Source organism: Drosophila sechellia, chromosome 2R, assembly GCF_004382195.2.
Source record: "Drosophila sechellia strain sech25 chromosome 2R, ASM438219v1, whole genome shotgun sequence".
Classification (NCBI taxonomy): Eukaryota; Metazoa; Arthropoda; class Insecta; order Diptera; family Drosophilidae; genus Drosophila; species Drosophila sechellia.
In genome coordinates this window covers 474,287-542,780 of record NC_045950.1, presented here as the reverse complement: position 1 = coordinate 542,780, position 68,494 = coordinate 474,287, and the positions used below count along the sequence as shown (strand labels likewise).

General features: G+C 40.6%; 1 protein-coding gene and 2 long non-coding RNA genes across 6 annotated transcripts; 1 reads left to right on the top strand and 2 right to left on the bottom strand.

The window, feature by feature from the left end:
• Positions 1–13,834: 13,834 nt before the first annotated feature.
• LOC116800356 (putative serine/threonine-protein kinase STE20-like) lies at positions 13,835–37,998 on the bottom strand. Of its 4 annotated transcripts, none has more exons than XR_004361286.1 (5): positions 37,655–37,998; positions 27,832–28,260; positions 20,130–20,360; positions 19,934–20,070; positions 13,835–14,692 (listed from the first exon to the last, which is right to left on the bottom strand). XR_004361286.1 is itself a non-coding variant. In XM_032714733.1 (4 exons), exons 1-4 carry the CDS (start codon positions 37,959–37,961, stop codon positions 14,631–14,633), a joined length of 1,029 nt encoding a protein of 342 aa, XP_032570624.1. In that variant the 5' UTR covers positions 37,962–37,995; the 3' UTR covers positions 13,835–14,630. The 4 variants fall into 4 exon arrangements, 2 of the variants coding, with proteins under 2 accessions (XP_032570624.1, XP_032570625.1); XR_004361285.1 differs by having other exon boundaries at positions 19,934–20,063; XM_032714733.1 differs by lacking the exon at positions 19,934–20,070 and having other exon boundaries at positions 37,655–37,995.
• On the bottom strand, positions 16,973–19,927 carry LOC116800357. Its single transcript, XR_004361287.1, has 3 exons — positions 18,419–19,927; positions 18,209–18,360; positions 16,973–18,128 (listed from the first exon to the last, which is right to left on the bottom strand). It is a non-coding gene; the product is annotated as an uncharacterized LOC116800357 (long non-coding RNA).
• LOC116800358 lies at positions 37,428–41,092 on the top strand. Its single transcript, XR_004361288.1, has 3 exons — positions 37,428–37,512; positions 38,778–39,691; positions 39,821–41,092. It is a non-coding gene; the product is annotated as an uncharacterized LOC116800358 (long non-coding RNA).
• The last annotated feature ends 27,402 nt before the right edge of the window (positions 41,093–68,494 follow it).

Genomic DNA, 68,494 nt, shown 5'->3' with positions numbered 1-68,494 from the left:
ATACCCCCTCTCTCCGGCCACCCAGTACTGCAAAGAGAGACAACACCGACCCAACAACAGGGGACATGTCGTGATAAATGACACCACCTTTATAAATCACGGCAAGGCGCAAATACGAGCTACAGAGGAGCTAGTTCCCCATCATTGAATATCACCGCCAACAGAAATATTCTGAATCTCCCCAATCTTCACCAGATGAGTGAATGTAACTTGGAGTTCATCAAAGAGTTCGGAAGAGAAATTGATACTAATCATTCACATCGCATAATATTTATCGCAATAGCGACTTGTTGTGCATTGTTTTGTACCGGGATCACTTGTCTACGGTTCATCGGAGCGCGGAGATCTGCGATGCAAATAAACGGGATGATCGCCAAATTACGACCAGCCGAGGACGGCCGTAATCTTGAAGGGGGAGTAGTTAACACAAGCCAACGAACTAGAACAGTTGGCTCAGTGTATGACACATAATATCAAAGTGCTGACCCAGCATTGGGCCGGAAACCCGTGTGCAGCCGGCAAACACAGCATATTTGCGTGGCCGCTGCGAGTCTTTGCTAGCTTTAAGAATCATTTTAAGTTTCAGTTTGAATTTGCATTTACAAGAATAAAGAGCGGCAGGTCGTCAACTCCGACTAAGCGTCGTAAAACATATTTTTATTAATTACTCTGCCAGACCACAAGGCTGGCAGTTAAAAGAGGAAAGTTCCTCTCAACGTAAATAATAATCTTCTGCTCCCCGGAGCAGACAGCGAAGGAAGCCCTTCACCTCAGGAGAAATCCTGACGACGATAGTATAGTAAGACTGTGCGATCAATCTATAAATAATTTATACATTGTACACGGTTCTATCTGTTGCTTAGGTAAAATAATTATTGAATAGTAAGAAAAATGGAAGTGTTCCATTATTTGGTTGATGAGCTGGCTTATAATATACTTAAAAATAGTATATTATATTAAATTCGAAAGGTTATGTGTGGTACAAATTGTACAAATAAGAATAATTAAAATAAATAAAAGTGAATTTTCATATTTAAATATATGTATTTATTGAATATGCATATAATTTTACGAAATACATTTGTCGGAGATTGAGTTGATCTAACGTATTATTTGAATTATTATTTGAATGTAACAGAAATTATGTGGTTGATCCGTTGCGTTAAGAATGAACAGCGAATAATAAAGTTCAAAGAAAGCGTTCCGTTATTGAGTGGGCATAATTTGTGTGTATCAAATGAGCATGGCGCCTGTTGTTGTTTTGGTAGAGTTTCGTGGAAACGAAGTAAGGATGATAAAATAATTGGGTGAAGTTGAGGAATAGAAGAAACGCATCGAGAGGGCGACGCTTGAGTGAATTAGTCTTGTTTGAACGATCGAAGGGACTACACGCAGGCGACTTGCTGTGCTTGACAATATGGACGCTGAATTTTTATTTTTTTTTTGCATTGCTTTGTTTATTGAAGCTTCTCATTATGAGACCAACAATAAGTTTACAAATCTTTAAAAAGTACTTAACTAACAGTCACTATTGCAAGTGATATGAGTTTGTGTGGCCCTAATAATTATCGTTGGGTTGGCATATCTTTGTTTGGCTATTTCATCTCTGACTGGAAGTATGAATAAATCCTTATGTACGTTATCACTTCGAACCTACCACGGTGATCCGGTGATGGTTCTCAGGATTTTCGATTGGGCACAAAATGGAAGTTCGATTATCATCTTAGGGTTTATAAGATCGCTGCGGGGGCTTTTATTAGGTTTTAATTCCTTAATGATTTTAGCAATTTCAGTTGGTCTAAATTCTATTGGATCCTGTGTTGTTTGGCTTACAACTGTTTGCTCTTGTAATACGAAATTATTCTTTGCTGGGTGTGGTTGAAACACGTTTTGAAGGTGCTCCGCGAAAGTAGAAGCTCTGTGTTTATCGCTGCGGACCCATTCACCTGCAGAATTTCTTATTGGCACAACAGATTCTAACGGAGGTCTTAGAGATGGGTGTGCTCTCTATAATGGGTATTTTGTGCTAAAAGGTGATAATTGCTCTATGTAGCGGCGTTGTGCGCATTCCTGCTCGTTGATTAGCTCCTTTCTTAATCTACGAGTTGCGTTTTTGAGTCTTTGTTTTGCAAATGGCAATCTATAAGATTGTCATTCTCGTAGTAGGCGGTGCTTTTCCAAGACAAGCTGCTCAATTTGAACATTTGTCCTACGTTGCATATATGTACTGTACAGTTTGTTTTTTTGGGGTTGAGGCATGGGCTGCTGCAACAAGGACCGACTCTGGAAATTTAGTGGTGCAAAGTGCAAGTTAGATCGTGTGCCTTTTGCTCTAACGATGGCCACGATATGACAAAGTGTCTCAAATTCAGAGCACAATCAATCGAAAAAAGAAAAAAATTCGTTCAAAAGAACAGCATGTGCTTTAGATGCTTTCGAAAGCATAATGCTATCGACTGCAGAAAGAAAATTACATGCAATCGATGCTCCAAAGGACACAACAGCCTTCTTCATGAAGACACAAAACGCAGTATCAACAGCAATAGGCTCAAGCAAGGCCAAGACACACTATTGGCTACAGCTGTTGTTTTAGTGAAAAACAAAGCTGGAGGTTACAACGAGTTGAGGGCGCTTATTGACGGTGGATCCCAGAAGAAGCTGATTTCAGAGGAAGCAGCACAAATATTAAGGATTCCCAGAGTAAGGAGTATTATAGAGGTCAAAGGTAATAAAGGTTGCAGAGAAAGACAAAGAATATTGGTCATTTATATCCGGAGGCAACGCATAAATGAGAGACGACTACTGGCCGTACACTTTAAAAATTTTCCTTGGCATCGTTGAGGTATTTGGTAAGAGCTCTGCAGTTTACTTCCGTTTTGACTTGCACTTTTGTTTCATGACTTTTGCTTTTGCTTCATGATAATGGAAGAGAATATCTCTCTAATGAAATGCATGAATTTTGTGTCGAAAAAGGTATTATTTAACGGTTCCTCATACCTCACAACTAAATGGTGTTGCAGAGCGTATGATTAGAACAATCACTGAAAAAGCTCGCTATATGATTAACTGTACTAAACTTAATAAAAGTTTTTGGGATTAAGCTGTTTCGACAGCAACATATTTAATTAACGAGTCCCCAAGTAGAGCTTTAAGAAAATATAAGAAATGCACCATTTGAGATGGATACGGATAGGAAGTCTGATGAAAATCTAAATGAAAATTCCATTTGTCTCGAGAATACCGATCCAGGTGGCTGCAGCTGGTGATAAAATAAAAGAAAATAAAAATCAAGAACAAATTAGACGCAGTGAGAGAATTAAAGGTAAACCAAAGTAATCATATAGATTTTTAGAAAAGTGTCTGATGAATACCCAATTGTGTTTAAATGCATATTAAGAGATTAAAACTCGTGATGACAAAACTTTGTGTGCGGATGCTATTAAAGACGATATGAATTACCTAAGTTTACCTAAGAATACCTACGTTTTTAGTATAAAACGAGATGAAAAGGGTAATTACTTAAATATAAGGCAAGATTGGTATAGATATATATACGAATTCATACCAAGAGTTTAATAAGAAAAAAACACAGTTGGGTTTTTTATGTATTATTAAACGTTTTTATTAATTCCAATAAAGGAAGAACTAGAGCCTTTGGATTATCACTAGGTTGGATATTGGACAACGAAGTTTAAGTGGGCTTATCGCAATTGATAGCGTACTCAGTACTAAACTAACTCATGGAGACATGTTTGCGTGTATAAAGGCAGATTGGGATAGCTTAAGTGCGAAGTTCAAAAGAATAAAGTTTTAAACGTCTTTTCTCCCGTAAAGAGAGGAGCTCCGAAAAATTGAGCTCAGTTGTCAGTTGCAAACCAAGCTCTATGTCTTCAATGTATTCAGTGAATTGTTGTAAGTTGAAAATTATTAAATTTATGATTTGTTCTCCTTCAGAGTTATTATTTAAATGATTGCTCAATTCGATTTCTTGGTTATTGACTTCTATTCCATGTTTAAGTTAGCTTATTTGTAGATTACTTTTAGAGATGTCGGCTATTTGTTGTTGTAATATTTCTTTATCTTCTTGATCTAAAGTACTGAATAAGCATTTGTAAATTGTTCCCATAAAGTTAACAAGAACGCGTTTACTACGTTTTACAATTCGTATACCGTTCACTTCTCTGTTCAGTTTTTCTACTAGATACTGTATTTGTGGTGAGTTATTAAAAGGTTGAGTTTGTTTAATAAGTTCTTCATAAGTATTTTCTGTTTTAGTTAAGTTAATAGATAAGTAATGATATTCATGGTTTATCAGTAAATCTATTGATCCGGTTTGAAAGATTAGGTAGCCGTTTTTGGACTTGATAGGGGTTACTTCTAGGTATTGTGTGTTTATTGTCGATAGGAGGCATAGCATGAGTATCATGCTCGGGAGTAGGCCTGGAATTATCGTTATTATATTTACTTTTATTAATTTTCTTTTTCTTTTTAAACTTCGACTTATAGCGTATTACCTTCCTACCTCTATTTGTTTCTTCGAAATGTTTATCTTCTATTTGTCTTAAATTTCCTGTCTTTTTGAATGGGTTAGTCGTTTTTGATCTAACTAGAGGGGATTCTTTAAAGGTTGTGTTGTGTCTGTTTTCATTGAGTTTGTAAATTTTGTTTACTTTATTTTGTTGAGGGTCATAGGCTGGGCTTCCTGCAAAAATGAAGATGTATGCTGGGGCTCGACCAGTTGTGTTGTGTTTTGTTTTGTGATTGTTAATGTAAAGTATTTTTTCAAATTTTGTGAATTGGCTTTCAGGTTCATTTTCGCTTGTTATTATTATTAATTTTTCATTAACGGTTTTATGAAATCGCTCAATGTCAGAGATTCCATTTTTAATTGTTGTTATATTTAGAGTTACTCCTTCTGATTCTTACCAAACTTTAAGTGCAATGCACATGAAGACGGAGTCTTTGTCGGCTTTTATTTCTATGGGTTTACCGATATCGTTGAATATGCATAAGGTAGCTCTTTTAGTTTCAAGCCAATCTCTACTGTTTACTTATATCAGGGAGGCATATTTAGAATAAATGTCAATACATGATAGGAATAGTTTATTGTTTACTAAGTAAAAATCCATGACATACTTGTCTCTGGGACTAAAGGTTTCTGGGGTTGTTTCAAGGGTTAATTTTGTGTTTCTATGTTCAGTTTTAGCGATGTTACAGATTTCACATTCGTTTATGATGTTTTGGATAAGTTTTTGATTATCAAGGTAATAGAAAAGTTTTTTGAACTGAAGTGTGAGCTTTTCTATACCAGCGTGTAATAATTCTTTATGTGTTTCGAGAATGATTTCTTTGAATTGGCCGTATGTTTGAATGTCTATTAATTTACTACTAGTTTTCATAGTTTTAGTGAAACTATCGGGACTTATGATTTGAATATACGCATTTTGAAATATTTGAAAGTCGATTTCATCAAGGAAGTAAATAACACTTTTCTTAGTGCAGAAGTATTCTTTAATTGGATCCTTAGCAATGGTATCAGTCACTTCTTTATAACTGATTTTTGTTCTGGTTTTATAGAAATATTTTATTATTTGTGCGCCGTCAAAATTGTCTTTTATGAATTCGAATTGTCTGTTATAATAATTAAGAGGTCTTTCTGTTATTGAAATGTGTATTTGGTTGTCTTTTTGTGCACTATGCACAGTAGCTGCTGTGGGAAGGGAAGCTGGGTCATCTTCTCCTAGTAAGTTTTCCTGAATTGGAACTCTAGATAGAGCGTCAGCTGCATGATTTTCTTTACCGGGTAGATATTGAATATTATAATCGTATTCGTTAAGTTTTATCTTGCATCTCTGTAATTTCATATTGGAGTATTTTATGTTACTTAGCCATACAAGTGGCCTATTAATATGTCGAACTTTCTACCGAATAGGTAGGACCTGAAATATTTTGTTGCCCATACTATAGCTAATAGTTATTTTTCTATTTCCGAATAGTTAAGTTCGGGTTCCTTTAAAGTTCTGCTTGCATAGCAGATGGGTTTATGCTCTTGGGATAATACAGCACCAATGGCTATATTACTTACGTCTGTTGTCAGTGAAAATTTCTTTTCGAAGTTGGGGTATATTAGGATTGGATCGGACGTGATGAGTACTTTTAATCATTATCTTTTGTGTCAATTACTGCTATTTTTGCGAAATTGGGAATGAACTTACGGTAGAATCCGCAGAGTCCAAGGAATGATTTTATTACTTTTGTGGTTTTAGGAATAGGAAAATTAATAATTGCATTTATTTTTTTAGGGTTATGTTTTATACCGTCTGTTGTGATAATGTGACCGAGAAATTCTGTTTCTTTCTTCAGAAATTCACATTTATCAAGTTGCAATTTTAGATTAGCTGATCAAAGCCTATCAAATACCCTTTTTAGTGACATTATGTGTTCTTCCAATGAAGTGGAATAAATGAAAATATCATCAAAATAAACTAAACATAAATCAAGTCTTCTAGAAGGTTGTTCATGCAGCGTTGAAATGTTGCTGGTGCATTTTTCAGACCAAAAGGCATACGAGTATATTCGTAATGTCCATGTTTTGTTGAAAATGCTGTTTTGGATATTGATTGCTGGTCCATTTGAATTTGATGAAAGCCTTTAGCTAGATCAATGGTTGTGAAGTATTAAGAGCGTCCAAGCTTGTCTAATATTTCGTCCATTACTGGAATATCGAATTTGTAGTCAATGGTTATTTCATTGAGACTACGATAGTCTATGACTAATCGATATTTTGGTTTACCAGAAGCATCACTTTTCTTTGGCACAATCCAAATTGGAGAACAATAGGGGGGTTTAGATTTCCTAATTATTTTTTGTTCTATCATTTCGTTAATTTGCCTGTTGACTTCTTGATCAAACGCTTGGGAATATTTATATGGTTTTTGTATAGATAGGGTCTTCGTGTTTTGTATGAATAGAATGTGTTGGGTCATGCAGCCGCCAAAACTGTGCAGTAGACTAATTTCATACTTGTTAATACTTAAGCCAAATTAGCAGTAGCATGCCCATAGTGCAACCGCTGCTCTCGCGCGCATTTATCTGTACGGCGCTCATTCCTTTGTTGTTGTTAGCTACCTATGTTAAGCTTGGGCGCTGCATTTCGGCTGCCTGCCCGCCAATTGCCTTTTCGTCGCGCTTCGGAAAAGACCAAACTTACTTACTTATTGTCGCTATCGTAAATTATCGCTATTTCGCAAAATAAAAACTGTCGTAACAAAAAACAAACTTTCTTCGGTTTTTTATTATTCGCAACAGCTATTGAAAAAGCTCAATAGCTAAACAGAATGTTTAATCGTACTTGTGAAGGTCAAAGTTGCACCTTCTTTGCACTGAGTATCACGGTATTCAAGAAAAACGTGGAAAGTTGCTCCCCCTTTCTTCTGTATTTAGATTTTTTAATCTGAATACGTTAGATTCTCTTAACTCGTAATCTACGGCGTAGATAGAGGATGTTACTACTGAATACGTTAGATTCTCTTAACTCGTAATCTACGGCGTAGATAGAGGATGTTACTAGAAGGGCTTCTTCTATGTATGGGGTAACAAGAGAATTTTCCTCAGATTTAGAAGTCTTGGGACACTCATAGGTAGACTTGGACTCTCTGGGTTAGGCGATCTGGGGCGCTCATTGGAAACCTTTGACTCATCTGGTTTTAAGTGGGTTTTCCGCTTTCTTTTCCGGAGGGTTTTCTCATTTTTTGGGGTATGTAGAGTGGTTTTCTATGGGTTAGATGACCTGGGGCACTCATTGGAGGCGTTGGACTCATTTGTTTAGATGTTCGTACCCCACTGTGAATGTGTAGCCATTTATAGTGACTGTTTGTGTTGAATAATTAATTTGAGTGTTGGTTGTCTTTAAATAGTTTCTGCCTAATAGTAAGTCATCTTTTTCTGAAATGTGGTTTTTGGTTCAATGTTATAATGCCATTTATAGTGTTGGTTGGCGGTGAACCGCCGAAGTGTGAAACCGTTTTTATCGAGCTCCGCACAAAATCGGTTGTTTTGAGTGAAGTGAACGCCAAAGAAAGAGACGCGCTATGCGATGCAAGATCGCTTAAATATATAGTGATTTTTTATCTTAAATTATAAAACTATGAGTCAGAACGACACTCGCGCTCAGCGTCAGCGCGAGCAAGACGAACGCCGGCTCTCAATTCAACGCAACAACGCGTACTTCTCCTACGTCTCACCGACAACCCCAAACGCAGACATCGAGCGGTCAATAACCCATAGCCAAAGAAACCTTCTTCTACCAACAAATCAAGAAAGAGCGCGCTCCTGCTCTCCCGCTCTCTTAGCTCCGACAGAAGCCCCGCTGCCTCCAACAACAACAGCTGGAGATAGACCGACAGCCCGCTCTACCTCGTCATCGGCTGCACCCGCTCACGCTCTGACTGAGTCAGCGAAAGCAAAACCGCAAGCAATAAACGGTACTGCTGCACTACAAGCAAACCAGTCGACCTGGCAGACTGGAATGGATCGCTACATTACAATAAAGCGAAAGCTCAGCCCGGAAAATTCAGATTTGGAAAACAAGCCGAAAAATACACGCGACAACTCTACCTTGATCAAAAATGTAGGCCCTGCAAATACCAACAGATTTGCCTTGCTGGTAGATACTGCTGAGGACGTGCCGCTGGGATCCGTTGATATCGAACCGAAGAAAACAAAACCTCCGCCAATATACATCCGCGAGAAGAGCACAAGCGGTTTTGTAAATACTTTGATTGGCCTTATTGGAAAAGATAGCTTTCATATAATTCCCCTCGTAAGAGGTACTATCAATGAAATCAAACTTCAGACGAAAACGGAGGACAACTACAGAAAAGTCACAAACTATTTTACCGCACAAAAAATAGGCTTCTACACTTACCAGCTTAAAAGCAGCAAGGGCCTGCAAGTAGTCCTGAAGCGCATTGAGTCTGATGTTACGCCCGAAGAGATAACTGAGGGGATTTTACGCCAAAAGCGTGTTCAATATCAAAAACAGAAACAGGCAGCCCCAACCACTCTTCAAGATTGAGCTTGAACCAGAAAACAAGCCTCATAGAAAAAACGAGGTTCACCCAATTTACAAACTCCAGCTCCTTCTGCACCGTAGGATCACGGTAGAAGAGCCGCACTAACGTAACGCTCCTGTACAATGTACAAACTGCCAAGAGTATGGCCACACGAGGTCGTATTGTACACTTCGCCCGGTGTGCGTAGTCTGTGGAGATCTCCACGACTCCAAACAGTGTCAAACTAACAAAAAAAATGCAATAACTGTGGGGGCAATCACACAGCAAACTACAGAGGCTGTCCAATCTACAAAGAGCTGAAAATCCGTCTTCACAAAAGAATGAACACGGCGCGGGCACACCAAGGAACAGCTACGCTGATACCATCAGAGACAAATCCTGAAGTAATTTTCTCGAAAGCAGCAAGTTTCGCTCCCTGGCCTACATCCAACACTAACAAGACAACATTTGCAAACGTTTTAAAATCAGGTATGACGCCTCCAACCCAAAATTCCCGAACTCCACATGAAGTGCACACAAAATTAGACACACAACAAAACTATAACCCAGCTGCGCAGCAGGAAACAAAAACGGCGACTACAACGCTAATCATACTCACTGGGGATCCCGACTTGTGAACCCAAAAGGAAAACAGCTTTATAAGACTATAATAAAAGTCACTAATAAACTTGACCATGTTTCCCCCGGGAGTCCTACATACTGGCCATCAGACCTCAATAAGCTGCCTGACCTGATCGACTTCGCAGTTAGGAAAAATATTTCCCGCAGTTTGGTTAAAGCTGAATGTCTGCCGGATCTGTCATCTGATCACTCGCCTGTACTAATTCACCTCCGCCGGTACGCAGTAAACGTGAGACCACCATTCAGATTGACTTCTTGCAAAACAAACTGGCTCAGGTATAAAAAATATATAAGTTCACATATTGAGCTAAGCCCAAAACTCAATACTGAATCTGATATAGAGAGCTGCACGTGTGCATTGCAATCCATCCTTACTGCAGCAGCTCTTACTGCAACACCCAAAATAACAAATAATACAATTAATTCAAAAAAGACCAACGTACAAATCGAGCAACTCGTCCACGTAAAACGACGCTTACGCAGAGAATGGCAATCTTCCAGATCCCCAACTGCAAAACAAAAGCTAAAAGTAGCCACACGGAAACTGGCCAACGCTCTGAAACAAGAAGAGGACGACGATCAGCGCCGATACATAGAGCAACTCACACCAACAGGCACAAAACAAAAGTCACTGTGGCGAGCCCACTCAACTATTCGCCCACCGACTGAAACCGTTTTGCCGATAAGGAATTCCTCAGGTGGTTGGGCCCGTAGTGATGAAGACAGAGCCACCACATTTGCCGCTCACCTACAAAATGTGTTCACGCCAAACCAGGCTACTAGCACATTCGCGCTACCGTCCTATCCCGTAAACCGCCACCAGCAACACACCCCAATTGTGTTTCGTCCTAAAGAAGTAGCTAAAATAATCAAAGACAATCTCAGCCCGAAAAAATCCCCCGGCTGCGACCTTATAACACCGGAAATGATCATCCAGCTGCCACATTCTGCAGTTCGCTACATAACCAAGCTCTTTAATGCCATCACCAAACTTGGTTACTTTCCACAACGATGGAAGAGGTCGATTATCATAATGATTCCAAAGCCTGGTAAGAACCACACAGTCGCTTCATCTTACAGACCAATAGGTCTACTCTCATGTATTTCGAAACTATTCGAAAAATGCCTGATGATCCGACTTAATCAACATCTGATATAAAACAATATAATCCCAGCCCACCAATTTAGATTTCGCAAAAGCCATGGAACCATTGAACAGGTGAATCGTATTACAACGGAAATAAGAACTGCATTTGAATATCGCGAATACTGTACAGCAGTATTTTTAGACGTATCCCAAGCATTCGACAGAGTCTGGCTCGACGGCCTAATGTTTAAAATTAAAACATCCCTACCCGAAAGCACACACAAACTTTTAAAGTCTTACCTCTATGACAGAAAGTTTGCAGTGCGGTGCAACACTGCCACTTCCACTGATCATACAATTGAGGCTGGAGTCCCCAAAGGCAGCGTTCTTGGGCCAACCTTATACCTCATCTATACAGCCGACATTCCAACAAATAGTCGCTATCCTTAGCCGTTCAAGGGCCCCTATCCAAGCTACAGCACAGTTGGCACTGTACCTCACCGAAATTGAGAAGTGGCTCTCTGACTGGCGAATAAAAGTAAACGAGCAAAAATGCAAGCACGTGACGTTTACGCTAAACAGACAAGACTGTCCTCCGCTCTTGTTGAACAACATACCACTCCCGAAAGCAGATGAGGTAGCGTACCTAGGAGTACACCTTGACAGAAGACTCACATGGTGCAGGCACATTGAAGCCAAAAAAACCCAACTTAAACTCAAAGCCAACAACTTACACTGGCTCATCAACTCTGGTTCTCCGCTCAGCCTAGATCACAAGGTCTAGCTCTACAATTCTATATTGAAACCTATCTGGACCTATGGCTCACAGTTATGGGGCAATGCCAGCAACAGCAATATTGACATCATACAGCGAGCACAATCAAAGATTCTGAGAACCATCACTGGGGCACCGTGGTACGTTCGGAGTGAAAACATCCAAAGAGACTTAAATATCCCATCAGTTACCAAAGCAATCACGGAACTTAAGGAAATATACCATAGCAAGCTTTACACGCACCCCAACCACCTAGCGCGAGGTCTAATCCAACTCAGCAGCCGTTCCCGTCTCCGGCGAAAGGACCTACCAACCCAGCGAATAAATTATTAAGGCCGTTTAATCATGGAACAGTTGGAAAAATAATACAACTGTTCAAAAAATACTTGTTATAGTTAAGATTTTTAAACTTATTGTTAGTTCTTATACAAGAAGATTCAATAAATAAAAAGCAAAATAAAAAAAAAAAAATAAAAAAATTTATAGTGTGAATTTTAACTTTAGAAGGTTTGATTGGGAAATTAAAGAAATTTTGTTTCATAATATTGATTGACGAATCAGTGTCTACTAAGCATTTGAAAGTAATATTATTCATTGTAATTATTAAGAATGGGTTTTCTCCTCCTCTGAATCACTTTCTGATTCCGAGGCTGGTTGACGAAAATTTTCGCATCCTGTAACCATTCTGTATTGGGCACTATCACTTTCTCTCTGCCATTTGACGGTATTATTACTTCTTTGTTGAAAATTTAAAGGATTGTAGACTCTACCTGTATTTAGTTTTTGTGTGAATTCGTTTGCTAACCTTGGATTTGGTGTTTTGTTCGGTCATTGAAAGTTATTTCATATAAACTTTCTTGATGTGCTATTGGTTTGAGTTTAGATACTGTCGTAATGTCCTGTCTAGCAAGAGTCATAAATAAGCTAACGGGCAATTTTCTCATGATTACTTCTTTGATTGTATTATTTAATGCATTTGTGTAAGTTAACACCACAAATGTTTTGATAAAAACATTTGGAACTGCTCGAGTATCCGCTTGCGAAACACTCGTCAACAAAGGTACATGGGGTCCGGTTGCGAAACATAGTTGCACCTGCATAACATAAAAGTGAAGACGTAGCGTCTGCCCAAAATCAAAGCAGGGCACCACCGACGCCGGCAGCATAGGTGGGCAGGCGAAGTTAGGTAGGGACAAATTTGTCAAACTAAAATCAATTCTGTTTCTGCAATCAACTAATTAAGACCTTACGGTCCTAACACAAATAAAAAAAAAATATATTATTTTTATTAATTGAAACTCCTTTGGGATTAACTTATATTATGTATAATACGGTATTTTTGATATCATTTTCTAGCATAAGTTTATTCGATATTGTGAATGATTTAATTTCTAACTCTTCGGCGATCTTACGGATACTGCCGCTGAAGGGTGTTCACAAGGTGTTTGGGTTTTATATACGCTGATGAGCGCATTCATTAGGGTTGGACAAGTTGTTGCTCCGGATAACTGGGATATTCGTTGGGCATCTACTGCAATCTATCGGTTGATGGGTAAAGTTGAATTATGAACTCAATCCTTTGGATAAAGGCACTGAGCTCTTGGGTATTACCACTGAATGTTGGTATTTGGAACACAAAGAGGAACACATTTGGTTTTTTTTATGTATTATTAAACGTTTTTATTAATTCCAATATAGGAAAAACTAGAGCCTTTGGATTATCACTAGGTTGGGTAATGGACTTCAAAGTTGAAGTGAGCTTATCGCAATTGATAGCGTACAATATAATTTACTGATCCATCAGATGGATGTCAAAACAGCCGTTTTAAACGGAGCACTAAAAGATGAAATTTGTATGACGATTCCAAATGTTTTAATCCAGTATGATGGAAATAAAGTATGTAAACTTAATAAAGCTATTTTTTGTCGAGCTGCAAGATGCTGGTATGAGATATTTGAAAGTGCACTACAAAATTTTGGATTTCGGAGTCTAGAAGTAGACTTTGCAGAAGTGTGTAATACACACACTGCGTATTTTCAGCACGCCACCTCAAAAATCACACTGATTCAAATTGATTAAAAATGTACTGAAATGAAAAATTACTTTCAGACGAGTCCGTGCGTTTTTTAATGATTGTATTCCTATTCTTTTATTGCAGCAGCATTTGGGAAAGATAATTAGTTCAATCAAATATTAAAATTTAAAAGGTTCACTTAAATAAACATAGTAATAGTTCGTCTAGTAATTGTTTTGCTTTGATTATGTTTATATATATATATAATATTCCAACTTCATATAAAAATTTATTTTGTTCATTCAGATTATTTTCATCAGTTTTCATTCAGTTAGATAAACATAATAACGGTAAGACTAGTATGTGTTTGATTTGATTATGGTAATATACAGGGTGCGGCAGCATATCTTATTTTTTTAGTTGATGTCTTAACGGAACACTGGTGGTCCCGTTCAAGAGGGGCGACTGTAAAGTTTTATCCCGACACGGTTCAATCTCCGTCATGCGTTGAAATAGTGAGGATCGCGCCTTTGTCGTTGAGGCATACTTTTCAAGCGGATGGTCGGTTAATTAAACACAGCGTGCATTTCGGAATCGCATTAATTTAGACCCGTTGGCTCCCGTCTCAGACCGCAAATCAATTGTTACATGGGTCACTACATTCAGGCAAACGGTAAGAGCGTCAAAACGAAGAAATAGAGTCCCTCGACCCGTTAGATCACCTGAGAACATTGATGTAGTGAGAGCGTCAATATTGCGATCTCAACGGCGTTCTGCGTGCAAACACACATCTCCCCTTTGACTATCCGATCGTTCTGTAAGAAGAATTCTTCATGATGATCTTCAATTTCATCCGTATAAGATGGCGATAGTACAAGAACTTTCAGAACGTGACTTCAATTCTCGGATGAACGCGTGTGTCTATTGTTTTTTTTTTTTAGTGATGAAGCCCATTTTCATTTATGTGGGTCGGTTAACAAACAAAATATGCGCTACTGGGCTGACACCAACCCTCGAAAATTGCACCAAAGTGATCCGAAAAACAAGAAAACAGTTTCTTAAAATTTCCATATTGTATCATTTGGTTGAGGGCTGCACCGAGCGTCACAAAATATTTCATCTGCAACGAGAGGAAAAATTTATATTTCTTACAGGAGGATGTTGTCATTTCGAATATGGTGCTCCTGTAATGGTTCTCAATTAAGAAACCACTTGGTCTCATATACCTTAATATACACATTAGGTTAAGTTCAGAGGAATTGACTGAACGATTCCTTTTGGAACGGAAATAAATAGAATTCGATTGAAAAAAAAAGTAATGGTTCTCAGGATATTGTATTGTTCTTACCAAATTTAATCTCCAACGCCTACAAACTGCTACGCCCACACTTTTGAAAAACTTTTAATTTTCTATCGATTTTCCAAAAAAAATGTTTGACACGCCCACTCTAACGCCCTACAACCGCCCAAGCCTGCCACGCCCACATTTTTTAACCATTTTTCGATATTTTTCTCATTATTTTATAAGTCTTGTAAATTTCTATAGATTTGCCAAAAAAAAATTTTGCCACACCCACCACTCTAACGATCTAACGTAAAAAGCCATGTCTGGCCATGTCCATCTGTGCGTCTGTATATCTGTCCGTATGAACGTCGAGATCTCAGGAACTATAAAAGCTGGAGGGTTGAGATTCAGCATAAAGATTCTTGTGACATAGACATAGAATTTCATAATTTTATTAATATTGCAAGTTTTTATCGAAGCCGCAGAACCAAGCACGCCTACACAATTTTTAGTTTTTTTCTCATTTTATTCCCCAATATCTATCGATATCCTAGAAATTTATGAAATTTAGCTTTTGCATTCACACTAGCCGAGTTACGGTTATTTGATAGTCGGGGAACTCGACTATAGCATTCCCTACTGTTCTTATAATCAGTTCTTTTATAACTCTGGAATTATCAACATCAAAATAATCTAAATTCTTCTAACAAAGTGAATCGGTAGTTTTTTAAATTAAGCAAACTCAATCGGTATCCGCCCAAGAAACTGTCTGTCCTTATAATATTAAATAACTTAATTAATCGTCCGCTCCTCAAAGTGAGACCACGACTTAAGTATAAATTAAATAAATAAATAAATACCTGTTGCTCGTAGGGAGAATAAAAGTAAGGACACTAGAATAACAAGATGCGTAACGCCATACAATTTTTTGGCACGCTATTTCTTGACCGTGACTCTGGAGGTGGCTCCAGGCTCTCTCGAGTTTTTATTCGAGTGAGAAAGAGCGCAGAGCGCTACAGCAAACAACTCTTTTCTACGCATACAGTGATAGCAGACAACTGTATGTGTGCTCATGCATTGTAAATTTGACAAAATATGCCCTTCACCTTAGAAGTTCGTTGACTTTAAGTCTATATTATTTTTTTTCAATTGGCACCATGCAAAAAAATTTTGTTTTGCATTGCCTTAACGTTATTATTATTTAAATAAAGCTTAGAAATAGTAATAGCCGAATCTATGTACATCACAAAATAAATTTCGAAAATAGTCATTATATTAGAATACTTGTCATTAGGGTATTCAGATTGCGGCGTGAGAAAAATTAATAAGGCAATGATTGTTGAGTGCTTCGTGCCTGACGATATGACTTTTGCAACAAACTGTTTTAATATTTTTATTTATTTAATTAATTTTTTACTACGTATTATTATTTTTTATGAATTATTATTATTTTTATTTTTTAAAGTTAAAATATATTTATTTTTATTTTTTATTATGAAATATTATTATTTTTATTTTTTATTAATAAAATTATTATTTTTTTATGAAGTTAAAAAATAATTATTTTTATGAAATATTTATTTCTCAATGTAATGTCTTTCTTTTTCAAATTAGAGTAGTTATAATAATTTCCTTTGTATTTGCTTTAATTATTTAGTATACTTACTAAGTCATTTGACTTAATATGATGTATGTAAATGAAACATTTTTATTATTTAAAATGCGCATTATATTCAGCTTTCAGTTAAATTTTTTTTGGTCTTTTCCAATTTGATATTTTTAAAAAGCGCGCACTTTTGGGTGGGAAGAATAGCGCACCATCATCATATTTCTACGAAATTGGCCACAACTCCAAATATGTAAATTCGTTTCTTCGATCAGAATTGATTTCGGCACGAAAATCGTCTTCTAGCACAACAGGCACACATATACAAGTTCTCGTCTATGGTTTTTACTCACACAAGCAAGAAAATTCTATTTTTCTTACGCTCCCAGCGTAAGCGAGCGGAAAGAGAGCAAATTTGGCCTTCACCAAAAAAGTGGCTGCATAGTGCCAAACCGTTACGCATCTTGTTATTCTAGTGTCTTTGGTAAAAGGGTATACTAGATTCGTTGAAAAGATTCAGGCAGAAGGAAGCGTTTCTGACTATATATTATATGTTCTTAATATATATATTCTTGATCGGTATCAATAGTCGAGTCGATCTAACACTGTCCGTCTTCCGACCAACCGTATGAACGTCGAGATTTCAGGAACTATAACAACTAGAGATTAAGCATACATATTCTAGAGACTTAGAGCAGCGCAAATTGTTTGGCTCACGCTCACACAAACCGCCCAAAACTGCCAGCCCCAATCATTTTTATATTTAATTATATTTTAATAAATTTTTGCAACGCCCACTCCACCACCACGCCCTAAAACCGCCCAGTACTGCCACGACCACAATTTTGAAAAATTGTTGGGTGGGTATAATAGATGCGTTGAAAAGATTTGTTCAACCTGTATAAAGTATATATATTTGTGATCAGGATCAATAGCTGCGTCGATTTAACCATTTCCGTCTGTCCATCTGCCCTGCCCATACTGTCCGTATGCACGTCGAGATCTCAGAAACTATAAAAGCTAGAGAGTTAAGATTCAGCCACGCCCACTCCAACGCCATAAAACCGCAGAAACCGTCGACCCCCAAATTTTCGAAAATTTTTTGGATATTTTTTCATAATTTTATTGGTCTTGTAAATATCTACCGATTTGCCATAAAGCTTTTTGATACGCCCACGCCCTAAAACCACCCGAAACTGCCAAACCCACATTTTTGAAAAACTTTTCGATAATTTTTCATAGTCTTCCAAATTTCTATTGATTTTGAAAAATTGTTGGATATATTTTCATAGTTTTATTAGTCGTATTAGTCGTTATTCTATCGATTTGCCAAAAAACTTAAGCCGCCAAACCGGTCACGCCCGCACTTTGGAACATGTATTACATTTTTCCTCATTTGATTCCCCAATATCGATATTCCAGAACAATGATGAAATTGCGCATTCGCTCAGTAACGGGTATCTGATAGTCGGGAAACTCAACAATAGCATTTTCTCTTGTTTTGTTAGTGTACAATTTTAGAAATGACAGTAATTGCACGTTTTAGAAGTTGAGTGAGAATTTAAAAAATTCATGGAAGTTCATGGCTGAAACATTATTTACTTGTCTTAGTCTCGGGACAAAGTGGCAGGGATGTTAATAAGATTGTAATTGTTGCAGGTTTGGCTGGAATACATTTTGAAGAATAATTGCAACTGAACGGCTCTTTTATTGTTACATATAGCCTAGCTTATATACATGCCTACTTTTTCAATGTACTGTCGTCGTCCGTTTATTCTTCGATTTGAAGAAACCTTTTCCCTTTCCTGGTCCTTCCGCGAGTACAGACATTCATATCAATCTATTTTTTTGATGGTAAGCAACGGATTATGTTCCTACTGCATTTAGCACGAAATTACTGGATTGAAATAAAGATTACGTATCGTAGAACAAATCAAATTAAGCGATATGCATACCTGGTGAGACTTAGTCCATCTCGTTGCATGTTTTGGTTCTTGTGTTGGGTGCTCTGTAAATCACAGTACTCAAATAGCACAAAAACCCAATTTATTTGAGACGGTTTCATTACGCTTCAAAAACCGCCAATCGTTCGATAACTAATTTTCGAATCTAATTTCCCAACAAAATATATAAAAGCTTCAGATGTTCATGCGGGCTGAAAGACTTCAATATTTGCAGCAAACAAACAGCGTTTTATAACAAACTGCAGTGCAGCAGCAGCCGAAGATTTCTGATTTTCTGAAGATTTTTCTCCATTCTGTACAGAACCTTTCTGGGTGGTTTCGAAAGTCATTATATAAATTATTGAATTCGCCCTTTTTAGTTCTACTGCAGTTAAGGGGGTGGATGCCAGTTTTTTTTAACAGAAATTTAATAGTTGCGCTTGATGCAAAAAATTCTTCGTCGGAATCTATTACTTTCACATTAATAACTAAAAGAGAGCAATGTAGCTCGTTTCTCGCAAAGCTCTCACTCTGCCATCAAATCGCTTTGCTCATAGCTTCTCGATTCGCGCGCACTCTGCCGTGAGCCAGAGTAAATAGAAAAGCGAAGATGGAATGCGAAAGAAGTCAAGTTCACCCAGGTCAAACGGTAAATAATGGTTTTTGGAACATGGTACCGCTGGTAAAGGTACCGCTGGTAAAGGTACCGCTGGACCTTAGACTCGAGTCGGCCAAGGTCACTCAGTTAACAGTGCAGACCTTAGACGTTGCTGGACCTTAAGAGAGAGTTTACAACTCTGAGGCTCCAACGTTGAGTTTCACATGGAGAGGATACTGCAGGAGGAGACGGTAAGGACCTGGCGTGGTCGGAAAGGTATTGTGCAGTTTTTGATTGGTGCCCTGTAACAGGAGCGGTCATAATAGACGTGTGCTTCCGGGTGTTTGCAAAGGAAGTTCTGAGAAGAGCTCCGATTCGACCTAACGGACGACATACCTTGAGATTCCGCCACCACAATATCCTAGCTCTCGTTCAAGCCGACACTCGGCCCATTGTCGGGGACGACACATGACGACAAGGGAAGGATGGCGAGAGAATGACGCCGAGTAAATATCGAGTGTGCCCTTAATTAAGCTGCCGTAAATCTGAAACCCTGTATTCTTCTTTTTCGGACAAGAACAAGCTATCAGACAAATCAAAAATTGGGTGGGAAAAACATATAAACTATCTGAGCTAGCCGCTGCAACTCATAGAAAGCCCGTTCGTTACAATACTAAGCTGCTACTTTCGCGAACACTTCAGAAGTTTTCATTATCAGGCACGAAATTTGCTTGACTAAAGAATTCAACATCGCGGCAGATGAACGGCAAGATAGCGTCCTCGAAGCAAATCTATATCATTTCTTGCATTTTAAATTGAATATTTAGATCTGTTTGCAATTAAGATATTAATATTCTAATATTTAATTAAAGTCGGGTTAAAAAATGGCAAAAAGAACTAAATCTAATTTGGGAAGTATCTAGGCTTGCCTCTTTTGCATTCTCGCACTTGAACTTTTTGTTTAGCGGTCTGCTGTTCGCTATTCTATTAAGTCTCTATTGTAATTTCCTTTCGTGAAACGTGGACACAAATGTCGATGTCGAAAGCAAGGATAGCTCCCTAAAAGCTTAACAAATTAAACAAGTTTAATTCATAAATATATATTGTCAGGTCACGCATACTTACGTTCATTTATTTTAAAATTTGACATTTTTTTGCCTAAGTCTTTTAATTGGTCTAAAAGACTGGTATTCCGGCATTGCTTAAGAAACGAGTGTGTCATTAATTTTGATGCTGCCCATCGAGACAATGGATTTTTATTTAAGCATAGCTCAACAAATTGATGGAAGTCTTCTGAAAATGATTTGTTTACAATTACATCACGAACGATCCGTTTATTTGTGTGCTCCAGTGAACCTAAAATTAAGAGAAGCTTTAGTTGTGCAGAACTGATGGCCTATGTACAAATGGGCAAGAAAAACAATAAAATTGAAACAAGAGAGTACCCAGACTATGAGATACCCGTTACTCAATGCGAACGCGAAATTTTTTTATAATTTTTCTGGAATATCAACAGATACAGGGGAATAAAATGAGAAAAAAAATTGTTCAAAAGTGTGGGCGCGAGAAAAAATTTTTTGCAAGTCGATGGAATTAACAAGATTATGAAACAATTTCGAAAAACGGTTCAAAAGTGTGGACGTGGCAGTTTTGGACGGTTTGTGGGCGTTAGAGTGGGCGTGGCAAAATTGGTCTTGCTCTGCGTCTTTGTCTCTAGAATCTTTATGCTGAATCTCAATCTTCTTGCTTTTAAAGTTCCTGAGATCTCGACGTTCATACGGACAGACGGACATGGCTTGATCAACTCGGCTATTCATCCTGATCAAGAATAGAATATATATATTTTTATAATTCGAAACGCTTCCTTGTGCCTGTTACAATCTATTATACCCTTTACTCTACGAGTAACGGGTATAACTAAACCTATTCCAGTCTGGTCTAAGAGCTGTTGGATGACGCGAGTATCAACAACATCGATTTTATTTAGTAAGCACAGTACACTATCCTGAAAACCATTACAGGAAAACCATATTCGAAATGACAACATCCTCCTGTAAGAAATATAAATTTTTCCTCTCGTTGCAGATGAAATATTTTGTGAAGCTCGGTGCAGCCCTCAACCAAATGATACAATATGGAAATTTTAAGAAACTGTTTTCTTGTTTTTCGGATAACTTTGGTGCCTTTAGTACAGAATCTAAAAAATTAATTTTTCTTGCTTTATTTTTATTTAGGGTTTTAGATAAGCTTTAAATATGTATACAATATTTTATTTAGATGAGCTTTGAAAATTCATTTTTAAACTATTCAATAAACTAAAGAAAAATAGGTAGTGAAGTGAAGTGACAGCGCGAGCAAGACGAACGCCGGCTCTCAATTCAACGCAACAACGCGTACTTCTCCTACGTCTCACCGACAACCCCAAACGCAGACATCGAGCGGTCAATAACCCATAGCCAAAGAAACCTTCTTCTACCAACAAATCAAGAAAGAGCGCGCTCCTGCTCTCCCGCTCTCTTAGCTCCGACAGAAGCCCCGCTGCCTCCAACAACAACAGCTGGAGATAGACCGACAGCCCGCTCTACCTCGTCATCGGCTGCACCCGCTCACGCTCTGACTGAGTCAGCGAAAGCAAAACCGCAAGCAATAAACGGTACTGCTGCACTACCAGCAAAACAAAACGAAAACGTAAACAAAAAAGCTGGGTCGACCTGTCAGACTGGAATGGATCGCTACATTACAATAAAGCGAAAGCTCAGCCCGGAAAATTCAGATTTGGAAAACAAGCCGAAAAATACACGCGACAACTCTACCTTGATCAAAAATGTAGGCCCTGCAAATACCAACAGATTTGCCTTGCTGGTAGATACTGCTGAGGACGTGCCGCTGGGATCCGTTGATATCGAACCGAAGAAAACAAAACCTCCGCCAATATACATCCGCGAGAAGAGCACAAGCGGTTTTGTAAATACTTTGATTGGCCTTATTGGAAAAGATAGCTTTCATATAATTCCCCTCGTAAGAGGTACTATCAATGAAATCAAACTTCAGACGAAAACGGAGGACAACTACAGAAAAGTCACAAACTATTTTACCGCACAAAAAATAAGCTTCTACACTTACCAGCTTAAAAGCAGCAAGGGCCTGCAAGTAGTCCTGAAGCGCATTGAGTCTGATGTTACGCCCGAAGAGATAACTGAGGGGATTTTACGCCAAAAGCGTGTTCAATATCAAAAACAGAAACAGGCAGCCCCAACCACTCTTCAAGATTGAGCTTGAACCAGAAAACAAGCCTCCTAGAAAAAACGAGGTTCACCCAATTTACAAACTCCAGCTCCTTCTGCACCGTAGGATCACGGTAGAAGAGCCGCACAAACGTAACGCTCCTGTACAATGTACAAACTGCCAAGAGTATGGCCACACGAGGTCGTATTGTACACTTCGCCCGGTGTGGAGATCTCCACGACTCCCACGAATTTTCTCGAAAGCAGCAAGTTTCGCTCCCTGGCCTACATCCAACACTAACAAGACAACATTTGCAACGTTTTAAAATCAGGTATGACGCCTCCAACACAAAATTCCCGAACTCCACATGAAGTGCACACAAAATTAGACACACAACAAAACTATAACCCATCTGCGCAGCAGGAAACAAAAACTGAAGCTATGATGCAAGCCTTACAACAGAGCATGATGGAATTTATGACATTTATGAAGACCAAAACCTTTTGATACAAATGCTTGTAGCCCAACAATCAAATAAATAATGGCTACCTTACGCATAGCTACGTGGAACGCCAATGGCGTTTCACAGCGCAAACTTGAGCTAGCTCAATTCCTACATGAGAAGCATATCGACGTAATGCTTCTTTCGGAAACTCATCTCACAAGCAAATACAATTTTCAAATAAGAGACTACCATTTCTACGGTACAAATCATCCCGACGGAAAAGCACACGGTGGCACCGCCATACTCATAAGGAACCGTATGAAGCACCACTTTTACAAAGAATTTGCGGAAAATAATCTTCAGGCCACATCTATCAACATTCAGCTGGATGACAACACTCTCCTTACACTAGCGGCCGTATACTGCCCCCCCCGTTTCACAGTATTAAAAGCTCAATTCCTGGATTTCTTCCAAGCACTAGGGCCACACTTCATTGCAGCAGGCGACTACAACGCTAAACATACTCACTGGGGATCGCGACTTGTGAACCCAAAAGGAAAACAGCTTTATAAGACTATAATAAAAGCCACTAATAAACTTGACCATGTTTCCCCCGGGAGTCCTACATACTGGCCATCAGACCTCAATAAGCTGCCTGACCTGATCGACTTCGCAGTTAGGAAAAATATTTCCCGCAGTTTGGTTAAAGCTGAATGTCTGCCGGATCTGTCATCTGATCACTCGCCTGTACTAATTCACCTCCGCCGGTACGCAGTAAACGTGAGACCACCATTCAGATTGACTTCTTGCAAAACAAACTGGCTCAGGTATAAAAAATATATAAGTTCACATATTGAGCTAAGCCCAAAACTCAATACTGAATCTGATATAGAGAGCTGCACGTGTGCATTGCAATCCATCCTTACTGCAGCAGCTCTTACTGCAACACCCAAAATAACAAATAATACAATTAATTCAAAAAAGACCAACGTACAAATCGAGCAACTCGTCCACGTAAAACGACGCTTACGCAGAGAATGGCAATCTTCCAGATCCCCAACTGCAAAACAAAAGCTAAAAGTAGCCACACGGAAACTGGCCAACGCTCTGAAACAAGAAGAGGACGACGATCAGCGCCGATACATAGAGCAACTCACACCAACAGGCACAAAACAAAAGTCACTGTGGCGAGCCCACTCAACTATTCGCCCACCGACTGAAACCGTTTTGCCGATAAGGAATTCCTCAGGTGGTTGGGCCCGTAGTGATGAAGACAGAGCCACCACATTTGCCGCTCACCTACAAAATGTGTTCACGCCAAACCAGGCTACTAGCACATTCGCGCTACCGTCCTATCCCGTAAACCGCCACCAGCAACACACCCCAATTGTGTTTCGTCCTAAAGAAGTAGCTAAAATAATCAAAGACAATCTCAGCCCGAAAAAATCCCCCGGCTGCGACCTTATAACACCGGAAATGATCATCCAGCTGCCACATTCTGCAGTTCGCTACATAACCAAGCTCTTTAATGCCATCACCAAACTTGGTTACTTTCCACAACGATGGAAGAGGTCGATTATCATAATGATTCCAAAGCCTGGTAAGAACCACACAGTCGCTTCATCTTACAGACCAATAGGTCTACTCTCATGTATTTCGAAACTATTCGAAAAATGCCTGATGATCCGACTTAATCAACATCTGATATAAAACAATATAATCCCAGCCCACCAATTTAGATTTCGCAAAAGCCATGGAACCATTGAACAGGTGAATCGTATTACAACGGAAATAAGAACTGCATTTGAATATCGCGAATACTGTACAGCAGTATTTTTAGACGTATCCCAAGCATTCGACAGAGTCTGGCTCGACGGCCTAATGTTTAAAATTAAAACATCCCTACCCGAAAGCACACACAAACTTTTAAAGTCTTACCTCTATGACAGAAAGTTTGCAGTGCGGTGCAACACTGCCACTTCCACTGATCATACAATTGAGGCTGGAGTCCCCAAAGGCAGCGTTCTTGGGCCAACCTTATACCTCATCTATACAGCCGACATTCCAACAAATAGTCGCTATCCTTAGCCGTTCAAGGGCCCCTATCCAAGCTACAGCACAGTTGGCACTGTACCTCACCGAAATTGAGAAGTGGCTCTCTGACTGGCGAATAAAAGTAAACGAGCAAAAATGCAAGCACGTGACGTTTACGCTAAACAGACAAGACTGTCCTCCGCTCTTGTTGAACAACATACCACTCCCGAAAGCAGATGAGGTAGCGTACCTAGGAGTACACCTTGACAGAAGACTCACATGGTGCAGGCACATTGAAGCCAAAAAAACCCAACTTAAACTCAAAGCCAACAACTTACACTGGCTCATCAACTCTGGTTCTCCGCTCAGCCTAGATCACAAGGTCTTGCTCTACAATTCTATATTGAAACCTATCTGGACCTATGGCTCACAGTTATGGGGCAATGCCAGCAACAGCAATATTGACATCATACAGCGAGCACAATCAAAGATCCTGAGAACCATCACTGGGGCACCGTGGTACGTTCGGAGTGAAAACATCCAAAGAGACTTAAATATCCCATCAGTTACCAACGCAATCACGGAACTTAAGGAAAAATACCATAGCAAGCTTTACACGCACCCCAACCACCTAGCGCGAGGTCTAATCCAACTCAGCAGCCGTTCCCGTCTCCGGCGAAAGGACCTACCAACCCAGCGAATAAATTATTAAGGCCGTTTAATCATAGAACAGTTGGAAAAATAATACAACTGTTCAAAAAATACTTGTTATAAAAAAAAAAAAAAAAAACAAAAAGTGAAAGTATGTTCCTAATAGAAAAGCTATAATACGTTCAAGCTTAGCTCTGTGCGCCTAATTAAGGGTCATATTAAATGCGGTATTAGATATCTGAAATATACCAAAAAAAAGATGTAAGTCTATAATTTCCGCTTATGGTCTAGGCCCATAGGTGAGCTTCCTTTCCGTTTCTTTTCTAATCGAACCGTTGTGGCATAAACTGAAAATTTATAACATCCTGCGCCGCATAAAAAAATAAAAGTTGTGAAATATATAAATCAAGTGTTTCCCTCGCCGTTAAAACGGTTACGGGTCTAAATTTTTATTGTGTGTATATTTTAACAGGCGGTAATTTATTATTATCTTTGAAAAATGTTTACCTTTCGAGAGTGCTCTAAGCACCCTTTTACCGTAGTTCCGGCACCCCTCCCACTAACGACAAGGGGCCGCCGCTGGAAGGGCAGCCTGTTATACATATACATTTGAGTTATGATTTTGAATAAATTTAATAGCTGGAAAGATATATTATCTAGGAAGATAATGTCTGTAAATTGAGACACTGAGAGAATCTATTTGCAGAAGAAAACATATTAAAAACAAGAGAGAATGCTATAGTCGGCTTCACCCTTACTTAGCTCGTGGAAAACGAATATCGATAGAAATTGGTGAATAAAATTTTAAAATTATTCAAAAAGTTGTAAAAATTTGTTTGCCAAATCGATAGAAATTTACAAGACTAATCAAATTTTTAAAAATTGTAGGCGTCGCAGTTTTGGGCGGTTTTACGTGCTAAGAGTGAGAGTGGCAATAAGATTTTTTTTTTTCAAATCGATAAAAATTTACAAAGCTAATAAAATTATGAAACAATTTCGAAAAACCGTTCAAAAGTGTGGACGTGGCAAAATGGATCAAGATGCTGGGGCTGCGTCTATGTCTCTAGAATCGGTATGCTAAATCTCAACCGTCTATCTATTACAGTTCCTGAGATCTCGACGTTCATCGGACTGACGGACATGGCCAGATCGGCTCGGTTATTGATCCTGATCAAGAATATGTATATTCTATATAGTCGTAAACGCCTTACGGCTGTTACATACTTTTCAATGAATTTAGTATACCCTTTAATTCTACGAGTAACGCGTATAACAATATTTGACATAAACAATGAAACTGTGACCACATAATTTCAATCTAATTCTAAAGCTACATTATATAACTGCCCGATTTGAACCAAATTCAAATTGAAATTATATATTTCCGTATTAAAATATTTACTTGTTCACACATGCAGTTTCTATTCAAGTTTACCGAATAAGTAAGATTTAAACAAATGTATTTCTAATCGGTAAGTATTTTTAACAAGAAATTTATACAATAATAATATAATATATGCTAATATTAATTTTCTTAGCCTTGACGTTAAACAAACCATTAGTTTTTATTTCACAAACGGGGGACAGGGGAAGATCGACTCGTCTAGAGATCGTAAACAAGGATATATATAATTTATATAGTCGGACACGCTTCCTTTTACCTGTTACATTATTTTAAGCGTATCTAGCACTTAATCTACGATTAGCCGGTAATAACACCCCAAAACATGGAACGATAGAAGGGTGCCATCGTACTGTGCCATCGTTCGTCTGTTTACAGAGTCACGACTGAATGGACACAACTTAGATTCCGACGTGGTATTTTCCATTCATAATTACGCATTTTTCGCCTTTGCACCCGCATCTTTCCTCGCTGGCGGCATAGAATAACTACTCCGATTTAAAACTGCTTGCTGACATCTGATTTCCAGTGTGCAGCGCATCTACCCTGACAGTGCACGTGGGAAACAATTTTGGATCAGATCTACATACAAGGCACATTACATATTGGGCACACCTCTGATCGCGTTATGTTTCGGATCTCACGACTTGTTCGTTAGTTGTCGCCAGAACTTTGCCGAAAGTCGCTCCATTAAAACATGGTGCCGCATTCGCCACCCGCACAATGTTCAAAATATAAACACACACATCCGCATAGCGGCATCAAGGCAAATCGAAAATGCCGATTCTTACCTTCTTTACCGCTTCAGCAGAACAACGCCACCGCTGCGTAGCGCCTACGCCAGCAGAGCGGACAGATAGCAGTAAGAGAAGTGGATGAGCGGACATTTTTTGAGAGGCACGAGCCCACATTCATTAAATTTTTGTAAAAAGCAGCTTCTGAAGACGTAAGCGCAGCCCAAGTTTGTTTAAAAGATGTTACGCCCACAAGTCGATATAATTCCTACGCTCACGATTTTAAAAAATGGAACAGTTTTATAATTTTATATTTTTTTATAATTTATAAATTACCTTGATTTTCCAATAGGCTGTTTTTATCCAGTAGCACTTGCAGACTTCCACGCACTTTTTCAATATACATGTATGTTAATTCTGTGTCTTTAAAGGGCTGAAACCCGTTTGACATTTCACAACAAGTAATTCCGATGGAATAAATATCTATTTTTTCAGTATAACCAGAAAGGTTTTGATATAAAACTTCTGGTGCTGTCCAATACAACTCTTTTTCTATTCCAACCGTTGATCCAAATAAAAACGGTTTTTTTTCACCTTGACTAATAAAACTTTGACAGTATCTAAAATTTGATAGAACAGCTTTTCTGGGACTTAAGAGTATGTGCTTAGCCCTTACTGATCCATGAACATAATGCTCGGAGTGAATATAAGTAAGTGCTGACAATACATCCTTCAAAATTAGTGCAATTGTAACCTCCGGAAACCCTGAAAAATATTTAGGTGCATTACAAATAAATTTGAGAATGTATCGTTAAATCAATAATAAACAAGAGAGAATATTATAATTAAATAAATAGAACCAACCACAATCGTAATTCTTAAGCAAAATTGCCAAAATCAGATTAGTAATGTAGAAATATAAGAAAACAAAATGATAAGAGTAACCCCCAATGCAAAGTAGAAATTAATAGCATTATTTGTTTTAAGTGAAAATCTTTTTAACCCAGTTACCCAGTTATTGGGGAATAAAATGAGAAAAATTTAAACAGTGTTTTTGGTATACCGATAAAAATTGGAAAGACAAACAATATAACAAAGAAAAATCTATAGTTCCTGAGATCTCGTTGTTCATACGGACAGACGGAATTGCCCTGATCGACTGGGCATTTGATCCTGATCAAGAATATATATACTTAGGGTCGGAAAGGAATCCTTCTGCCTGTTGCACACTTTTCAAAGAATCCAGTATACTCTTACTCTACGAGTAACGGGTACAAAAACTATAAATAATAGACTTATATTGGTGCCGTATTCTATATTATGACTATTAAGCTTAAATGCAGAGCGAACAGCAGAACGCTAAGCTAAAGGTGTAGGTGTAGGAGAGTTCCAGAGAGAGTGAGAAAGAGGGGAGCTTAGATAACGGAGATCTTGGTGAAATTCCTGGCGGCTGCATGACTCGACGGCTGCGTGACTCGACAATAACTAAGCTGTTTTTTTAATCATTTTATGTTGATAGTTCTTTGTTTAGCCAATGAGCTTTTTCATATTATATTATATTATTCTTTGTTTATTTTAGTTTATTTGACACCGAAAGGCCCAAACCTGTTCGAATACGTTTGTATGCAGGCGGCATATGTAAATTACAATTGTTACTGTTCAATTATTTATAAAAAAATTAATTTTTATTTTAATATAATATAATATTCTTTGATGATAAACTTTTTCACTTTTACTATTACACGACACTTGTTTTTTGCTTATCCTTAATTGGAAATCGTTATCGATCTTGTCCCGAATCAAACTGATGAAGTTCTAATTATAATTCTTAAGCCAAATAATAATGGAATTTTGTTTAAAATAAACATAATATGATGAAATTATTTCACTGCATTTTGAAATTTAGATTTGCTGACTGATGCAGTTTAATTGAATCGCAATAAGTTGATCATGGCTTGTTCTCCAAGTGAAAGCTGAGTTCACATTAAGTTTGGTTATTTATCTTAAAGCGTAGCTAAGTGCTGGCAAAGGCAATGACAAAAACAAAGACAAAGGAAATGCTGCCGAGATTCGAATTTGAAATTTGTTAACAACTTACGGGTTGGATAACTTGTAAGTAGGCGACTGAGGTCAAAACTGAGAGAGTTTTACGAAAGGCATACGGGAATTCCTTCTCCCCTTTTGTGACTTTGGCAGCTATTAATTTAGCCCATTTGGGAGCGCAGGCTAACGGCTAACAAAAGTTTGCTGTATCTAAATTTATAATTAACAAAAAGGGACAATAAAAATTGTATGAATGTCAGTGTCTACTGACCCTCCTTGAGGAGCTTGAAGAATGAGGTCCCTCGGTTGCCTTAAGCCTCATTGGTAGTCGAGTACTGTACAGGGCTTTGCCAGCCGATTCCTGTGGTGCCTTGGACTTTTATGTTAGCAACTTTAGTGCTAGTTTATTTCATCAAATACCGTGTGCTGTTTCAAATCCTTGTGCATGGTGGTGTTTTCACATTCAAGTCGTAACCAGTGACCAATCTCGTAGCCCTATTCTGGCTAACCTGGACCACCAAATTGGAAGTTTCCTTTCAAGAGATAGAAACCTCCGCATGGTCTGCTGATAATTTGGTCGGCAACCGGACAGAATAATCACCTGAGGGCATTCGGGCGAAGTCTCTCTTACCTTTTAGACTTAACTATTGGGACAACTTTCTACTTCTCAGAAGCGTTGCAAGAGAACATCAAGCCTTCCATTAACATTTCCTCAGGGCTCTGGGATGCAACGCGAGAAGCTATTAAGGAAGTGCCACTTGGCCGTACACAACCTCCAGACACAACCCATCTCAAACGAGTTTTCATTAAACGTATTTGTGCAACGCACAGAAGCTCATAAAAAGACTAGTTCCTTCGTTAAAGTGAGGGCCTGCTAGCTGAGTGTTTTGTACAATTTTCCTGTGTCCGATATCAATGTTGAAGTGGAATATTTCGAGCCTGCTAGCTGTGTGTTTTGTAGAATCCGACTGTTTGGAAAAAGAGATTGCGATTTAAAATGCAATAATTCTAACGCAGTAGGATTGTTGCCGTTCACGATTACAAGGATCGGATGCAGTAGTATTTATGGTTAATTACCTCCCGATATTTATGTATTTTTCGATTTGCATAAAGCATTATTATTTCTTATCCGATATCATTTTCCGTTCTAAAGGAAAATATTCGATTGTTCAATTGGATTTACCATTACAAGATTTCAAGAATGTATGATATCTGTACAATTTTTGTCATGGTAAAAATGTCTCGCTGTTACCATTGAATAAAAGAATGTGTTAATTGATACCCATTTTATCGCACCAAAATTTACGTGCTAGTGTTTTTTATGACACCGGGTACCGCTGAACAGTGTAGAACCAAAGACACTACGACCAGAATAACAAGATGCGTTACGAACATAAATTCCGCTCGCGTAATATTGAGAATGTAAAAATCTAAAATTAGAACGCACATGCTTGTGCGTGTTAAAACAATAAGAGAGAAAGTGTGTGTATGTGTACGAACTGCGCTAGAAGATAACTTTCGGGCCGAAATTTACAAGACTAATTAAATAATGAAAAAATATCGAAAAGTTTGTCAACAAACTTGCGCTGAGTCTTTGTCTCTAGAATCTGTATGATTAATCTCAAACTTTTAGCTTTTATAGTTCCTGAGATCACGACGTTCATACGGACAGGCGGACATGGGCAGATCGACACGGCTATTGACCCTGATCAAGAATATATATACTTTATTATTAAATACGCCAAGCCTTAATATTAATCGGTGGTTTATTGGATGGCTAGTTACAAGATGATTAGGTAATATTATTGGCTGCTTGATTGATCTGACTATGCCGTGTGTTTACAGCTGTTTCAAATTTGGGCGAACTAATTTGAATATACATACACAACACTCCTTAACACCCGGATGGATCGTATATTTCCGGACGTCGTCTACTACGCTCAGATCTAGGTAGCACATTGGTTGCATTGATGGTTGATCACTAGGTGGTACTGGTTTTAAGTTCTCGATTCAGCAGTAGTTCAGACATTGAATTGTTGAAGGTCGCGTGCGGCGTATTATGCTGATGGAACATGTATGTGGCTAAGTTCAGGTTGATGTCTGCATTACGGTCAGACTTCTTAAGAAAGTTTTTGGTGCTTTGTACCATTCGCTCGGCTTTCCCGTTTGTAGACAGGCGAAAAAGAGCAGAGCGAATATGTCTAATAAACAATCCGAGTAATTTAACAATCCGAGTAAAGCTTGTAATAGTTTTTTATCTTGTAATGTGGGAGCTTGTTGAATTTCTTTAAAATTGTCTATTGAAGGCCGGATTCCTAATGCGTCTAATTTAAAATCCAGGAACTCAATAGATGGTTTACCCAAGTTTACGAGGGCGCAATCCAGATTTTGCGAAACGCAATAAAACTTCCTTAAGCCTTTTATTATTTTCCGTGTTTATTTTCCTATTCAGATTTTCCTGTGATAAAAATATAGAAATATGGCAATACACCAGGTATCCCCAGCAGGATCTTCTCAATGCAGCTTTGAAAAATTCTTGTTGCCGATGCTATACCAAATTGTAGCCTGTTGACCTTAAATGCCCTCATGTGTGTGATTATTGTTTGTACAAAACCACAAAACCGGACAAAACCATCTTCTTTGTTAACTGGTACACTTGGTGTTGCCCGTTCCGAATATTCAACAGATTCTAGAATACGCTGTTAGGCACAGAGGACTGATTTCTTCTTTTACCAGTCCCTTGATGGCAAACGGCAATGGTCGTGGTGGTAGGCGAACGGGTCTGATGGTTGAGTCTACATTTAACGTACTGGTGGTCCAGTAAGTTTTACCAATTCTGAGCTGAAAAGTTCTTTGAACTTATCAAGAACTGAATGAATATCTGTATTGTTCGCTATGGAGAATTTTACCTGGATTGCCTGAAACCAGTTGCCACCTGTGACAATAACCAGGGTTAAATTTCCGATATGCTTTTGATTGAAGCAAACAGAAACATCGATGACTCCCTTCATTGGAAGTGGATTCTGCTGGATATCGTTTAACTCCAAATCGCATCTATTAAGGTCTGCCCTACCGTTGGGCCAGATATAGTGGAAAGTAGATTCCTTCATAATTGTCACAGGAGACCCAGAATTTACTTCGCGTGCACAGGTGCGGCGTTGCGGCAGTATATTATGAATTGCGGATTCCCTAGGAGACGCTCTGCCCGGCTTAATCCATTGGCCTGCGCCTGTAGAATAAAACGAACTTATGTACGTTGTCCCTCGGCGATTCCGCACGGCGACAGACGCGTTGTAGATGGCCTTTTATCGCGCATAAGTGGCAAACAATCTCGAGATAAAGGCACTTTTTCCTTAAATGTTGACCGCCAAAGCCGGCGCACGCTTGTAGGTTAATGCTGCGAGCGCGTCGGTATTGTTGGGAACGATTTGTTGATATTCCATGTACCCAATCTGTGTGCTCCGATTCGTGTGATTTGCGCAGTGCAGCCATGTAATTGTTTGCAGACTCTCCTGTCTGCTGATCACGCTTATGCGGAAATTTGAGAGGGGCGTGGGGCGAAATGGTGTGTCAGCCATTTTTGAATTTCGCTTAACTCCAGCTCACTCACTCTAGTGAGTTAGTGATGTTAATAAGTCATATAGCGGCGCTCAAGCGTCTTTTTTCGCTCTTCGCTCTTTCCTCATTTGCCAGCAGGAACAAGTTGAAATGCTCTAAGTACGATGTCCATTTGTCTAGATACGCCAAGTCAACAGTTTGTGAACTTCCAAGGCTTGCCATTGCATGTTTTTGATTTCTTACTTTGACAATTGCCCCGAATTGTGAGCGTCTATATTCGCGTCCGATGCAATATACTTGCGCTCTACTTGCACGTGCTTTTCTCTAAAACCACTCGAAAAGTTATCGGTGTCCCTATCTTCCATGGGATAACGCAAGCTTGGATATAAGTAATTTTCATTGATCCCATCCTCGTCCCCATAAGCCAATCCGGTGGATTATTTGATGGCCAGTTACAAAATGATTAAGTAATATTATCGGCTGCTTGATGCGCGGTGGGTACATCGCCTGGCGCACTGAGTACTTGACTGCCGATACTCTATTGGTTATTAAATGTTGAATCAGACAATGATCACAGATAGACTTAGACGACACCACAGTATACTGCTAGACGCTTACTCCCTGCTAGGCCTCTAAGGAGATTAAAAAGGAAGGGTTTCGCCAAAACACTTGGACAACCCTAAAGACCCCCTCGAAATATGAGACAGTTGTAAGTCCTCACATGCTTAGTGCGAGGTTTGGTTTTATCATTTATCTGTTAATTGCGCTGTTATGTTACTGTTACTGCATTGTATAGATTCATCGCTTCTAAATAAATGAATAAATAAAAAAAAAAAAAATATGATCACAGACAATTTGTGTGTAAAGCCGTTTGTGGGCGTTAGAGTGGGCGTGGCAACATGGGTCAACAAACTTGCGCTGCGTCTGTGTGTCTAGAATCTGTATGCTGAATCTCAACCTTCTAGCCTTTATAGTTCCTAAGATTTCGACGTTCATACGGACAGTTGGATATGCCTAGATCGACTCGGCTATTGATCCTGATCAAGAATATAAATACTTTACAAACTTTTCAACGAATCTAGTATACACTTTTACTCTACGAGTACCCGTGTATAACTATATAAAAATGTTTAACAAAAATTACAGAGAAAAAAATATTTAAAAGACATTCAAAACCCATATAAAAAATAATTTGACAATATACAATTTTTTTTTTCAAAATCTATAAGAGAAATACTTTGAGAAAATAAAATTTTTTGCCCTTAACAAAAAATACCAAATAACCTAATTAGAGAATTTTGTTCATGGAGAAAAAGAGCAGAGACAATATTACAAATATATTCATCAACAGTAGGATCAGGAATTACGCAATTCTCAACGTTATCGGGAACAAAATTGTAGTAACGCAGCCTCAGTCCTGGAATCTTACAGCACCCCACTAAATTGGACAGCTTTCTCAAAATGTTTGACAGCACACTATGCGGATGTGACAACACTAGAATACCAAATGACTTCGCTGTTGCAAGGAAAGCCAAAGACACTAGAATAATATAGAATAGAATATGAGTCTTTGTTTATACCCACCTATCCCTTATTTTGAACAAAATTTCTTGTCCCTACAGGGACAAGTCACTTGAGTCCTGAACGGCGACTTGCCCAGACTGTTGGGAACCAAAGAACCCGCAGATCCCCCGTCAGCACAAATTTAGGACCTACGCAAATAATATCCAAACCTATTCAAGAAAAGGCCCTGGTAGAGGACGCACGTCGCCAACCACCAACAAAACGCTGGCAACCTGCCAAAACAGCCACCAAGACCATCGGCCCCAAAGCCACAACCTAGGCCAGAGCCTATGGACATATCTAGAAGTATTCAGAAAAAACATTAAAAAAAAAAATACATGAACAGAACCAAATATACTGGATTACATTTTTTAGAGTAGAACCTCTTCGTTACGCTACTTCCAATCAACAGTTATAGGAGATATGATCAAAATTCTGATAGACACCGGATACAACAAAAATTATATCTAACCAAGATTAGCTTAAAAACCAACAACCAACCACTTTTCGTTAACTCTGTGGGCTCAATTCTTATAACGCACCAAACAATTGCCAATCCCTTCGACCTGAGAGATACTTTTATCAAATTTTATCTACTAACAAAAAAATTAAAATAAAACAGAAAGAACACTCTACAGAAATGAGACATTTAAGAACTATTTGCTTTAAAAATCTTTTTGGAGACCCGGTCGAAGAACTGACATACACAACAAAAGTAGAAGCCATTACAAGTAAAAACAAGAGCCCAATATACTCAAGACATTACCCGTACCCAGAGGCTCTCAGACCAGAGATAGAAAAACCAATACAAGAGCTCGCAAACGACATAATTAGACCCCCACGGCTACCATTCCAGACAGATACCCCATACCGGACATTAACAATGTATTTGCACAACTAGGACAGAAAAATATTTTCTCAGTCATTGACCTCAAAAGCTGCTTTCACTAAATTCCACTATGGAAATCCGTATTCGAAAAAACGGCATTCTCAGTTAACCAGGGAAAATACGAGTTTACCAGACTAGCGTTTGGCCTCAAAAATGCCTTTTCAACGGATGCTGGGCGATATCCTTAGAGAACATTCAGGAACTAGGTGTTTCGTATACATCGATGACATCATCATTAGCAAAAATTAGGATAGACAGTTAATATTTAATATTCTGGAAGAAGCAAATTTTCGAATTCAGCTAGACAAGTGCGAATTCTTAAAAAAAGAAGTTGAATTCTTAGGGTTTTTAGTGGCCGACACTGGATTAAAAAATAATCCCGAAATGGTGATGGCTTCGTAGAATTTCCCTCAAGGATCTTCGTTCCCTTTTAGCACTGTCAGTGCTTTAGCGTAGCTTCATTAAAGATTATGTGAAACTCGCAAAGCCCCATACAGCATTCAATAAGCTAAATCAAACTCTCGCTTCCGAAGAAGTCATGCTGGCATATCCAGATTATAGTACAGAATTCCAATTGACCACCGACCACCTTTGCTTTAGATTACGTCTTAGGAGTCGTATTAGCTGAGGAAGACAAACCAATAATGTTTATTTCAAGAACCTTAAGTAAGACAGAAGAAAGTTACGCACCAAACAAAAAAGAAACGCTGGCCATAATTTGGTCAATACAAACTCCTCGAAATCTTATGTATGGTCCAACCAAAATAAAGATATTCACAGATCACAACTAAATAAAAAGATAGAAAGTAAAATTAGAAGAATGTATACTTACTATACTTTTGCACAAACCTTACAAGGCAAACGTTGTTTCCGATGCATTGAGTAGACCTCCCTTGCAAACGCATGGAGAACTAAATGCAATGACAGAAACCATGCACCGTAGTTTCAGCTCTCCCAAAAAACCTAATACCTATAGTAGAAGAACCAATAAATGAATCTTTGGGAGAAAAATCCTACAAATTTGAAATTGTTTTTACAACATATCACAGACACAGTACAGTACCAATATTCAATTCAAAAACTATGATAAAAATCCTAAAAGAAGGTAAAATCCGTCCGACATAAATGGAATATATACCGACGAGAAAACCTTTGGGAAACTTCAAAAAATGTATCCACTTTTTGATTATTACAAAAACAGATTCTTTTAAGAATAGTTAAACGCAAATATATCGGACCAAGGGAGAGCACACCGCAATAGAAGCTTAAACAGACAGCAACTGTTAGAAAAAGTATTTTTCCACAAATGAGAGTTAAATCATAAAAATAACAAAGGAATGTGAGACCTGCAAAGAACAAAAATTCGAAAGACATCCAAATAAGCGAGAGCTATAAAGCTCACCAAAACCATAATACCCAGGGCAAAATATTCACGTCGATTTTTACCTCAAATGTAAATAAGTAATCCTCACAGCAATAAATAAATTTTCTAAATTCGCGCAGGCTAAAATTGCCAATTCACGAGCAACCCAAGACATTAATCAACCCCTGAAAAAAACATTTTATTAATGTGATGATGCTTTGGAAGAACAAATAGGGAAAGCTTGCACGCGCACCCGGTCATGCAGTTGCAATAACATTCTTTTAAAATAATAAAAATATCTTTTATTTATTTATTGTTTTAATTATTTATAATTATAACTATAGTTTTGCACTATTCAAGTACCAATGTATGGACGTTACGCATCTTGTTGTTCTAATTGTATGCAAATGAAACATCTGACATTGAAACACTCGAAAAATTACTAAACAATTGATAGATATCTTCCTTGCTGTCTAGAAATATTAACAAAATAAAATTTCCGTTTACAATTTATCGAAATCGGATCAATAATAAGAATAAAAAAAACTATTGCGTTAGTTTTATGAACTTTATTCCTCTTTCACATCCACACAAGTCGTTAGTAAGCAAAATATAAATTTTATAAGTTAAACTATTATTATTTACTGAATATACTCTAACAACCATAATAATTTCAACTAAATTTTTGGAAAGAGAGGGAAGTTTCTGCCCTCACAACAGTCGTAACTTAATCTACAATTTACCAGAAGTATACACGTTCTTTAGCAGCATTTCACAATTTCCAAAACACATAAAATTGTAGGTCAAATAAACATACTGCTTGTACAAAAAACAACTGACGATAGTATTTATATTTCTATGTTGAAGCCGACGAACAGTTAAAACTTCGTTAAACAATAGTTTAAGCTTTTCCATTGGCTGATCCACAGAAACCTTTTTAACAGCCAAGCATTTATTGTTTAAATCTTCTGCTTTGTAAACCGTTCCAACCTTTCCATTTTTAAGTATTTCTAACAGCTTGTAGTTAGATATATTGTTACTGCACATCATTATTTGACCGTAACTAACTACCACAATTTAATTTCTTCATTAGATAACATCATTTATATCCGATTCATAAAGAGCATTAACCAGCTTATACCACAATTCCACAAGGTATATTCAACTAGAAAAGCTTATATGATGTTTAAATGGGTTCTATTAATTGCAAAATTTTTAAATTTTTATTATGTTATGTTATAAGGGATGTCGTGAGTGTCGTATGTTTTTAAAGATTTCGTTTGTCTTTCCTGAGTATGCACTTTAACTTAAGACTTTCCAAGCTCGCTGTATTGTTCTAATGGTATACTATGTCACTTGTTTCACATTCTTAATATTTTCGTCTATATTTGTTTATTTATTTCGTTTTTATCTCTGCATTGTTATTCTGCCGCTTAGCTTATGTTAAAGAGTAAAATTTGTTTGGGTTTGAAAAAAATTTAAGAGCAAAAGTTAAAGTAGTAATTTATTTTATTATTTTATGGGTATTGAATAGAGTCGACCTAGTGTCCAAACAAAAATGGGAAGAACAGCTCGATTATGAGAATTTTATATTTAAGTCGCCGATATTTATAAACTGAAGAATCGCCAAAGCCAAAGCAAGAAAAATTATTGTCGAGCTAGCCACATAATCGTGTTCCTCCAACAGCAAGCCAGCCACAAGCAATGCAGCAGATCACATACTACAGAACTGTAGCGCATTTAGGCGTCTCTCAGTAAATCAAAAATTCAGTTTGTTAAGTCTGCCTCCTTGACATACCGTTTCGAAATGCAAAGGCAAAAAGTGTCGAGCCTAAAACCGCTCATATAACATTCTTCTTCTTCTAGATACACAATACCTGAGAATATGTTCGGAAACTCTTCCTTCTACCTGCAACATACAACTGATTTCGTGATAATGATTACATAGTAATTATTTTAAAAATAATAACAATGAAAAAAATAATAAAAACAAGAGCGAATGCTATAGTCTAGTTATCCGACTATCAGATATCCGTTACTCGAATATGCGAACACAATATTTCCTTATTTTTCTGGGGTATCAATAGATATCGGGGAAGAAATTGAGAAAAAAACTGAAAATTGTTATAAAGTTCGGCGTGACCGGTTTAGCGGCTTTAGGGAAAATCGATAGAAATTTACACAACTAATAAAATTATAAAAAAATATCAAAACATTTTGCAAGAGTGTTGGCTTGGCAGTTTTGGGCGGTTTAAGGGCGTTAGAGTGGGCGTGGCAAAACGCTATTGTTTTTTTAAGCTTAGACAAACTACGAAAATATACCCTTCATGGGTCTCTGTAATTCCTCCAACTCTAATCTTAAATGTTATGCTTATAATGATTCCCTTAACCACAATATCTTAACCTAATTGCCTATGCTAACTTATATATGTCAAATGTCTTTAGTCGCTACCTATTATAATATTTACATTATTATATAAATTTGTGAGTAACCAGGGTTCCTCACACTGCATTCCTAACTCCTGGGTGGGCGCGACCATCTCTCACGCGCCCATCCCGGGACACCTGTACCGCTACGCGCCCAGGACGTCGTTATCGGAAATCTGGATGACCGGTAGGTCCCCGGAGGAGACGTCCTCCTCCTCTTCTCACGGTTCTTCCTCGGCGGCGGTGGGTTTCGTAGTTAGGTCGAGGTGGCGTCGCCAATACCATAATCAGTGGCGTCTGCCTGAAGTAGAAATGTCTCCTCGAAGTGGGGACATGCGCGAATCGGTGCTACGGTGAGTAAATTCTTCAAGGCATCACAGGCTGGCTCCTGTTTTGTCACCCATTCCCACATCCAATCGTTTTTGAGGTACTGATCTGCAATTATCCGTTCTATTATTTACTGCACCGAATAATAACCGTAGAAGAGCCACACAAGCGCAGGCAACCTGTGCAGTGCACCAACTGCCAAGAATATGGCCACACCAAAGCGTACTGCACTCTAAAATCCATCTGCGTCGTTTGCAGCAATGCCCACAGTACTGTAAACTGTCCTAAGAATAAAAACGATAGTTCAATTAAGTTACGCAGCAACTGTGGCAAAAAACACACAGCCAACTGGCGAGGATGCATTGTTTACAAGGAACTCAAGAGTCGCCTAAACAAACGAGTGGATTCAGTTCGAGATCGTATCACACCAAAAACTCACAAAGTAATGGAACCGCCTACAACTAACATCCCTTCGTCTGCCAGTCAGCGAACAATGCCAAAATCTTCCTTTGCAAGTGTACTAAAATCAGGGATCCAAGTACCGACAGCAGTCACCTCCAGCATAAAATTCACCAAATAAATAAACAAGTAAACACACAGAACATGCAACAGCAGCCTATTGGCGTTGAAGCGATTATATTCTCGATGCAGCAAAGCATGAAAGACTACATGACCTTCATGCACGGAACTATGCAAGAGCTTATGAGGAACCAAAACATCCTTATTCAAATGCTCGTTTCTTCTAAAACAGGATAATGACTCCCTTAATAATAGCAACCTGGAACGCTAATGGCGTTTCGCGGCACAAGCTAGAACTTGCTCAGTTCTTAGCCGACAGAAACATTGACGTTATGCTACTCTCAGAGACTCACCTTACCGAAAAGTACAACTTCCAAATACCAGCATATTAATATTACTTTACGAATCACCCGGATGGCCCATGGAGGCGCTGGGATACTAATACGATTGCGAATTAAGCACCACTTTCTTGGTAATTGGCAAGAAGAATGCTTACAATGTACCTCTATAAACCTCCTATGCCATAACAGTGCTCTCACTCTGGCTGCTGTCTATTGCCCACCTCGCTTCACAATCTCTGAGGAGAAATTCACTACACGTTTTGACTCGTTTGGTGAAAGGTTTGTTGCAGCTGGCTATTGGAATGCCAAGCACATGTACTGGGGATCTCGGATAGCGAACCCTTAAGGAAAGCAGCTGTACAACGCAAACATCAAACCGCAACACAAACTTTTTGTTTCCCCGGGAGCGCCTACATACTGGGCACCAGATCTCATGAAGCTTCCAGATTTGATTGACTTTGCCATCACAAAAAGGATATCCCAATCAACGACTACTGAAGTGGAGTGGGCGGAAAATCCTGGGGTGGTGGTTGCTGCGGCTGCTGCTGATTTTTTCCCTGAAATGAAACACTCGGGATCGACTTCACGAGAGTTCCGCTCTTTATTCGCGCACTTGTAACTTAAGACTACCTTAACATTAACAGTAGAAATACCGCGGGACCGCGGAGTGGTGAATACATTGCGGGAAGGGAGGAGAGCGAGAGAAGAGAAGGAGAGCGCGAGCAGCGGTGCTTGCGAGCCGTGGAGAAGCTTCGAGTAAAAGCATTGGCCGCTTACACTGCCGCTCAACTGTTTGCGCCCTTCTGGCGTGAACATTCTCCCCCCCCTTGCGTAGGCAAAGGTATCCCTGGCCGGCTAGACATCAGGATCGGCCTCTTCATTCCGTGCACGCTCCAGAAACGGTCCATCCGAACACCGTGTTCTGCGCGACGGGCAAGCCATCATCAATTTTTAGGAACCCCGGTTGGATCAAGTTGGCATATACATCTGATCCCAACACGAGGGAGATGGAGGCCGGCCGGTGGAAGCGCTCGTCCGCGAGACGAACACCGTCAAACTTGGCCCTGGCGGCGTCGCTCAGAGCTTGGATGGGTGTCCGGATCCTTAGGCTGGGTTCGACCTTCAGGACGACGTTGAGTCGGAAGGTGCTTGTTCGGGACCGGAGTGTCACCGAGCAGACCTCGTTGCCTCCCAGCCGGGCGATGGGCAGCCGGAACGCAGCCGCCAACGACCGGTCGATGCTGCTCACCGGCATGCATGGGTCGATCATGGCCCCGGTCTCGAAGGTCTTCGAGCCCGTGTCCAGCACGACGATGGCTGTAGGCAGAATGGGAACAGCCTTCTGCTGCCCCGTTGCCACCGCCGGAGACGCGACGGAGACCTTCGGACGCCGCTGATTGTTGGCGACTGGGGCTGGTGGTGGAATGCGGGAAATCCGGACCGGACGAGGTGCAGCGGGATGGCGCTCTCTGCGCGTCGGAGCTGGTAGCGCTGCTGGGGACGGAGCGGGACGGACCTCGTGCATGTGGAGTAGAGTGTGGTGGTCTCCTCCACACTTCTTGCATCCCTCTTGGCTTCGGCAGTCTCCTCCTGAGTGCTGATGGGCGAGGCAGTTCGAGCAGTACTTATTAATAAGTACTGCCCGAAGGCGCTTTTCAGCGCTCAGTTTGTGGAACCTCTTGCACTTCCGAAGAGGATGGATTCCAGAGCAGACTCGGCAGCGGTAGGATTTGATACCTCGAGTACGTCTGCTTTCCAACGACTGGGTGGCACGAGGTCGAGGAGCCATTATTGGAGGAAGTGAGTAAGTCTGCCAATAAAAGAAATGAAGAAGCTTAGTATGCGCCGACTACTATTTGGGCCCCGGAATGGGGGAAGTGCCCTAATCCCTAGGAACGGAGGACTCTTTGTCCTCCATCGGTAGCAGAATAACCTTGTGGACAGGGCGTTTTATGGTGCCGCGAGACGTACGGATCTCGACGACTCGAATGCGGTCGTCGGCTCCTGGAAAGGCAGAAACGATTCTGCCGAGCCGCCATTCGTGCGGTGGTAGATTGTCCTCCTTGACAACTACCATATCGTCGGCTTGGAGATTCCTGGTCGGAAATTGCCATTTGCTTCGTTTATGGAGTTCTTTAAGATACTCCTCTTTCCACCGTGCACTAAACTGCTGATGTTGTGCCTTGAGGTGTTGCCATCGATTTATTATCGACTTGGCTTCGCCCTTTATCTCGGGTTCCGCCGTGGAAAGCAACGGCCCTCCAATAAGGAAATGGCCTGGTGTGAGGGCCAACAAATCTGAGGGATCTTCGGACATAGGGGAGAGGGGTCTAGAGTTGAGGCAGGCCTCAATCTTAGCGAGAAGTGTCGCCAGCTCCTCAAATGTATATTTGCGGGCTGACGTCGATTTAAGGAACAGGGTTTTGAAGCTTTTCACCCCTGCTTCCCACAAACCCCCCATATGTGGAGCCCCTGGTGGGATGAATCGCCATACGAGTCCCTGATGGCTATATGCATCAGTCACGGACTCTTTGATGGCTTGGAGAAAGTCCCTGGAAATCAAAGTTGCCGCCCCCACAAAGGTCTTACCATTATCCGAATGGACCCGTTGAGGACAACCGCGCCTCGCTACGAAACGAGCAAAGGCCGCTAGAAATGTCTCGGTTGTTAGATCGGAAGTGGGTTCCAAATGGATAGCCTTCGTGGAAAAGCACACAAACACACAAACATATCCCTTCGTTATGAGACACGCTCTCCCTGTATAGTTTTTTATTTCGAACGGGCCGGCATAGTCGATACCCGTGTAGGTGAACGCCCTAGAGAAGGAGACTCTATCTGTCGGGAAATCGCCCATCAGCTGTGTTTGGAGTCTCTTCTTGTAAATCGTGCAAATCTTACAAGGATTGACCACAGCCTTCACCAGATTCTTGATTTTAGGAATCCAATACTTCGATCGGATCAGGCGTACGATCAATTGACTACCGCCATGAAGAGTAATCTGGTGAGTAAATTGGACGACAAGGCGCGACAGTCTACAGTTATAGGGGAGAATAATCGGATGACGTTCATCATATTGCAGGGTTTTGGAGGCAGTGAGACGGCCGCACGCCCTTAACAGGCCGTGTTGGTCAATGAACGGGAACAAATTCACCAACGGACTTGACACTGGAAGAGGCCTTTTCTCGGTCAGATGCTGAAGCTCTTGGCCATATGCTCTGCGCTGCGCAATGGAGGTCAGAGTTCGTTCTGCCCCTCGGATCTCTTCACTTGTAGGGCGTGAGTTGGGCAAGAACGAACCTTTGCGGCAGCGTTTAAGGAAGCGTTGAACATAGACCAGAACTCGCAGGGCCTTGTCCAACTTGGAGAAACGCTCGAGAAAGTCGATGGACGGGGCCTTGACAAAATGCACTTTGACCGCGCGCTGCTCTAGCTCGGTCACTGGAAGAGTGTCACTTTGTGCTGGCCATAGCTCTCGTGGCCCTTGCAGCCACTCTGGTCCGTGCCACCAGAGATGGTTATCTGCCAATTCATGTAAGGATACGCCTCGACTGGCTAGATCGGCGGAGTTTTGTTCTGAGCGAACGTGTGCCCAACAGTCGACTGGCGTCGCCTGCGTGATCTTGGCAACTCTGTTGGCCACAAATGTGGTCCAGTTGCACGCAGGCTTTCGTAGCCAGGCTAAGACGATTGTGGAATCTGTCCAGCAGCGGATATTTGAACTGGCGGAGGGCATGTGCGGGAGGATTGCTGTCACCATTTCGGTTAACAGCACGGCACCACAGAGCTCTAGCCGAGGAAGGGAGACGGTTTTTACCGGGGCCACTCGTGTTTTGGCTGTAAGCAGGCGAGTCAGGATCTTTTGCCCCATCTCGAAGCGGATGTATATCGCCGCTCCATAGGCTCTCTGAGACGCGTCACAGAAACCGTGGTGCTCTATGATTACCTCAGGCTGGTACCAGATCCATCTCGGAACGCGGATCTGGTTGAGGTCGGAATACTCGGCTAAAAACGATTGCCACCGCTGACACATTTCAGTGGGAAGCTTATCGTCCCAGCCTAAGTTTTGCAACCAAATCTCCTGCATGAACATTTTCGAACGGATTATGAACGGCGCGAGCCACCCGGCAGGATCGAACAACCTAGCGATTTGGGACAAAACTTCTCGCTTTGTATAGGAGGGTTCCACAACTATGTCTGGAGGAACGAAATAGAATTCGTCGGACTTTGCCCTCCACCGAATACCGAGCGTCTTGGCCGTGCTTTCGGCATCGATGTCGAGGAACTCGCTATGAAGGAGGTGTTCGGCCGGGACGTCTTTAAGGACGCCTTTGTTGTTCGAGGTCCACTTTCTCAGCGGAAACCCGGAGGCACTTAGGGCTGCTTGCAACTCTCGAATTGAACTTTGGGCTTCGATTACGGAATTCGCCCCTGCCAGAACGTCGTCGACGTACATGTGCTGCTGGATGATGCGGCTGGCATTTGGAAATGGCACTTGGATATCCTCTGCCAGCTGTTGCAAGACTCGAATGGCGAGGAAGGGGGCGCAGTTGACCCCGAAGGTAACTGTTTTTAATTCGAAGTCTCGGATATCGCCTTCCTTGTTTCGGAACAGAATTCTCTGAAACGGGGTATGTTTCGGATCGACCCAGATCTGACGATACATTTTCGTGATGTCTGCACTGAAGACGTATTGAAAATAACGCCATTTCAGGACCTGGATCGTTAGATCGGATTGTAGGACTGGACCAGCATGAAGAATATCATTTAAGCTGGTCCCATTTGCCGACGGACTTGAAGCGTTGAATACAACGCGAAGCTTTGTAGTGGTGCTTTCGGGCTTAACTACCGCGTGATGAGGAAGATGATACGATGGAGAATTGTGAGTCGGCGGAACTTCTTTCATATGACCCAGATCCAGGTACTCCTGGATCACGCTGTCATATTGCTCTTTTAATGGAAAGTCTCTCTTTAAACGATTTTCGTTTCTAAGAAACTGAGCTAGCGCAATGGACCTTGAATATCCTAAATCGGATCCGATATTCTCGGGATCCCGGAACGGGAGCGTCACCACGTATCTCCCGCTTGCGTCTTTTGTCGTTGTTTGGAGGAAGTTCCTTTCACAATAGGAGTCCGACTCTTTTACCATCTTTACTGGTAGATCCTCCACCTCCCAGAACTTGCTGAGAAGCGTGTCGAGCGTATCAGGGTCGCCTATTTCATGCACCTGGGTCGTGAAGGATGCGACCCGTTTCGGCTTGCCCTTGGAAATCGGCCCCGTTAGCACCCACCCGAAAATAGTTTCTTGGCCCAGGAGCGAGCCGCAAATATTTTGTCGGGTGCCATCCATCATTATGGATGGTAGAATGTCAGCCCCGATCAATACATAAATTTGAGAGCTCTCAAAAAAGGTAGGATCTGCCCAGCGGAGTGCGGGCAGGTCCTTCAAGGAATTCCGAGGGATCGGATAGGAGGGCAGTTTGCCTGAGAGCTCCGGAAGGACGTAAGCTTCAGTGTCTAACTGTAGACCTGGCTTAGTAGGAGAGCGAATCCCGAAGTGACACAGCTTCGAGGACTTCGCGGAGACTGAATGATTTAACCCGGAGACTTGGGTCTGGGTGTTGCGGAATGGCAACTTGATGAGGTTGAACAGGCGTTCTGAAATGAACGTCGCCTCGGATCCCGAGTCGATTAAGGCTCGGGCTCGGTAGCTCATCCCCAAATGGCACACGTCAATCATCGCTGTGCTCAGTAGGACGGCTGAAGTGCCGGACGCGAAAAAAGTTTGCACCGCTGAGGTGCCTGCCGATGCATTTCTGCTAGAGGGTCTCGGAAGTTGCTGTGTAGGGGGCGAGGTTGAGGAACTCGCGTTTTCGGAATTTGGGGGGCTGCGATGCAGCAGCGTATGGTGCCTGCCCTTACATGTAAAGCAGCTGTGCGTGCTTGTGCAGTCACGTAGCTGATGACCTCTGGCAAAACAATTCAGACATAGCTGCTTCTTTTTGATATACCCGGAGCGCGAGTCAACAGACATTTGAAGAAAACGCGGGCACAATCTTACCGGATGGTTCTCCTTCGAACATAAGTCACACCCTTTCTGTTTGGTGCTGACCTTTGTCTCGAAGGATTGAAGCCTTTTTGGAACTGCCTGAGTCGGTTTCATATCTTCGATGGCTTCCAATGTCCAAAACCTTTCGCTCAGGAAGGCATTCATTTCTTCCCAAGCTGGGATCTCGGATTTAGCAGTTAGCGACTGTTCCCATAAGGACAGGGTCTGCTTGGGCAGTTTGCTCGCGCAAAGGAAAACCAAGATACAATCCCAGTTCTCTGTGGATACCTGGGAATGCTCTAGTGCTATTAAACACCCCTGAATCGTGGATTGTAGCTCTTTTAGAGCATGACCAGATTCTTGTGAAATTGAGCTCAAGTTAAAAAGAAGCTTGAGCTGGCTGTTGACTAAAAGTCGCTTATTTTGGAACCGATCTCGAAGCGCCTCCCAAGCCGAAGCAAAACCATCATTCGTGAGAGGAGATTTCGCCACGATGGCTTTTGCTTCGCCACTTGTTTTGGTAAGGAGGTGGAATAGCTTCTCGACCGGAGTCAACCTGGGGTTGTTTACGTAAATTGCCGTGAATAGGTCCCGGAGTCGCCATCGAAGACTTCCGTGTCGCATGGAGGTAAGCGGCAGCCGGACGAAATTAGCGGCTGAGAGGGTGCTTGCGCGACTTGAGGCGTTGCTCTGTCGATTGTTTCGCCAATTTGTGCTGCACATGACTCGTATACTGAGTAGCAGTAGTCATATTTGGCCTGGAGAATAGGCACTGTGTCGAGGGATCCTTGTTGGGCCATTAGGTCAGAGCATGTTTCGTACTCTCTTTCCACTTTGTCCCATAAGGCTCGCACCTGTTGCAGACGGACTTGTAACGTGTGTAGGGACGGAGAGGCTTGATCAGGAGTGTTGATCTTCGCTTCGAAAAGGCTTACGCGATCGCTGACGGCGATGAATTTATGCAACGCTGCGTTTGCGGGCGTTGGCTGCTCAGAGGATGCCATTTTTCTTGTGTTAGAGCGTGTGACGCGGAGGAAATCAGTCCCGACAGCGGAGGGACTCTCGGATTTTCTCGATAGAGAAGACTCACTAGACGCTCGCGTCACTGGTCGGGAAATGACCAACCTAGGAGTTGTCTTCGAACTGGTCGATGGCAAACCCTTTGCTTTCGGAGTGGGAGTCGCGGGTTTGACCCTAGGACTAACGGACTTGGGTGCTGGCTTACCGCGAGTGGATAGCGGAGATTGCGGGTTGAACTTTTGTTCTTTTCCAGGTGCGGTGGTCTTTTTCTTGTCTCCCTCTAGGGGCATGCTCAGCTATGCCCTAAGAGAAGGAAGTCACGAAGGCCTGCACGCCGCAAACAAAAAAAGTGTGGAATTGAGAAAAAAAGAACAAGAACCAGACACAGAGGGCACCAAATCTGGATGGACAAAGGATCCCGTCGGAATTCGGGAGAAAGTTGCAATTGGGATCTGGAGATTGGAGCACGAAAGAAACAAAAATCGCAGTCTTTGTGAAATAAGGCCCAATAGATCTTCAATCAACTTGAAAAAAGCTTAAATGAAGCACAATATAGCTAAAATTCAGTGTGAAAAAAAAATAGCTAGGAGGATTCACAAAAGAAAACCAACAGCTAGAGTGAAGTCCACAAGAAGATATAGCTATATTGGTGGTCCAGACAAACAATAGCTCAAATTTATATAAAAAAAAAACTATGAATTGCAATTTCTGAAAAAATTGCTAAAAAATTGCTACCAGCTGGAGTCTGGAAAATAGCCAAGGATTTATAAAAAATCGCTATCGACTGGAAATCCCAAAAAATCGCTAATATATAGAAAATGGCTAGAAAATAGCTAGAAAATAGCTAGAAATTGGCTAGCTAATAGCTAGCTATAGCTAGAAAATTCAAGTTTAAATTTATAAAAATAGCTACCGGCTGGAGTCTGGAAAATTGCCAAGGATTTATAAAAAATCGCTATCGACTGGAAAACCCGAAAAAAATAGCTAATATATGGAAAATAGCTAGAAAATTCAAGTTTAAATTTATAAAAATAGCTACCGGATTTAGGACCACAATTTTATTATTTTAATTTAGTAACCAGAAATGGGAGCCAGAAATAGCTTGTAAAAAAAAAATTATTATTTGGGTTAAATAATTATTAAATAATAATTATTAAATAATAATCAATAATAATAATAATTAAAACAATCGTTTATTTCCCTTTTTTTTTTTTTTTATTAAATTATTTATTTTTAAATTTTATCGTCGGACTTATTTATTTTATTTTATGTCTCGACAATAGGGTATTCTCTCGTCGCTATGCGCTGGTTTTTGTCAGGGCAATAACGAACAAAGAGGAGACGAAAGACCTTGCACTTGGAAAGTCTGCGTAAGTCGCGACTGTGTGTATGTCAATATCGTTGGAAGCTAGGTCTGACAATGGATATGTCGTAATGTATGTATATGGCTATGTATATTTGTGTGTATGTGAACTTTATTTGGAATATTTTGTATGTGAATATATTTGGTGAATATATGTATGTATATATTTAATTTACAATAATTATATATTTAATATATATGTGTATATTTAATTTAATTTAATTGTATTTGTGGATTGTATTTTATTGAGGCACACACAAAAAAAACAGCAGTTTAGCAGCGGACGATAACAGTGAATTTTGGACAGTGTATATATGTGTGTACATGCGCTTGGATATCAGCGGAGCACCGTAATTAGGAGGCCGGTATTGGCAAAGTGCTTGTTTATGCACTTAAAAAAAAGTAATCACGGTGGCTGGGCGCATGTACTTATATATTTTCACTTTTCACTTGATACGGATGGACGGAAAGAATAAACGCCGTTGGAAAAACGAAAATGGCGACCACGGACGGAATAGGATTTAAAGCCGTACTTATCTTGAATTTTCCGCAAGGAGCGCTGGCAGGATCAGAGCTCATCCGGCTCGAAGGACCATGAAGTGGAGTGGGCGGAAAATCCTGGGGTGGTGGTTGCTGCGGCTGCTGCTGATTTTTTCCCTGAAATGAAACACTCGGGATCGACTTCACGAGAGTTCCGCTCTTTATTCGCGCACTTGTAACTTAAGACTACCTTAACATTAACAGTAGAAATACCGCGGGACCGCGGAGTGGTGAATACATTGCGGGAAGGGAGGAGAGCGAGAGAAGAGAAGGAGAGCGCGAGCAGCGGTGCTTGCGAGCCGTGGAGAAGCTTCGAGTAAAAGCATTGGCCGCTTACACTGCCGCTCAACTGTTTGCGCCCTTCTGGCGTGAACAACTACAGATGACGCACTTTCAGAACTCTCATCTGATCACTGCCCGGTGCTCTTTCATCTTTCAGCTACAACACCTCGAGCGACCGTGTTGGCTTACAAGCAATGGGACCAACTGGGCGAGGTACATAAAATATGTTTGTTCCCATATCAGTTTCTCTAGCCCCCTGGAAGCCGAGCAAGACATTGATCAGTTTGCTGGTGATATAGAATCAATACTTCAAGCAGCAGCAAAAGCGTCAACTCCACAAGACAATAATTTATGCAGTATAAAGTTTAACAAGACAAGTAGAGATATTGAACTGCTTGTGCTTGAAAAACGACGACATTGAAGGGAGTGGCAGGAGCACAGATCACCAAACGCAAAGAGTAAATTAAAAGCAGCTTCGCGCAGGCGTACCAAAGCGCTTAAGAAAGAGGAAGCGGACGCACAACTAAGGTATATCGAGAATCTCACACCCACAGGCACAAAGAACTCGTTGTGGAAAGACCACAGGAACCAACAGAAACGGTTGTACCTCTCTGTAACTCTAGCGGAAACTGGTCTCGCAGTGACACGGACAGAGCAAGAGTCTTCGCTGATCATCTTAAAAAAGTATTTCAACCAAATCTAGCCATTAACTCATTTACTCTCCCGCCTTTAACTGTATCTGACTTAGCACCACAAGATCCTGTAGAATTTCGGCCAAGCGAGATAACGAAAGTCATTAAAGAGCAACTGAAAAATGGAAAATCGCTACGACTTAATAACCCCATAAATGATCATCGAGCTCCTAATGTGTGCAGTCATTAAAGTTTCTACGAATCTGCTTGCTCTTCAACGCAATTACTAAAATTGGATACTTCCCTCAAAAAAGGAAGAAATCAATTATAATTTTGATCCCTAACCCTGGGAAAGACAAAACACAGCCATCATCATACAGGCCAATAATCTTACTTACTTGTCTATCCAAGCTACCTCAAAACACACAACACACTCCCATCGCACCAATTTGGTTTTCGGGCAAGACATGGAGCCATTGAACAGGTTAACCGCATCACAACAGAAATTCGCACTGTCTTTGAACATCGTGAATACTGCACAGCTCTCTTCTTAGACGTTGCACAAGCATTCGATAGAGTATGGCTGGACTTATGTTTAATATAATCAAACTGCTGCCTTAAAACATACATAAGCTTATAAAGTCTTACCTATATAAAAGAGTGTTCGCGGTCAGATGGAGTTGAAGCGGTTGTACTATAGAAGCCGGAGTGCCTCAAGGAAGCGTTCTGGATCCAACACTATACACCCTATACTCGGAGGTCATCCCAACAAACTACCAGCTAACGATATCCACATTCACTGATGACACTGCAATACTAAGTCGATCCAGATGCCCAGTAAAAGCTACGATGCAACTAGCACGCCATCTAACTTGTGTAGAACATTGGCTTGCAGATTGGCGCATACGAGTAAATTAAGAAAAGTGCAAACAGGTAACATTTACCCTAAACAAACAAAGCTGTCCGCCCTTGGTAATGACCCACACGCGCATCCCACAAGCCGATAACGTAACATACTTAGGTATTTATCTGGACAAGCGGCTCACCCTCAACCCTTTTCATTAAGACAATAGCAGAGAAAAAAGAAAAATACAATGAAAAACTAGTCCCACATCCAAATCCTCTTGCAACAAAACTTATTTGAGTATGCTGCCAAAGCCGACTGCACCGAAACGACCAACCAGCCCAGCGTTAAATTTGTTAGGCCACACAGTACGAATCATTTCATGATATTTAGTTAGTTTAGAATAAGATTTGAAAACTTATTGTTAGTCTCTTAAGTAAGAGGGAAGATTCAATAAATAAGCAAAACATGGAAAAAAAAGGACGGTAAAACGCTTTAGTCACTCAGTAAGCCGAGGTAAATTTGAATGTCTTATATTTTCTAAAGTATACATTTTTTCAAAATTCTAAAGAGTGGGCAAACGATGTTATTACGATTTAAAAAAAAAAATTTGAAGAAGTTGATTTTCGAACTTTTTCGAAGATTCATATCTCAAAAACGTGGGCCAAAAAAACGAGAGCCCTTCGATTAAGCTCAGCTGTTATTTACACACCCTGCTTGAAAATCGTCTTCAAGCACAACACGCACACATATACGCGTTCTCGTCTCTTGTTTTTACTCACACAAGCAAGCAAATTCTATTTTTAGATTTCTTACGCTCTCAGCGTAAGCGAGCGGACAGAGAGCAATTTTGGCCTTCAGCAAAAAAGCAAACCAATGTATGGCCGTTACGCATCTTGTTATTCTAGTGTCTTTGGTAGCGGTGAGGTGTCGCCTTTTCGACCGTGACTAGGGCGCGGATACAGTTATGATCTAATAGATCGCAGTCGTTAGTTTCTCTCGGCTTTCGTTGGGGTCCTTAGGAGGTTCCCGGATGCTCTGGGCCCGTCTCGTCTCATAACTCATAATTTTTTCCATCGTTTCTCATTGAAAAGATCCAAGTAACAAGACCTTCATTCTTTGAGTTTTTGTAGGAAACAGGTATTACATGTCTTCGGTTAAAAGGTGACACAAGAATAGCATCTTAAAGTAAATGGCCTACCTAGAGGCCTAAGTATCGAGGACTCATGTGGTGTGCACTTAGATTACATATTTTCGGCACTGAACCCTCGTCGCCTATAAATGTATAAAATTTAAATTTATGACTCTCGGTTCATTTACACTAATATGAACGGAAATATGAACACAAAATTGTATGTCGTTAAATATTTGTGTTCGTATGAACAGTGAGAACTTGCTGAAAGTCATAATTTGAATTTAATTAGCCATACGATACTCAACACACCCGTAGTTGTTGAAATAAGTTAGGATACTGAAAGATCTTTACGATCTTTCAATCCTAGCGGTAATGGCATTACCAAAGTTGTTAAAGGAGAAAAGCCCAAATTTCAATACAGACATGAAAAGACATGATAATTAATAAAGAAAGAACAATTATCGGTATAATAAGTGTATTAAAAGCATCATATAAAGACGAATCGCGCGGCAAAACTGCTGCGCCATATACCAGGGAAATCGAAAACCTACGTAGGTCGCTTGAATCAGCCTATATATGGTCCAGATCTTAGCAATACAGAGAAATTTGCTACAAAGGAACCGATCTCGGCAAGGACAAGAAATTGTGATTACGATAAGCTCAAGACCATACTTTTGCTCAAGTGCAAAATATATACACTGCTGTACCAAAAAGACTGGCAACTCGAATAGTGTATTATAACAATATATACGAGGTATACGATAACAATAGAAGACACGAGGAAATAATAATCGAGTAAACTCCAAAACAGAGGTTGTGGCTAAGGTTATTAGAATAACTATAATAATAATATTAATTACAAAAGCCGAGGCTGTTACCGCGGAGGCAACAGAGAAAAAGTCGAAAACTTAACGAGAAGTTTCCCAAGGCAAAAAGACCAGGAGTTTAGGAGAAGAAGACAAGGAGTGAAGGCAATTTTGTGAATAAAAGTGCGACAATTCCGCAGACGGAAATTTACTGAGATATAAGACCGTCATGTGACGCCTTATCCTGGCCGAGGCCAGGAGAAACAAAATGAGGACGACTCGGAGAAGACACCCACAACTCCCCAACTACACACACTATTGTAAACACTCACACACACACACATTATTGTCTAAGTACAATCACACACACACATTAATGTCTAAGTACAAACTATAATCAAAGATCGAGAGTCCTTCGATTAGGCTCAGCTTGTATTTACGCACCCACTGCATGTTCCAAAGTCTAGGCGAGCCAACTGAAATAACAAAAACTTTCGCCCACACAATCGTCTCAGGATTCTCCAATTACTCCTGTTTTTCACGAGCTCCTCTCTTAACGGGAGAATAGACACCTCTCTTTTCGGGAGAATATACGTTGATAACTTTATTTTTTATATCAATCATGATAACCCTGCTAAGCCCACTTCAACTTCGAGGTCCATTACCCAATCTAGTGATAATCCAATGGATCTAGTTTTTCCTTTATTTGAAATAATAAAAAATTTTAATAATACATAAAAAATCCAACTGTGTTTTTTTTTTATTAAACTCTCGGTCTGAACTCGTAAATATATATGTTAAATAAGTTAACCGTACCGATCGTCCACTCACCAGCAACGTTCAAATTGCTGACGGAAGCTCGCACATAGCCGGCAAAAGCTCTGCACATCGACAGAGGTTTTTTCTATGTTAGCTTTTAAGTCAGTTCGCTTTGGGGAATCCAATAATAGAGAGCACAAGTTCATAAGACCAACTCCGGCAATCTATCGTTATCATTATAAACTATCATAGCTATCTGTGTCCCTAGGCCAGATGCCAAAAGGAAGTCAGTCATCTTCCCAACATAATCATCCTAACTCTTCAGTTGAATTAACATCGCACTAGCCGTGCGTGGACAGCAACGTGGAAGACTTACACGAGGAACGAGCCGCCTCTCACAGACTGCTGCGAGGGATTCTACATATTCACTTTTAGGGAGAGAGAAAATGTCATATATGAGAATCTGAAGCTGATATAAATTATTAATATTATTGATAACAATTAGAAATCACACGGTTATTAAAACGTTTATATTTTTCTTTAACAACTTTTGGCTTTACTCCACTAATGCGGGTATCTCTTCTGAATTCCACACTCGGAATGCCGCCTTCTTTGTTCATTCTTGTATCTCAACTTTTATTCTGCTGTCGCATCTCCTGCTATACTACTGTCGGTTCTCATGCTGTTCTGCTGTCGCCTCTCCTGCTTTTACTGACGCTTCTCTTGTCGAGCTCTTGCTCGGAAAAATACTTGTTTACGTATATATAACGAGAAAACTGAGATACATTTAGAAACAGGCGACTTTTTAGACTTTTAGCAAGTATAACCAAGAGCAAGAAAATATATATATATACAAATATATGCAAGAAAAAATTATTTATGCACGGAAAATATTTTTTGTCCGCAAGGCGGGAACATAACCTAAAAACGCGCGGTTATCCGTTTTAAAACCACGCATTCTGCCCACGTGAGACGCATATACGTGAGACACATATACTTAAGAAAATAATTTAAAAAAAATGAAAAAGAGAAAGAGCGGGATCTTCTATAGGTAAGTCAGGGAGAAGCTAACTTATTCTCCCCAAAGCAAAGCCATTTTCGGTTTCACTCTCATCGTCGTCTCTCTCACACCCTCTGTAGAAAACTATCTAGTTCCACCACAGTCAACAAAATGTCGGGGAGTTCGCGTACAACCGTCGTCGAGTCAACAAGTACAGTCGATACCAAGTCTGATATCGTATCATCGTTGTTTCATCGGTTTGCTTGGGCATTTAAAACCCGCTACCGTATTTTTCCCTCGTTTTCGATAAGGTAAAAATTGTATCAAACATGGGTGCACGGTGGATTTCATATCTCCGAAAGCGAGAATTGGAGGCGATTTGGAATGTCCAGACTGGAAGCGTCGATGACCCCGTTTTGGAAATCGCCGAGCGACTCCAGGAATGTGAAGCCGAAATCTTAGCAGTTATCAGTGAGAAAAAAAAACGACCACCTAGAGTTACCGCAGATGTTGGGGGAGACATGGAGACCAATTCGGCAAGGCGGGATATCTTTGCAGGAAATCAGAGATGTCAGCAGCCACCCTGGCGAAAAAGTTGCGGAATTGGTAAATAAACTTTGACGAAGCGACGGACCCGATTACATTTATCCAGAAACTCAAGGAACGATCCACCGCTTATGAAGCCAACGCGGATAGGACGACGCAAGCTATACCTGGACTGTTGACAGACACGGCGGAACATTGGTTTAGGAACAGCCAACTATTAGGGGTGTCATGGGCAAATTTCAAGCAGAAGTTTCTTGATTTCTTTTTGCCGCCGAGTTATTTTCAAAGGCTCGATGGTGACATCCGCACCAGATATCAGCGACAGATTTTCAATGCAACACTAGATACAGGAGCCAGCAGGAGTTTTGGGAGCGAAAGAGTAGTTCAGCGCGTAGGCACACATGATAACGTACGGACGGTACGTACCCAAGCTAGTTTGGCAGAGGGTCCACGGAAGGAAATCACCAAGTCACTGGTAGCAAAATTCCAGGACCAACGTTGGGTCAGATTTCCACTCCTTATCTAGTATACGACTCCCTATACACCGCAGGGTCAATCGCACCATTAAAACTATGGTCGCCCAGTACATCAAGGATAAGCAGACGACATGGGATGAATTTTTACCGGAACTCAACTTAGCAACAAACAGCAGCGTTTCGAATTCCACCGGTCCGGCCTTCGTCATTCAAGGCAGAAAGCCAAGACTACCAGGGGCCTTGTATCACAAAGTCACTCCGGCACCAAGCGAAAAAAATGTAACTTGAAGAGCATTTAAAATGGTTAAAGTTATGTCTATTACTATAGTATTACTAATTCCTACTACTTCAACATATAATTGTTTATAAGAAGGTTTAAGTACAATAATTAAATTCTACATGTATCCAAATTTTTCACATACAAAAAAAAAAAAAACGGATAATTTTGATTACCATTCTGCTGATTGAATTAGAGAGGGAATAATTAGCATAGCGTCTTTATTTAATTCGCGTGCTAGGACACGACCTTCACAAAAGAACGGGATAAGGGTCGGATGACAGCAGGACTAAGGATAAACAAGAACATATCAAATACGACATATCAACGTACATGTTTAGCCGCCGTTTACAGAAGTTAACATTCGAATACTATTTCAATTGTCTCTTTTATTTCGATCTGTACTCTAGCTTGGTTCAACAGCGACTGACTGCCGCGCTCTCTGCAGAGTGGCGAGTCGATCAGTCGATAAGTTTCTCGATAATATTTGTATGTATGTATATAGTAAGGATGGGTGTATGAATGTATAAGCTTATGACTAGATTGGCTATGTATAATTAGGTATGTATGACTAGGAATGTATGACTAAGAGTAAAGGAAGAGGATAGAAGGAGCAGCCTACTACACATGTATGCTACATTTGACATACACATAGAACCTCTAACAACGCATGACTTCGCTGATGAGAATTACTCGGACTTACAAATCATTGTAAACTTTATTGTTAAACATAAACTAATCTTAAAAATTTGATAGTTTCATGAGTTCTCATCACACTTTTTAGTTTAGTGTCAGTTTAGTTCTAAAATAATACATATCAATTAAATTACTAAAAGCTTGACTTAGTCCAAAATGTATAATGTTTTTTACTTATTAAGCCGCTCTCTACAACTGCTCCGGTAAATTTCTTCTCCGTATTACCGTTTTTTGAACACGCAGGCAAGTCAAAAATTGGCCGGACCTCTCATTAAATCGGAAAGAGAAAAGAATGCTTAAGGAAAAAAATGGGAAGGAAAAGAAGATTGCCTTATTTCATTATTTGGCTATTTAATATTATCTTAATCTCAACTCCCGTGGCCGTATCGATAGGTTTTAGTGGCGCCCCTTTGGGAATACTGTTATCTGGATGGCCGTTTGAATTAATCCCGGTTCGACCAGGGATTACTCTGAAATGACCGCGGTTATGTCCAATGGCCCAAGGCGGGAGAGGATTTGGAATATGGCTCTGAGCTCGAAAAAAGGCAATCAAAGCTCAATCGTAGCCATACCAACGACCATATTTACCATACCATATACCATACCACATACCATATTTGCTAAGGCAAATTAAAGTTATTTATGTGAAATAAAGATATAGTGACTTAGACGATTTAGATCGGTAAATTTATTTTCGAGTCGTTTGTATCTCTTTTAAAGTCACCCAATCGATCTTCTAACATTGTGTGGAATTAGTCGGCTATCTGTTTTGGTACTATGATGTCTTTTATATCAGAGAAATTAACCCTATTACATTACAAATTTAATTGGTTCGACTGAGTTTTCGATTTTTAATATTTTATTTTTCAAGTCCAATGTTGCATTCATCTGCGTTAGTGTGTCAAATCCTAATATAACGTCAAAGCTTGAGGTGTCCGGTAGATAAAGAAGGGAACAGTTTTGTTGAAAAGTTCAGCAATGCACTTATATAAACGGTAGCAAGTTCGTGGTCGATATCCTTAACAGCTGCTGTTGCCCCGTGTTCATAATTATTTTTATCTGACTCCTCTAGATATTTTTTTTTGGCTAGATGGTTTACTATTTGATGTTTCGATCCTGTAAACCTGGCAGTGCCACTATTTGGTCTTTTTGTTATATGTTCATAGTCAATTTGTGCCTGAACAGGCCTTGTGTTATGTTGTTTTTGCTGTCGAGTTGGCCAAATATTTTGAAGTTGGGGTAAGTTACACTGGTTCAAAATTGGTGCTTGCCTAAGTTGGTTTGATCGATTGGTTTGCATAGATACGTTAGTATCAAACAGCTGAGTCGGTGCCTAGACTGGTTTTGACCTGCTTGATTGTCAAAACTGGGCACAAACTGGCGTTTGCTGAAATATGGGTTTTTGTCTTGCATATTAGTGCAAGAACTTGGAACTCTGAACTTGGACCTGAAAGATGTTTGAATAGTTCAGAGCGAATTGATAACACTCGTGATTTGACTCAACGTCCTGTTATAGAGCAAGGGCTGTTGGTAAGTCCTTGGCTCCTTTGGCAAACAGGATATAACTCAATGACTTCTGAGTTTCTGTTATAAATACACGTAACGCGTTTGCCATATACTCTCCATTACTCATTACTCTTCATACTCTTCATCGCATGTCATTATAGTCTTAGTTGTAAGCAGTCAATTTTTTCTTGACCTCATCATAAAATTCGGTGAGTGCCATATCAACCTGTCTCAAATTCGACAACTCTTGCTCAATTAGGTAGATGGGCTTTTTGTCAGCGTATGTGAAGTCAAGGCGATTAATTATTAATTAATGAATTATTGCCTTAAAATTCAACAAGGTGCAGAACGAAGCTTGCACGTTGTTTGCTGAGTTTTTAATTCTGTTTCGGATAATACCAAGGGCTTGATAATATTTTGAACTCCATTCGGATGATTCATTAACTTTAAACGCGAAATGAGCCGCTTTTCACCACGACACATAGGTTTCGCTTTCTAGTGTTCTAGTGTTTTTTTTTATTATTTTTTATTGTAATCTCCGTTTGAGTATGTGTGCTCCAGCTGATGTGTTTCCCCTTGTGTGCGTTATTTAGTTGTCTACTCTTGATATCGTAGGTTCTAGGTTTACTTGGGCGCCAATTTTGGTTAAGGTTTTAGACAATAATTATTTCTGTGAGTATACATAATAGTATAATAGTATGTGAGTATAGTATAATAGAATTTATGCGGCTTGCACTTAATGAGGCGAATTTGTATGTTTGTGCGTGGCGATGACCGATGCTTCTTATCTCCAAATATCTTCAGCAAAGCTTAGCTCTTCTCTCGAAAGCTCCGATACTCTTACATTAAGACGGGCATAAGCAATAAATAAGATGATACAATATGCTATTTCCAGATTCTTAAAGTGGTTAGTGTACATATCCACTCAAGTATTCTGTTTTCTAAATTGGTGTATGAATGTTATTAAATATGACCCGTCTAAATGAAAACTGTTTACAATATTATTCACATTTATTAAATTGGCACCTTCTTGAATGATATCTATGTAATATTAATGTAATATCAAATATAATATAATAATATCAAAGTTAAGTTTAAGAGTATTTACAAATGTGTAATATTTAACCGACTGAACTTCACGCAACACTACTACTACTGACTAATCGTTTCTGAAAAACCGACCGACTTACTCTAATATTTGAGTACTTTATTAGAACTAAAGTAGTAGGTTACAATATGAAAGCAAAAGAGATAAAATATAAGAGAGTCCCGCTTAAGTGTGACTTCAAATTAAAGAGTTGATCTTATGCTAAGAGTTTTTTTCGTTGTTTTACGATTGCCTTGCTACATAAATACATACATAAATTTAACACTCCTTCTCAACGCAATATGTCAACCTCTACATGGCAAAATGCCTGTTTAATATTACATTTAATATTCATTTGAAAAAATCAATCTCTGATCAATACAACAATTAATACAATCCCATCATTATTATACATCTCTCATGCTTAACTCTATTCAAATTCTTTGTTAATACATCTGATATCATGTTCTCTGTTGGCACATACTTAATTTCAATTATCCTTTCCTTATATAATTCTCTTACATAATGATACTTAATGGTAAGTGTAATTTGTTACTAAACATTGTGCGCTTTGATTATCGCCATAAATCTGCACTTGGAGATTTCTAAAGCCCATAAAGCCTCATCTATCAGCTTTCGCACATAGGCAGTCTCCCTCGCCGCAGTCGAGAGCGCCACATACTCCGCTTCTGTGCTACTTTGAGCAACCATCCATTCTACGGACAGTAAATCTTTCACCGGATGGGTATTGATTGCTGCTGGAGCTGTAAAAAGCTTTTTTACAGCTCCAGCAGCAATCAATACCCAACCGGTAAACGATTTACTGTCCGTAGAATCACAAGCCCAGTCCGCGTCGACAAAGCATTGTATTGGTACACCAGTACGCTCGTAGTGCAGCTTCAAATCAGTTGTACCTCTTACATATCTCAGCACCCGCTTCGGGTCTGCGTTCTGCTGTGCCAGTGTAGTCACAGAATGCATTATATCAGGACGAGTAGTTATTGCCAAATACATTAGGGATCCGATTAAAAGAATGATATGCAACTTTATCCACCCTCTGGCAATCGACTCTGTCACATTTTACTTGGAATCCAGCTTCTAGGGGTGTAACGTTTGGCTTGCAGTCCTGCATCTTGTAGTTATTCAGGAGCCTCTCTATGTACTGGTTATGACCAATCTCTATGCCTCCAGTATCGCCGTCACGTTCGATTTCAATTCCCAAGAAATGCTTCAATTCACCGCCGTCTACAACTATAAATTCTTTTGCAATTAGACGCTTTCTTTCATCCTTGCTCAAACTGGCTATAATAAGGTCATCTACATATACAACAATTATATTTGTCCTCGTTCAGGTATATTGCATATTCGCTAGGACAGGGTACAAATCCAATTTTGAACAGCACCGCATCTAACCGCTCATTCCATTCTCGGCCGCTCTGCTTCAACCCGTATAAAGATTTGTGTAGCTTCAGCACTCGCTTCGGGTATTGCTCATCGATAAATACTTGTGGTTCGCGCATGTAAACAGCATTCACTGTTCAAGTAGGCAGACGATACGTCCATTTGGTGCATGTACAAACCATTCTTAACTGCCAGAGCAATGACGAGCTTGATAGACGAATAACGTGCCATAGGAGAGAACGTCTCCGTAAAATTAACGCCATATCGCTGAGCGCAGGCCTTTGCAACTAGTCGAGATTTTAGCCGCTCTACTTGGCCCGTCTTGTCACGCTTCACTGCAAACACCCATTTCGATCCGATAGCATTCTGACCCTCTGAGAGATCCACCAACGTCCAGGTCGCATTGGCTTGAAGACTCTCCATCTCCTTCTGCATAGAAGCTCTCCTTTCAGCAGAATTATGCATACTCATTGCCTCGTTCACACTGGGACTTCTTCAGCATACATTGTATTGTCCATATTGTACTGGTTACGTGGTCGTCCGGGTAGGCCAGTGTACACTTTCTTTGCTCGCCCAAGACTTCTCCATTCAGCTGGTTCGTTAGGAAGCTCATCAGAAGAAAGCTTTCCTCCTTCTTCATCAAGGTTCTCGCCGACAGGTGCATCATCGTCTTGGTCATTAGACAAGTTCGGGATTTCGTAAAACACGTCAAATCGAACGGCTTTAAGCTTCTCAAGTTGAACGTTAGAAGTACCAGAATCTTGTTCGATCCGAGCACAGTCATCATGGTCTAGGATTATACAAACGATAAGCTTTTGAAATTTCAGAGTATCCTACCAAAACATGCTCCTGGCCTCTTGGATCAAACTTCTTTTTCTGGATTTTGTCCAGCACGACAGTTTTAGACCTAAAAACCTTCAAGTGTAACACAGTTGGCTTCTTCCCTGTCCATGATTCAAATGGAGTCATTCCTGGTAAAGTAGACATCTCGGATCGATTGCGTAGATAGGCAGCAGTGTCAATAGCCTCTGCCCATAGCCAAACACCAACAGCGGCCTGCAGCATCATACTTCTAGCCATTTCTACCAGAGTTCGGTTAGCACGTTCCGCCACACAATTTTGAGGGATGTGTGGAACCGTCAACTGCTTGATGCTATTTTCTGTCAAGAAAGACTGAAACGCATTACTTAAATACTCACGCCCGTTGTCGTTTCTCACGGCTTTAATCTTCTTGTTGGTCTGATTCTCCGCAAATGCCTTAAATTCTTTAAATTTAGCCAGAATTTCATCTCTCTCTCTCTCTCTCGAGATTTGTCATCAATGAATGTAGCAAAATGATGTGCACCTCCCATGGAAACAGTTTGCATAGTTTCACATATATCGGTATGCACCAATTCCAGTACTTCTGTTGCACGACTTCCACTTGCTTTCGGAAACTGCTTCACGCATATTTGACTTTTAGCACACTTGACACATTTAAATTTTTTTGGAACACTCAATTCTTGTTTCTTTAGACCATATACCATTTTTTTATTAATCATATTATTTAAACTCCCAAAATGTAGATGTCCATATCTTTGATGCCATAGAATCGAATAGAATAGAATTCCAAAAAATTGGAATTGGTTTAGCAAGACACAATTGGTTAGCACCATTTGCTTAATTTTAAATTAAAAAAATTCACTTTGCAATTGAGCAACCAAAATAATTTGGTTCTCTTTGTTTTTTATAACCGCACTTTTATATTCAAATTTCAATTTAAAGTCATGTTCAATTGCTCGTCTTACTGACATAAAATTGCATTGCAAGTTTTTTATGATACATACGTTAATCAGTTCTATAGTGGAATTTTTCCACTTTCATTTTCGTTCGCGGACCGAATACCAAAAACCGTTTGCCCACTTTTTTCTACTTGATCTTCTTGTACTTTTCGCCTTTGTCCTTCTTCTTGCAATTAAATTTTCAGCATACTTAGTGATGGCAACTCATCTCATGGTTCTAGAGCAATCACGAAGCCTTCAAACGACTGAGGCAAACTTGACAATAGTATAACACTTAGGATTTCTTCTTGAACTAGAAAACCCACTTCTTTTAATTTTTTTATAAAATGTGTTCATATGTGCTGCCACTGTGCCCGTTTCACATTTTAATTTGTAACAACTGCTTTAATAGGCCGCCACGCCAGTAGGTATCACAAGGGGATCAACGCGCCACCAACGGCGGTACGCGCCGTAATTGTGACACTCTACTGGAAGTGCAACTAGATTCTCCACGCGAGGGCGGCTGGAAACAGGCTCTTAGTTAGGTCATGTCTCTGCTAAGAGTGCTGGCTAATCGTAGTTGGGCTGGAGCTGGTAACTCTCAAAAATGTCCACACCTCCGGGCCGGACTAAGATGTCATTCGACCCGTGCCGAAAGTCTGCCAGGATGGGGGCCCGTGTAATAACTAGCCCAGTCGATAACGGAGAGTCCGGGCAAGTGGCGTCCGCCCGGTCTAGTTAGCCTTACCCGGGTACTGCGGATCTCTGCCCGGGCGGACCTTTTATTTCTCTGCAACTCGTGGGTACTATGAGCAATAGACCAAATAATTTTAAAATACCGCAGGCCTTGACTGCGGGAAATGTCGCAAGACATTACGAGGACCGTCTCCATGACGGAGAGCGGCCTACTTCGGTGGTAACACCAAAAAATGCTCCTAAACGGAGTGCGCCAACGGCACAAGCACGCCCAGTTGCGGGAGGGAAGTATCGGGCAGCCACACCGAGTCACTCGAATGTGGTGCAAGCCGGCCAAGCGGGACGGGCTAAAAACCCATTACCGTAACTTGGTCAGCCTTGGGCCCGGGATGACCCTAACCGTAAGGGGCTGAGCGGGGCCAGAACGAAGTGGTATCTTCGTTACCTTCAGCAGGGCAAGTCACCCGCAGAAGCTTTGTCTCTGGCCAAGACACCGCAGCCGCTAGAGCAAAGGACCAACTCTGCTTCGAAGCGGGTAAACGGCACCTTGACGCCTCCGACGGAAACGCCTAAGAGGCAGAAGGTGGAGAAAAGCAGGCCACTGACTGCTCCCTTCGATGGCCCAAGTACCTCAAGGGTGGAGACATTTGGAGACATCTCAGTTTGTGGTCTAAAGAAGGCTAAAACGGAGGAAGAAGGAGAAGCCCAATAAGCTCTCCGAATCCAGCGAGGATCTTTTTTTTTTTTTTAAAGGGAACTAATTCTATTTATTAAGGTTTCAAAAGGAATCGTTCAGTAATTCCTCTGAACATAACCTAATGTGTGATAAAGACCAAGTGGTATCTTAATTATAAAGTACAAAAGAAAGAAAAATCTAGTCTAGTTATCAATTATTAAAATGTAATATGTTATATTATCCTCCGGGTAAGGAGATCGCTGGGGTGTACCCTCTTCAGTCTTCGGAGGGAGATGGGATCAGCTAGGATAGTTGCTAGTCGGTTCGAGTGGGCCAAAAGCCTGTCGGCATAACGGCTGCTGTGGAAATTAATCTGATCCCCAAGAAGGGTAACTTTCAGATCTCTTTCGATGACCATGTTCGTCACGTACCAGGGGAGCCCAGATGCGTGACGTGCAGCTCTCGACTGGACCACACGGAGCCTATTAAGCTGGGATTTGGCGGCAGTTCCCCACACCTGGATGGCATAACTCCACGTTGGAGCGAGAATGGCTTTGATTAAAAGAGCCTTATAGCTCATTTGAAGTTTGCTGGAGTGGAAGAGCCAGTCGAGCTTTTTTAGCGACCAGCGACTTAGATTTGACCGACGTGATGTGGGCCCTCCAGGTCAGTCTCCGATCTAGATGAACTCCTAGGTAGCAGTACGATCTAGCATTGGTGATAGGGCTTCCATCCAAGGTCAGATCTGTGCAGGATCTGGCGAATGATGAGGATCTTGATGCGACCATCATCGAGGTGGGGGATTAGACCCCGTTATCCTCTCAGGAGCTAGGCATGGAACTAGACCTGCTGAGTAAGGAAGAAGCGATACCGGTGGATGGTGATCTGGGTATCTCCAGATCAACAACGCCGACGATGGAGCCGATCATCTAATGGTCGGAAGTACAGGGATAGCTCAGGTGAACATCCATCGCGCCAAGGCGGCCCCGGCTGTGCTGGCAAGGATGTTCACGATGTTCACCAAACAACATCTTGGGCTAGCCCTGGTACAGGAACCCTGGTATAACCAGGGAATAAAAGGACTGTACGTGAAGAACGCCAAGGTAATTGGGACTCTGTACCGATCGTGGTAGAAGATGTGGGAGCAGCCAAGAAGAGTGTGGAGGCATCGGCTTACTTTGCCGGTGACGAGGCGTGCCCACCGCCCGAAATCACTCCACTGGCTGAATACTGCAAGAGGACACACAAAATCAATAGTAACAACGGAGAGATTAAGATGGGCAATTGGTACATTCCAGCCCTACAAATCTCCTGGTCCAGATGGCATTCAGCCAATCCTGCTACAACGAGCGCTAAATCAGCTCGCAGTGCCGATCAGGAAAATACTGATCGGCAGCCTAGGTTTAGGACACATACCTACTGCCTGGAGTATAGCGAAAGTGGTCTTCATTCCAAAAGCTGCAAAGAAAGACATCACTGATCCGAAGTCGTTCAGACCCATCAGCTTGACATTGTTTTTGCTACAAACGTTGGAAAAGCTAGTGGATGTCAGGAATCACTTACTCATAAGGAAGTGGCGCTATGTGCCTTCTTAGACATACAGGGTGCATTCGACAATACCTCTCATGAGGCGGTCAACGCATCCCTGGCAAGAAGAGGACTAGATGCAACAACCAGCAGATGGATCAAATCACTACTGGCATCTAGGCGAGCCATGGCCACTATAGGAGGACAGTCGTCCACAGTATCTACCACAAGGGGATGCCCCCAAGGGGGTGTTCTCTCGCCTCTCTTGTGGAGCTTGCTGGTAGACGAGCTGCTGGACAGACTGACCCGCAGAGGTATACTTTGCCAGGGCTATGCTGACGATATTGTCAATACAGCCAGAGGTATATATGAGGAAACACTCTGCGATATCATTCAAATGGGCCTCAACATGAATGGTGCGAGGAAGTAGGCCTGAGCCTAAATCCTAGCAAAACTGTTATTGTTCCTTTCACAAATAGGTACAAGCTACAGAGAATGAAGGCAATAATCCTGTCAGAAAGTCGCATAGAGGCCAGCAAAGAAGTTAAGTATCTTGGGATAACCCTCGACTCCAAACTTAGCTTCAAAACTCATGTCGATAACACAATTGATAAGTGCACCAGAGCACTTTTCACGTCTAGGAAAATTGCTGGAAAATCGCGGGGAACCTCACCACGCATAATAAGATGGCTGTATCTCATGGTAGTCAGACTCATACTAACCTATAGCCTGGGGTGATAGAGCACGCCTTTGCACCACTAAGGTGACACTTCATAAGCTCCAAAGAATGGCCTGCATATGCATGACAGGAGCAATGCGCACCTGTCCCACTGCAGCCCTAGAAGTACTAATGGAGGTAACGCGTCTTCATATCGTCATTGAAATGAAACGGAAAGCCACCCTAATAAGAATTGAGGGAGCAGAAAAAGACTGCAACCTTACAAGAAAGGATGCTGAAAGCCTAAAAAGGGATATCCCCTTTCTGATGCAACCAAGGGATGAGATACCAGCTGAGCACAGGTTCGCTCAGAACTTCAGCACTCATCTCAGTAATAAAAACAGTTGGACAACCCTGGGGAAAGTACACCCTATGAAACCACAAACAATAAAGTGGTATACAGACGGATCCCTCACCGACGAGGGAAGTGGGCTGTGGTTTGTAGGCCGCAGGTTAAAATACCACGAATCAATGGGCAGATACACCAGCATTTTTCAAGCCGAAGTCTGTGCTATTGGACGCTGTGCGGAGTTTAATCTGCAAAGGAACTATCGTGGCAAGGACATTGCTATACTGTCTGATAGTCAAGCAGCCATAAAGGAGCTCAGCAAAGCTAAGATAACATCTAAGCTAGTAAATGAAGTGAGGACAGCCCTAGACAAACTGGGAGCTGTCAACAAACTCACAATAAGGTGGGTCCCGGGACACAACAACATCCAGGGAAATGAGCTAGCGGACAACCTAGCCAGGAAAGGGGCAGAGAACCCTCTAATTGGGCCCGAACCATTCTGTGATGTTGGTCACCACAGAGTACTGGGCTTACTTAAGTCAATAGAGGAAGAAAAACGTCTGTCCTTCTGGGAACACCTACCAGGACTTAGACAGTCTAAGATTCTCCTTCGCGAATATAACCATAAAAGATTCAAGACACACGGGAAAAACACCGTGCGCATTTTGACTGGCCTTCTTACGGGGATTGCCGACTTCACAGCCATTTGCACAAGATTGGCATTGCAGACAGTGAACTCTGTCGCTTCTGCTGCATGGAGGACGAGAGCTCTGTACATATTATATGTGACTGCATGGCGCTTTCCATCAGGAGGAACAGACTCCTGGGCTGTAGTCCCAGGATGTAGTCCCTGTATGTAGTCCCACGGGAAACAATTGCAGCCCTGAACCCCAATAAAATTCTGGCATTTAAACAGTGCATTGGACTTCAGGGAGATCTTTGAGTCATGGAGGGGTAGTACAATAGATGAGAATGGGTCGCAGTACACATTGAAACCCACTTAATAATAATAACTTACATATATCGCCAAATTAATCGCTTACGGGCCTATTAAACACTAGTGGGCATAAGTATTTATGCTTTTCAAAGTACAGTCAAATAAATAATAAACTATTGATAATAAAATAAAGAGTGCAATTACAGTTACACGCGAGAGGTATGTTTTGCCGTTTACCTTTTCAATTATACTTCTGCTGATAAGAGAGCTAGACAGACAACGATTTGGGCGATTGCAAAAGTATTTAGACATCACATATAATTAGTTCGCATTGATTGTTGTTCGAAGAATATCAAATTTTTGACTTTTTCAGATCTATTGAACATTTGCTCTTGATACTACTTTTATTTCATTCATTATTTTTTAAACATGGGGAAAACAAGGCAACTGAGCGAATTTATAAAAAAGGAAATAATTATTAAGTATAACTCTGGTATTTCGGTACAAAATATCATTGATTTATACAAAATTATACGGGAAACTATGTATTACCAAATAAAAAAAGATAAAAATAACACACACAACCAATAACGTTGCGCTTAGTGGCCGACCAAGTAAAACAACTCAAAAGGACGATGGTTATATTTTACGGAAGTTTAAGCAGAATGTTCTACAAACTCCCCGATCGGTTACCAAAGAACTAAAAGAAGCAGCAGAAATCGATATCAGAATGATCGGTTCGAAGACGTCGCAAGAAAGCCGATTTATATTTTACGGAAGTCTAAGCAGAATGTTCTACAAATTCCCCGAGCGGTTACCAAAGAACTAAAAGAAGGAGCAGAAATCAATATCAGTGAAAGAACGGTTCGCAGACGTCTTAAGGAAGCCGCTTTTGGAACATATGCTAGACACTAATAACTCCACGAAATAAGTTAGGCGCCTCGACTTTG

Coding starts and splice junctions, on each gene's coding strand:
- LOC116800356 (XM_032714733.1), bottom strand. CDS start 37,961: ATGATGTGCAGTAACAATATATCTAACTACAAGCTGTTAGAAATACTT. Junction 20,361..27,831: donor CAGCCTATTGGAAAATCAAG/GTAATTTATAAA, acceptor TCTTAATTTTAG/GTTCACTGGAGCACACAAAT. Junction 14,693..20,129: donor AAATTTTAAAATAAATGAAC/GTAAGTATGCGT, acceptor CTCTCGTTGCAG/ATGAAATATTTTGTGACGCT.